This window comes from Myotis nattereri (assembly GCF_964212035.1).
Source record: "Myotis nattereri genome assembly, chromosome: 7".
In the NCBI taxonomy this organism is placed as follows: Eukaryota; Metazoa; Chordata; class Mammalia; order Chiroptera; family Vespertilionidae; genus Myotis; species Myotis nattereri.
This window is the reverse complement of record NC_138082.1, coordinates 37,061,295-37,129,522: the sequence shown is the minus strand read 5'-3', so window position 1 is coordinate 37,129,522 and position 68,228 is coordinate 37,061,295. Positions and strand designations below refer to the sequence as shown.

General features: G+C 38.6%; 2 protein-coding genes across 4 annotated transcripts; both read left to right on the top strand.

Annotated features, from left to right (window-relative positions):
• Positions 1-23,216: 23,216 nt before the first annotated feature.
• On the top strand, positions 23,217-35,448 carry DUSP19 (dual specificity phosphatase 19; the record flags this gene model as incomplete). 3 transcript variants are annotated; one of them, XM_081095124.1, is made up of 4 exons in its annotated part: positions 23,217-23,442; positions 28,699-28,745; positions 30,934-31,086; positions 34,007-35,448. In XM_081095124.1, 4 exons carry the CDS (start codon positions 23,217-23,219, stop codon positions 34,244-34,246), a joined length of 666 nt encoding a protein of 221 aa, XP_080951250.1. The 3 variants fall into 3 exon arrangements, with proteins under 3 accessions (XP_080951250.1, XP_080951251.1, XP_080951252.1); XM_081095125.1 differs by lacking the exon at positions 30,934-31,086 and having other exon boundaries at positions 34,007-35,442; XM_081095126.1 differs by lacking the exon at positions 34,007-35,448 and having other exon boundaries at positions 31,052-31,084.
• A 5,023-nt stretch (positions 35,449-40,471) lies between these two features.
• Positions 40,472-66,777, top strand: NUP35 (nucleoporin 35). The gene is made up of 9 exons (XM_081096110.1): positions 40,472-40,621; positions 44,038-44,208; positions 47,143-47,270; positions 50,801-50,861; positions 57,112-57,253; positions 62,598-62,667; positions 63,628-63,756; positions 65,011-65,175; positions 66,139-66,777. The coding sequence occupies exons 1-9, from the start codon at positions 40,582-40,584 to the stop codon at positions 66,214-66,216; spliced, it is 984 nt and encodes a 327-aa protein (XP_080952236.1). The 5' UTR covers positions 40,472-40,581; the 3' UTR covers positions 66,217-66,777.
• Positions 66,778-68,228: the final 1,451 nt, after the last annotated feature.

Genomic DNA, 68,228 nt, shown 5'->3' with positions numbered 1-68,228 from the left:
CCCCTAGAAATAAAGACTACATTTCCTAGCTTCCCTTGTATGGCCATATGACTAATGTTCTCGCCAATAGAATATAAGCTTTCAAGAACCTTCCTTAAAGACTGCTGCTGCTCTCATTTTGCCAATTCTTCTCCATTTAGTTAATTCTGCCACATGTAACAAGGATGCAATGACCACTACCTTGGACCATGAGGACAAGGATCAATTACTAAGAATGATAAAACATAGACATAGGAAACAAAAAAAAACAAAAAATAAAAACATAGACATAGGAGGTGTGTGGGCTTTTTAGAGCAGAACTACCATACCAAACCTGACCTCTCTAGATCTGGATTTTGTATGAAAGAAAAACTTCTACTTAAGCTTTTTTAATTTTTTTATTACAGCAAAACCTGATTATAAATATAATACCTTTTTTGATCAACATTACCTCTACTAAAAATAAATTCAGGAATAATAATTAAATTTAACATTCAAGTGTTTGAGCACTGTCAGGTGCTACTATTTAAGTTATATTTTTCCATCTACCTGTCTCAACAACCCTTTGCAATATTATCATCTTCATTTTACAGGTGAGGACACTGAAATTCAGATAAGTTTTTTTAATTGCCAAGGATCACACCCGTAGAAAGTGAGAAAGCTAGAGCCCTGACCGGTTTGGCTCAGTGGATAGAGTGTCAGCCTGTGGACTGAAGGGTCCCAGGTTCGATTCTGGTCAAGGGCATGTACCTTGGTTGCAGGCACATTCCCAGTGGGAGGTGTGCAGGAGGCAGCTGATCTATGTTTCTCTCTCATCAATGTTTCTAACTCTCTATCCCTCTCCTTTCCTCTCTGTAAAAAAATAAAAATAAAAATAAAATCAATAAAAAGAAGTAAAGCTAGTATTGGATCCTTTATCAATCTGACTCCAAAGTTGATGCATACTCTTAATGACTGTGATGTCACTGAAGACCAGTTGGATGGCATACATTTGTCATGCATTCAGTGAACATGATCTGTAGTTTCTCCTAGAGTCCCTTAACCCTGCCCAAACCTTCATAAATAGTTCTTTCATTAAACTTTCTTCAGTTAACAGCTAGACATTGCCATAATTTCCCCTGACTTATATACCAGCTCTTTTAGGGGGCTCTCTTTAGCTTTGCTTTCTCCAGAAACTAGAATATTATTTCTGTAATGCTTTTTGCTAATCATGAAAATTTTTTTCAGTTTGTTTTTTTAATCACTGAGCTGACCCAGCCTGCTGTTGCTTACCTACTTAAGGCAAGAAGAGAGAAAAACTGGTGAAGGCATCTCTTGGATTCTTAGGATAAAGCCCTTTGATTAGGATGTCTCCTGTCAAAGGTAACATTCCTCTTATTCCTAAAGACAATTGCAACATTTTTTCTCCCATCAGACTTCAAACCAGGTACTACTAGGTATGTATGACCAAATTTCTCTTAGAAACAGTCTGGGAATAGTGTAGTAGACAAGTATTGTTTTTGTCTGTCCTCCATCTCTCCTTTGGGAAACTGCTACATTCTGACAAATTGAATTCAGAAAGAGAAAAAGTGGGTTAGGCTTGGGAAGGGTCAGACATATGTAAATAAGAAATTAATGGAGTTTTGCAAGGAATTGTCATTTTTAAATTTTTTAAAAGACTGTATATAGTTAGACTACAATGTAAACAAAGGTACCAATTTGGGTAAAGAACTATGGAAAAGGACAATAGGAGATTTCACTGTTGTTTAACAGTGGTCATAGAAAGGATAGGCAATAACATATATGCTAAATCAGTACTTCAAGTTCTGTTGTCCTACATCCAAAGACCACCAGATATGAAAGTCTACTCCACTAAAAAATGATTAGGAAAGGCAATAGGGAAAAGATGGGACGACATTATCCCAGTATCTGTAGTAAAAGAAGTAAGGAGTTAAGACTCAGCCAGAGATTGCAACTTGGTATTGCAAAGGAGTAAGAAGGACAGGCCCAAATGAAACATAAGATGTCTCCAGTAGTCAGCAGAAGAGATGCCAGAAACAGAACTGATCCGAAAAGTTCAAAAGGGAAACAATGAAAAATTAATGACAGTCTTGATCTTGCTGTTCACATCCAGTTAGATTCATCTTTTAGCCTGCCAGATCTGTGATAATGCACTTCACACATGTTCAATTGCATCTGCTCTGCAAAACTAAAGATAGGTTTATCTTTCCTTTTAAAGTCACTTAAAGAACTTCTGCTTCTATGCAGAAAAATACTAATGTAATGAACAATTTCAGTTTATGATTGATTTTAATTCTTCTTAATTTTCTTACACAGTCTGAAGGACTTGTGAGTTTTTTGGTTTTGTTTTAGAAATTTGTTGTCCTTTGACTTATACTTAAAGAGTAGATGATGGAAAATGATATCAGTGTATGCAAATATTGGTTGACATTTTTTGTTTGCTCTTAAGTCTTTTTTAAATATTAGAATGCTACATGGAAAATTGGCAAAATCGGTGGTAGAACACAACTTGAGTTAGAATAGGATAAGCCAATGATGACACTCAAGTTCCAGCTAAACACGTAAGATCCATTTACATTTTTACATTTAGTCTACCCCAAAAGTGAACAATCTTTCAAAAACTGGAAAGATACTGAATACTGTATACTGAACTCAACCGCCAAGGAGAGGCCTAGATTGGAAATACAAATTTGGGATCATCAAAATATGGATGTTATTTTAAGCCATGGGAATAGATGAGATCATTTATGGAGAGAGTACTTTTTTTGGGGGGTGGGGGGACCTTGTGGGATTAAACAAGCCTTTTGAAAGGCTCATTATAACATAGAGGGGACAAGCAAATTCCTGCCAGTCCCATTGTCCTTTATAATGAAAGCACCTGCTTTTTCTCCTCCACCCCAGAGCCTGAAGGCCACATTGGCTAGTTTGTCAACACATGACTACTTCTATGGCGATGAAGAGAATGACTAGCTCCGTTCCCATTTTCATGAGGTTTATGGAGAAGTGGGAGAGACTCTCAATGAAGTAATCACAAATGTGATCAGTGTGATGAATAAATGGTCCAGGTAGCTATATTTCTGATAGTCTGAGAAGTCAGTGGTTGGTGGTGGTTGCCTTAGGGACATTTAAAATAAGACCTAAAGAAGAGAGAGGATTAGGCGGGTGAACAGTGGCTGGTAGGGTGAGCTAGGACGATTGAATGTGGGAAATACATGAAAGCACAGACCCTGTGATGGGAGACCCTATAAACAGTACAAGGAATGGACAGAAGGTGCGTGTGGCTACAGAGAAGAGGTCCATTGAGAGAATTAACCAAACAGATCACCAAGGTTTGGACTATGTGGGGTTTTCAGCCATGGTCCAGTGAGTCACTCTCTCCCAAGGGAAACAGGTGACTATAGAGAGGTTTACACCAGACAATGGCAACAGCTGAACATTTTAATTCTCTAGGGTGCTATATCTCAGAAGAGCGTAGGACAGGGATTCTTATTCCAACCAGTGTCTGGGTATCACTTTGAGGGAAAGTACCTAATAGCGATGAGAAGAAAGAAAGTACACAGGTGACACACTAACTTAGCTATGTGACTCTGAGCAAGTCATGTCCCCCTTCTGAACCCCACCTCCTCCTCTAGCCACCAAGAATTTGGGCCCAACACTTCGTAAGAATTTGCTGAATCTTTGGAGATAAATAGACTCACTTTTCAGCCATGAGCTTTGTCTAGAGGGGAGCTATTATTTTTCCCCCTTTAAAAGGTCTCTTGAAATACAAGAACATCATTTAGAAGTGAGATCTTTGTGTAGATGGATATGTTCCAGTATTAGATGAGAAGGGGAATAAAACCACATCCTTTTAAAATCTGACAGAGGACCAGGGAGAATAAAACCCTCTTGGTCTAATGACAGGACTAAATTGGGTTCTGTTTCAAGTTGCCATTGAGTTTCTGAGTTCTTTAGAAGGAAGATAAAACAACCTCAAAAAAGAATGATGTGTATCACGGTTAATTTCCAGAGCATTCACAAGTGCCATTTATGTTGCAAGTCTTCCTTCCTGAATTGTTTTCAATTTTCAATTGAGGGGTTATGTTAAAGCCAATAGATGAACCGAGAGGCGAGGGAGGCAGGGGGAGTTGTATCTGAGTCTGAGATACAACTATTAAATTGGCTTTGCGGAGAAGAAACCTAAGAGTATGAGGTGGTCAGAGGAATGGGATGGAAAACATACACATGGTGCAACTTCTTCACTAAGTTAGGCAACCTGCTCTCTGGAAAAGGACTATTAAGCCAAGACATTCTTCAAGACTGAGGCTGAGCAGAGATGCCTTTTAGTCCACAGGGAATTATCCTGTTATTCTTTCAGAGTTTGAGAAGGCTTATCAGGAGCTAGGCACACATACGCATAACCTTATTCTCTGTCTCTTCTCCCCAATTTTCTCGGGGGAATATTTCTGAATATTAGAGACATGGAAAAGAAGGACAGATTCTCCTTTTCTCTCTCCTCATGTAGGGATTTCACAATTGAACTACAGGGGCCCTGTAGAATTCTTTGTCTCTCAGTGGTCAACAAGAGGCAAATGTGAGTGCTTTAACCTCAACAAGTGGTCTTAGTTGAATCTACCGGGGAAAAAAGAAGGTAACTGAAACTCTCTACTTTAGGCCCTAAAAAAAAAGAGGAGAAGAGTGCAGATTGGTTGGCTCAGTGGATAGAGCCTCGGCCCGGGAAGTGAAGGGCCTGAGAGAGAGAGAGAGAGAGAGAGAGAGAGAGATTTTTGCCTCTCTTCTTTCCTCCCTCCTCCCCAGAGACGAGGGAGGCAGGGGGAGCGCCGCTGGGGGAGGAAAGGAGGCACTGCCTCGAGAGAGAATCCATGCTTCCTAACTACTTTTAAACCATTTAGTTATTTAATTTAGTAGATCCTACATTTACAATTTAAAAAATATATTAAATCAAATCTTAGCATATATATGTATGTATAAATACTTTCTTCTGTCAGGTTTTGATTATAGAATAGTTTTTCTTGAATTGTAAGCATATAAGTCAATTTAAACAGAAAATAGTTGTGTTATCTAATAGATTAGCTAAAAAAAAAATGCTAGTAGTCCTGTTATCCTATCTAATAAAGAGGGAATATGCTAATTGACCCTCATGCCATTGCAAAGATGGCACACCCACAGCCAAAAAGGATGGAATATGCTAATTGACTGTCCCACCCTCAAAGATAGCAGCGCACAGCCACAAGATGGCGGTGCCCAATCCCCTTAACCCCGTTGGGGTGGTAGGCACACAGTAAGGCCAGGCCCGCCCCCACGCTTGGCTCCAGAGTCCCCCAGTCCTCTCAGCCTCGCAGCTGACCAGGGCTGGCCTGAGGCACAGGCAAGCCTCGGATGTCAGCTGCCCAGCCACCCAGGGCCAGCAGAGGCTTGCACTGCCGGCAGTGGCAGCAGCAGAGGTGTGATGGGGCGTCACCTTTCCCTGATCACCGGGTCACCTCGCACCCTTTAGGGCAGGCCAGGCTGAGGGACACCCCCTCCAGTGCCAGAATTTTCTTGTACCCGGCCTCTAGTCTAATATATTAGCTAAAAATACAACCAATATGAAAATTTTTTAAAAGGATAAAGAAATTTTTCATCACCAAACCAGCACTGCAAGAAATGCTGAAGGGACTGCTGCAATGAGTCTCACAAGGAAGGTGTGGGTGGGTGGGTGAGAAGAGATCAACCAAAGAACTTATATGTATACTAGAGGCCCGGTGCATGAAATTCATCCAGAGTAGGCCTTTCTTCCCCCAGCTTCCAGCACCAACTTCCTTCTGGCACCCAGGACCTGGACTTCCCTCACAGCTCTGGCTTCATCAGGAAGGTCATCCAGAAGGATGTCTGGTCTAATTAGCATATTATGCTTTTATTATTATAGATATATGCTTAACTCATGGGCACAGACAATAGTGCAGTGAAAGCCTGTGGGGATGTAGTGGAGGGGGTCAATAGGGAAAAAAGAGATATCTGTAGTACTTTTAATAATAAAGATAAATTTAAAAAGAAAGCACAGCCCTAGCTGGTTTCGCTCAGTGGATAGAGCGTCGGCCTGTGGACTGATGGGTCCTGGGTTCGATTCAGGTCTAGGGCACATGCCTGGGCTGCAGGCTCAATCCCCAGTAGGGGGCGTGCAGGAGGCAGCAGATCAATGACTCTCTCATCATTGATGTTTCTATCTCTTGCTCTCCCTTCCTTTCTGAAATCAATAACAAAATATTTTTTTAAAAAAGAAAATGTGCCGAAACCGGTTTGGCTCAGTGGATAGAGCGTCGGCCTGCGGACTGAGAGGTCCCGGGTTTGATTCCGGTCGAGGGCATGTGCCTGGGTTGTGGGCATATCCCCAGTGGGAGATGTGCAGGAGGCAGCTGATCGATGTTTCTCTCTCATCGATGTTTCTGGCTCTCTATCTCTCTCCCTTCCTCTCTGTAAAAAATCAATAAAATATATTAAAAAAAAAAAAAAGAAAAGAAAATGAGCCCTAACTGGTTGGCTCGGTGGAGAGAGCGTTGGCCTGTGGACTGAAGGGTCTCAGGTTCGATTCCAGTCAAGGGCATATACCTTGGTTGAGGGCACATCCCCAGTGGGGGGTGTGCAGGAGGCAGCTGATCGATGTTTCTCTCTCATCCATGTTTCTAACTCTCTATCCCTCTCCCTTCCTTTCTGTAAAAAAATCAATAAAATATATTTTTTTTAAAAAAGGAAAATGCAACCAATAGATTAAAAATTATAGAACTTCCAAACATTAGAAAAAGAACCTTGGCTGTGCAATCAATTCTGGAAATAACACAGAGAGGATGAGATAGTATTAAAGGTCATGAATTGAATCAGAAGAAAGGAATGAAGTGGACAATTTATCCCCCCTACCACCCCCCCCTCCACCAAGGAGTCAAAGCAGAAACAGAAAGCTGTGATCATTTTTTCTTCACTTGTTGGTCTTTATAGGCCAAATTAATTCTTGGTTCTTACTAAAAAGCTCTTAGTTTTTTATCATGGACCCTCACATAAATATAATGAAGCTGTACATCCTAGCCATAAAAATATACAAAATTTAGAGTAATTTAAAAGAGTTTATGGTCTCAATAAAGCCTCTATTAAACTCCACAGATCTGCGCCGAAACCGGTTTGGCTCAGTGGATAGAGCGTTGGCCTGCGGACTGAAAAGTCCCAGGTTCGATTCCGGTCAAGGGCATGTACCTGGGTTGCGGGCACATCCCCAGTAGGGAGTGTGCAGGAGGCGGCTGATCGATGTTTCTCTCCCATTAATGTTTCTAACTCTCTATCTCTCTCTCCCTTCCTCTTTGTAAAAAAATCAATAAAATATATTTTTTTAAAAAATTATTAAAAAAAATAAAAAATAAAAAAATAAACTCCACAGATCCAAGATTCAAAATCATTCCGAATTGTAATAAGTCCACCCCAAAGGCACGATAGGAGCAATTGTATACCCAAGCAATCCTGTGCTAAGTGTCCAGGTTTTAACCTGGCAAACCTGTTTAAAAAACACACTTTTTAAGACCATCATCCAGAGGTGTAAAAAGTGTCTCTTTCCTGATCAGTCTAATACATTACAACCAACTCTATGGTAATCTTTCACACGAGTGATAGGGTAACCTTTTTAACCAATATTTTATCAGGACTAAATATCCCACTGTAGATCCACTGCTCAAGTTCTCTATCTGCCTCCTCTGGCTGCCAGACCTTTGGCACCTCCAACAGATGATGGGAAGGAGAACTGAAAGCAGGAAACTCAAGTTGTTTTGTTTTACTTTCAGTTGAATACCTTGACTAAATAGTTCAGCGCAAAAGAAAAATGGAAATTGATGTTTCACACTAAGCCTTTGAATTGTGTGCAAGTTACCATTTGCCTACATATCCCTTTCTCTTGTTGCTATGTCAGCAATTTTCAACTTTTTCATCTCATGGCACACATAAACTAATTCCTAAAATTCTGTGGCACGACAACAGGGGGGTGAGGGCATGAGTGGGGGTGGGGGGCAATGGGGGGATAAAGACACATATGTAATACCTTAATCAATAAAGAAATTTTAAAAAAATAATAAAATAAAATTCTGTGGCACACCAAAAAAATATGAATTATATTTTTTGCCAATCTAACAAAAAAAATGGTTTAATTTTGATTGATTCACACTGGACGGCTATTGTATTGGCTGTTGTCATTTTTTTATTTGGCAATCTAAGGGAAAAGAGATCAATAGCCCTGACTAGTCAGGTATAACATGTTTTTTTTTTTTTTAAATATATATTTTATTGATTTTTCACAGAGAGGAAGGGAGAGAGATAGAGTTAGAAACATCGATGAGAGAGAAACATCGATCAGCTGCCTCCTGCACATCCCCCATGGGGATGTGCCCGCAACCCAGGTACATGCCCTTGACCGGAATCGAACCCGGGACCTCTCAGTCCGCAGGCTGACGCTCTATCCACTGAGCCAAACCGGTTTCGGCAGGAATAACATGTTTTAAAAATTCTTGCGGCACACCAGTTGAAAATCGCTGCTATAATACAGGGTTGGCTGCCTCCTTAATGAAATGCACAGTGCGTTAAAGTGATCCTATGACTTTTGCATATTACATAAAGCAGTTAGTCTGCCTCAGAATAATCGCAGAAAAATGGTAAATTTAGTCTAAGAAACCTGCTGCCAGAGTAGAGCCAGCCAGTTTTTCAGCTTTCAAAGCTGCTATGTATAAAACAGCACATTTGGAAATCTGTTGCTGGTACATCCTATTCATAAGAAGTAAAACTCAACATGAGGAAGAAAGAGACATAGAATATATGAAAAGATCACAAAAATGGAAAAAGCAATGAATTACAGAAAACCCAGTATTGGTTAGGTTTTCAAATACTTAGACATTAGCCTGTCTTTGAATGATGACAATATACTCTTGTTAATGAAACAAGAGTATACTGACTTCTAGGGCAGGTTGCCAATTCCCACTCTACCAGCATACAATTGACCCTATGTCTCACACTGCTATTGCTTTTCCAGGTAGGGAAAAAGTAAATATTAATTAAATACCACCACCGTCATTTAACATTTTGACACAAAGCAATAGATTTAACTACAATTATCAGTTAGGTAAGCTGCCTCAAATTCTTTGTGGAATGAGGTCATATAAAAATATAATCAAATATTAGGATTAAGGGATTTTCTTTTTCTTCCCTCCATGGGAGACAGATTAGTTTAATTTATGTGAAAAAATTATTTTTCTTATGTCTCTTTTATTTCAAGAGGTATTCCTATCTTTAGTGGGAAGGCTATTTTTAATATTAACTTTTTATTAAAAACTGTTTCAAACAAAGAGTAGAGAGAAGAGTATAATTGCCTCCCATGTACCCATTACTCAGCTTTGACACTTAACATTTTCCCAAACTTGAATGTAAAGGATTTTAATCTGTCTATAATCTAACCCAGAATTTATTGACTTGTGCTATAAATAATAAATAATTCAAATATAAATAATATAATATTGCCGGGAGCCAGTCCATCCTTGCTGTTTCAAGGGACCTGGCATATATGTCATACTGTTCTTAATATGTTTGCTCACCTTCTTGGCGCTGTGTTTTAACCAAGGTCACCTCTCCGAGAAAGGTTCAATCCCCAGGTAGGGATTTTCCCCTGAAGTTAGGGAGGGAATAAAACCTCTTAACTAAGTGCCAGGCGGGTAATTAATCATTTTAACTACGAACAATCATGCTTAAGCTACATAATCTTTACTCCCTGGAATGGCAATAAGAAACGCCCTAACCTTTGGAATAGAGATTGATAGGATTGGAATCAACTGGTATAAATACAGATGTAACAAGACAGAACCAAGAAGACAGAACCTACACACAGAACTTAGAAGACAGAACCTACACAGAACCTAGAGACAGAAGAACTTCGCTGGAGAGAACATGGCAAAAGATCCTGGACTGAACCTGACTACAGAAATTGGCAAGAGAACCTGACTAGAACCTGGTGACTGAACCTGGCTGGAGAACCTGGACAGAACCTGGCTGGAGAACCTAGCGAGGGAACATGGCTACAGAACCTGGCTGGAGAACCTGGAGAACCTAGCAAGAGAACATGGACACAGAACCTGGCTGGAGATCCTAAGCAGAACCTCTCTGGAGATCGAGACCAGAACTTGGCTGGAGATCCTGGCTAGGCTGCCAATCAACTGAACACTGTCTCCGTGTCCTTCCTTCTTCGCCGACTCTGTCTACGCCTTTGGGAACCCCTGGACCTGCTGGGGTTGGACCCCGGCATAATATAAATATAAATAACCAGAAACTCTTGGAAGAGATCACTTTGAATTACTTTTTAAAATATATTTTTTATTGATTTTAGAGAGGAAGGGAGAGAGAAACATCAGTGATGACAGAGAAGCATGGATCAGCTGCCCCCCTGCAGGCCCCTTACTGGGGACCGAGCCCCAAATCCATGCAGTCAGGGGACAGCAACTCGGGCATATGCCTTGACCGGTAATCACCCCAATCTCCTGGTACATATGTCCACACTCAACCACTGAGACACACTAGCTGGGCTGAATTATTTTTTTAAATACAAGTATTTATTCTTCCCTCCGAAAGGACCTGGAGTTATAAACAATGTTTTTAACAAGGGGTTCATTTTATTTTCACATTTCTCAATGGTAATTTTTAGCAACATTTTTAAAAGAGGAGACTTAGGATAAATATCAAAGCGACATGCCTAGCAATAGCTAAATAAAAACTTATAAAGGTCAGTCGCATACATATGTCTCTGAAGCTAAGCTAACAGCATGTGGTAATATCACGACTGTGGGAGTAGTGCTTCCTAAATCTGGTTTCTTCAAGAAGCAGATGAAAAATGCAACCAGTGCTTTCGCTGTGCTGAGTCACTGGGTTGAAAGAGAGAAAAATAAATCACCTACTGAACCGTCCACATTCTTTCCTTCCAGGTGATGCATAATTTTTTTTTCTTTGAGGACTGGCAGGCATGAAGGCACCACCAGGCCTGTGCTACCTGTCCTGTCTATAGTAATTGCACCCAGTGCTCGCTACATATACTATTAGGACCTCAGGCAATTTGATTGTGGGAATTTGATTATGTAAAAAGCTCTCTGCCTGGTATGTGTAAAACAATTTTTTAGATCAGATAATATTCAGAATCATAGTGGAGTATTTTATTGACTAGGACTTTTTCAGTTAGTATTAAACATTTGCTAGGTATTTACCCTAATTGACAAGCAAAGTTTCAAAATCATTTTCATTGACTCAGTCTAAGTATAGTTTCCTCTTTTTTTATTTCTAAAGAATTATAGAAGAGTGATTTTGGCAATATTGGCTGTAGCATTGGAAATTTAACTTTTTATATAGACTAGCTTGATTAATATACTCTTCATGCCTGGCCGGCGTGGCTCAGTGGATAGAGCACTGGCCTGTAGACTGAAGGGTCCAGGGTTTGATTCCGGTCAAGAGCACGTGCCTGGGTTTTGGGCTCAATCCTCAGGAGGGAGGGCGGCATGCAAGAGGCAACAATCAGTGATTCTCATCGTTGATGTTTCTATTTCCCTCTCCCTCTCTGAAATCAATAAAAAAAAATTTTTTAAATATATATATACTCTTCATGTGATTTTTGTTTAATAAATTTTAAGTTAAGCCTAAGATACATTGTAAGACAAGAGCCATAATAAAATAGAGAAGTATCAGTTTTTCTAATTTTATATTGTTTGTGATATCAAATGCCTTTTCTTTCTATACCACACAAAAAAATCTAAACTGTATTTTCTTCATGAACTTCCAGTGTGGGGTGGGGGAGAACTTGTCTCCCTAAATTTAGAGCAGCAACACTCTATACCGTGGAAAATAAGAGAAAGAAAAATAAAGTTTAAAAATAAACTGTTTTTGTGGTAAAAAGGGCACTTTAATACAGTGCTGTAACCCTTTTGGAGATCAATTTGGACATATGTAAAAGTAACATTCAAAATATCCATACCTTCTAAATATGAACATACATTGATTTGAATATTCAAATCCTGAAAATATTCTCTAAGAAAAAAATCCTAAGCAAAAGAAAATAATTGCACATAATGGTACTATTTATAATAACATGGATTAGATACTAGTACAACCTTGTTATAGAGAATAGTTATAGGAGTTATAGCACACCCACACCAAGAAATGTCTAAGCCAGGGGTGGGCAACCTTTTTGTGAGTGTGTGTCAAAACCAGCAAAATCTCTGACTCAAAATTCTTCTGCGTGCCAACCTTAATTTTTTGAGACCATGTTATGCCTACTCGATATCTCTTAAGGTGTACGTATGTGAAGAAACTTGAAGAAATAATAAAATTCATTCAAGTGACAAAAACACAGTATATGATGATGAAAAATACATTTATTTTTTAATGTATACATGTACACTGATAGTCCGACAGAAAACTGTATGACTCTGTTTGATATTACCAGTGGGACTTTTGATGCTGCATCACTGATGACAGAGATTTTACATCAGGTTTATATTTCGTGACTTTCAGAGATATGCATGAGCTACTACTTTCATCCGTCAGGCTACTCCTATTACGAGACTTAACAAAATTCATCACTGAGAACAAAGATTCACAAGCGCATGTGGATGAAACCAAAACACTGGTTGGATCTAGGAAGGCAGGGAGAGTTAAGGCAGAGGCATAGAAATTGTTCTTCCCCTCTCTCGTCAATCCATGTCTATGGTCTTTAAGATAACTTGTTATGTAAAATTATTTATCTAAGATGCACCTACACTGAATTTATCTGAAAAATAAAAAAGTCGATATTAAGAAAAAAATTGTAAATGGAAGATTATAAGAGAAAGTTTCGCATGCCAGCACAAGTTACTGGCGTGCCAGGGGTTGCCCAACCCTGGTCTAAGCAATTTCATGTCAATGAAAGAAACACACAAATATCTAGGTCTTACTGACACCTGTTGTATACCTGCTGCTTGTTGGGGCTTTTTAAAAAAAATAAATATATTTTTATTAGAGGCCCGATGCACGAAATTCGTGCAAGGGGTTCAGCCCTTGCAGCCGCTGGGACAGCCTCTGCCTCTGCCTCAGTCCTCGCAGCCCTGACTTCATTTGGAAGGTCGTCCAGAAGGATGTCCAGAAGGTCGTTTGGCTGTCCAGTCTAATTAGCATATTACATTTTTATTATTATAGATTGATTTCAGAAAAGAAGAGGGAGGGAGAGAACGATAGAAACATCAATGATGAGAGAGAATCATTGATTGGCTGCTTCTTGCATGCCCCCCACTGGGGATCAAGCCCACAACCAGGTCATGAGCCCTTGACTGAAATCGAATCCAGGACCCTTCAGTCCCAGGTAGATGCTCTGTCCACTGAGCCAAACCAGCTAGGGCTTGTTAGGGCTTTTGATGGAAGTTTTTGGTCCTCTATTAGCTTTTGAGAACAAAAAAGTATGTCTTTTTTGGTAGCCTGGGCCCTATAATGAAACCAAGTAGATCACCAGCTTGATGTGATATGAGTAACACTATAAGCTGTTGGTATTAAAAGTATTACAGTATTACTTATCCTCAGCTCAGACTCTGTAGTAGAAGGGAGGAAGTAGATGAAATACTAAACTATTTTTCAGGCCCCTTACACGTACTAGAGTCATACCCCAAGATTAAGTGATTCAGACAAATGGCCTTCAGAGAGGAGTACCTGGAATCTTGCTGGCCTGACAAGAAGTCAGGACAAGGCAGGCACGGCAGTTTCAAGCCACACTTGGCCTGTGGACAATGACTGATAGAGCTGGGCCTTTGGGGTACAAAATTCACCAGCCTGTGGGGACCAAAATGAAAAAAACCTTTTTTTAAAATTTTTTTATTATCTGCAGCACCCTCAGAGCCCAATACCTAAACCATCTCTTTAGTGGATTGAAGAGGCCATTGCCAAAACCTTCCCTTTTTCAGGCATTCTATAGTGCTGCTCTATGCTTTTAAATTCTTTAATTTAGCCAAAAAATGTAATGGCACTGACTTGCAAAGGGCTGCTTTCAAAATGCGCTTGTATCCTAAAGGTAGATGCAAATTCTCCAGCCTCTCCTTTTCTTTTGTTAGCATGGATTAGATTGGTAGGCATAAGAGGAGTTAGTATATTTGGGAGTGTGTCTAGGTTTGGACAAGAATAACAGTGATGGTCTTGGAGGCCTGGGCAGGGTGCGCTGTTAGGAGCACCTCTGCACAGATAAGAGAAAGAAGAAATTTCCCAGAGCAGGAGGACTTGTCAGCATTCAGATATGCTGTGAGAGAAGATGTGATATTCCCAAGGCAGGAAATGAATTTTAAAGGATTTGGGTCTAAAGTAAGGATTGCTCTCAAAGGAAAAGAATGGTGTCACAAATCAGCCTAAGCCGGCTCTGAATAAATTTAGGGAAACTACCCCCTCTTTATCCTTATAAATCTTGGAGCATAGAGAATTTAATGGCCCCAGAGGTTGTTGTGGTACAGAAAGTAGGCAAGATATTAAAATCCAAGCCATCAGCCTTCCACTTCCCAAGAACTGAGAAGGGTTGGGTAGAATCAGCCCTGCTTTTTACCATTCTCTCCATTAAAACATGTTCTAGCCCAGTCCATTTGAGGGGCACACTTTCCCCACCCCTTAGAGGATTCTGACACTAAAACTGCAACAGAGGAGATGTGCAAAATGAGCATCTTCAAAACTACAGGAAGGATTTCCCCAATATAAGAACCCCTTTCAATTTGTCCTCATTTTAGAAAATTGAGATATTCTAAAGGCTCATAGCCAACATTAATAAAGAAAACAAAAAGACTAAAATATTTTCAATTTATAGGAGTGGTAAATAGTTTTAAAATTCTCTTTGATCTTAACTTAGTAAGGGGAAAGATTGCCTGACTGAGGTTTCAATTGTTTTTAATTCCCCAAGCTCACGTTCTCATAATGGTTCAAGTTGAGTAGAGAGATCATAAAATCATAACATTTTAGAGCTAAGAAAGACCTGGGAGATCATTTCTTCCTCTTCATTTTATAGGAAAGAAATCTCATAAGGGATAAATGGCTAAAATGTAGGATGCCAAAAAATTGCAGGAGAAGCAATAAATATAGATAATCCAATAAGATAAAAATCAGATGGAATAAAATCTTTAGTGCATTAAAGAAATTTTCAGACAGAGAAGGAGACAGAACCTAGGCACAGAACCTACACAGAACGTTCTCTAGAGACAGAAGAACTTCGCTGGAGAGAACATGGCAAAAGATCCTGGACAGAAACTGGCCTCAGAACCTAGAGACAGAACCTAGCGAGAGAACATAGCAAAAGATCCTGGACTGAACCTGACTACAGAAATTGGCAAGAGAACCTGACTAGAACCTGGTGACTGAACCTGGCTGGAGATCCTAGCCAGAACCTCTCTGGATATCGAGACCAGAACTTGGCTGGAGATTCTGGCTAGGCTGTTGATCAACTGAACTCTGCCTCCGTGTCCTTCCTTCTTCGCCGACTCCGTCCACACCTTTGGGGACCCCTGGACCCGCTGGGGTTGGACCCCGGCACCCTGTGACTTTTAGGGATGCCTCGGCCCCCATGCTAAACCTCTAACTTTTTATATGTGATTTATTTGAACAGTTCATGCCTGAAAGCTTATGTGAAAGCTCAGCCAAAACACTGGGGGAAAGTTCCCGTTTATTCCTAGAACTATTGAATTAAATTCCTCAAAATATGAAAAAAAAAAAGAAAAAAAAAGAAATTTTCATTGCACTTAACCATAGTTTCTCTGCAGGTTTGGATATATGTTTGTTATCTCTAATTTTGTTGGTTAAGAAATGGATTAAGGTTTTCAAATTTAGTTTTTGCTGCTACAATGGAAATCTACAAAAACGGGTAACAGACTATTTTGGGATCATTGTTCAGAAATGCATTTATCTTAGAAATGGTTACCATGGAGATGAGCACATGTTGTGTGACTCTAAAGCTTTTGAATTAGAGTCATCTATGCTACCAAGACATAAATAGCCATATACACACATAGATGAACATGAGTCTATGCACACATGCACACTGAAATTATATTGTTCTCCTCTTTTTGTAAAATAATCATAAAATTCCATGCAGTGCTGATCTTTGATGGTGGTAGAACCTGAAACCCCTAGACATTTTTAAAGTAATATTGTATCGCCCTGACTGGTTTTGCTCAGTGGATAGAGCGTCGGCCTGCAGACTCAAGGGTCCCGGGTTTGATTCCAGTCAAGGACGTGTACCTTGGTTGTGGGCACATCCCCAGTGGGGAGTGTGCAGGAGGCAGCTGATCAATGTTTCCAACTCCCTATCCTTCTCCCTTCCTCTCTGTAAAAAATCAATAAAATATATTTAAAAAGATAAAATAAAATAAAGTAATACTGTACAGTGATATAAAAAAACGCTTTAAAAAAAAACATTGTAAAGTAGTCTGAATTAAGCTTAAAGACTAATAATATACTTGACCTTGAAAAATAAATGACAAGAACATCTTAGACATCCCTGCTCTTTAAAGTAGAAATATAAAAATAAGAAAGTAAAAATGAAAACAAATCTAGAGTATATCACAAAAAAAGTTCTCGAGTTATTTTTCCCAAAGTATCTATATATATAAAAGGCTAATATGCAAAGTGTCTCCTCAGGAGTTTGACCAAGAGACCAGGAGTTCGATTGCTCGCTATGACGTGCACTGACTACCAGGGGGGGGCGCAGAACAAAGGAAGGTGCTGACCAGCAGCAGGAAGGCCCCAATTGGCCCTGATCACTGGCCAGACCTAGGACCCTACCCATGCACAAATTTTGTGCACTGGGCCTCTAGTTCAATAATATTGGGCATAGTTATTTGGCTAGTCTTTCTCCCTCTTCCTCTTTCAGTCTATCTAGCTAGGGAATTTCTTTTTCTTTATTTTGTTTTCTTTCCTTTCTTTGCCTTTTCCTTTCCTTCAATAAATAAACATTTTAAGTTGCTTAAATTCCCAAAAGACTGGCCACTTTCAGGTGATCACGAAGGTATATATTCTGATAAAATTAATTTGGTTTTCCTGATTTTACTTTTTTTGTTCACTTTTCAATAGTGGACTTTTTCAATTTTTTGAACAAGAGGAGAAAGTATACTGTGTAAATTTTATTCCCTACATGTACTTTCTTTACAGCTAAGAAGTTTCCCCAAATATGATTTTTTTTATTTCTATGCTTTTGCTCATACTGTTTTTCTTATTCTCTGATTTATTTTTTCTTGGTTGATTTTCCCCACTCCCAAATGGAATTGTAAGCTCTTGGAAATCAGAATCTATTTTTAGTTATTATTAAATTTTATTAATTCTGAAATGCATTTTTCAATATGATTAACTTCCTTGAAGTCAAGATGCATCTTATAATCAATGATGTCGTAAACATTGTAATAGTTTAATTGGCAGTATTTCTTCTTTCTTTGTGGTACATAAAATAATGGTATGCCTTATGTTCTTAAATTCCATAAAATACCATTCTGAGGGGCATCGTTGCAGCCTTTAATCGAGTATGAAGCTCACTGTAGATACTCCATAAGTGCTTGCTGGTTGATTTATTTCCTAGTTATATGGTTTTGAACCACAGAAGTGACTGCAATAAAGGTAACCCACCTATCTAGCACGTTACTAATTTAAGAAAATAAAACAAAAATGATTTGCTTTTTGAGAGAAGGTAGAAAAGATGAAAAAAGAATTAGACAAATATATGGAACCTACTTATTTTAAAAAATGTATATCATAAAGGATAGAACTCAAAATTTCAGAATTATGTCCTAAGCTGTCTTTCTCCAGGTTTTGAAAAGATCTCACTTGTTTTGGGCCATGTGAGATCCTTAAATATCACTTACAGACATGCAAATAATTAATATTTGGAAGGAAATATAGAAAGTTTCTGCTTCTGTTTTTTTTTTTTTGCTTTTTTATTATTCCCATAGCCATGCACATATAAACAAAAAAATGTTGTATAATCAAAACTTTTCAGTAACAAATTCATATGAGGCAGTGTATTCATAAATCTGCATTCACATTTGCTTTAATTGAACTAATTTTTTGAAAATGTCTTTTAAAAGTTTGCACAGCAGCAGTTTGAGAGAAGTTTGGTTTTTTCTGTATTCATTTCAGGCTGTGTCTGCATATTTTCAGTGAGGTACCGAATTGAGACTGTTAACGCAAGCCAAAATTTTTAATGTAAAGTATATGTTTGGTTATTTATGTTTTTACCCATATAAGTCATATCTGAATTAATGAAGATTACTCTCTCCTATGATGATTTTATTATGTAAGATGTCAGAATGTGTATCATCATGGAATAAAAATAAGCATTGGGATCCAACTAACCTGAGGTTCAATCCAGGACCCACTGTTTACTAGCTTTTGCATTTCAATCGGTTAATGTCAAAGTGGGATTTTTGCGAGGATTAGAAGTGGCACTTGGAAAATGACTAGCATAGCACTTGGCATAGACACTCTAAATCTGTTAGAAAAATGTGTGGGGGTGGTGGCATGGGAACATATTCCTGGCTGTATTCACTTCACTTCCCATTTTCCCCAGATCTAGGGTCCCTTAGCCCTTGTAAGGATGTGCCCCCTCTTTCAAGACAACCCTTTATCAATAATGTCCCAACATAAGCAATGCTTCCTCCATGGATGGAATGCTGCCTGCTCCCTCTGACCTGGGTCTCATAACTTTAGCCTCTTCTTTCTTCTCTATCAGGACTCCAGGCCTGAGCGTGATGCTTCTCCCAATCCCTCTGCATCCAGGCAAGCTATGTGTAAAGGAGTTTTGCCCTTAAACGGCTTTTTGGAAAAGCATACAAGTCAACTTGATTCAATATTTAGCACTTGTTCTACTTCACTATGTGTAGTAAGCGATGTGACTTAGGCAAATCAGTTTACTTCTCTGGACCTTGGTTCCTCTTCTGTAAAATGAAGAGTTGAGTTGGATAGAATCAATGAATAGAATCAGTGTATTAGTGCCTGATGCTACTGCAGGCATGTTAGTATTACCAGCAAGGACTGCAGTGATCAATATGCAACATCTTCTATAGAGTGATGTGGTACTAAAAGCATGGGCTTTTGAGTAAGAGGAACTCTGTTCAACTATCCTTATTAGTAGAATCTAACAAACAGATGCAAACTCTGTGACCAAATGCTAGGTCCTTAAGTTTCAAATAAAATGTCCTTCTCTTCAAAAATGTAGAAGATATTACCTCCTTTGTGGGGTTGTCATGAGGATCGAATCCGATAGTGTTTGTATAATGCTGGGACGTAGAATCAGTTCTTACTGGGAGGTTCAGTTTTCATCTTACTCAACACTATTAGCAGCATATGACACAGCTGATCACACTGTCCTCCTTGAAACACTTTCTTTATTTGTACTCTTAGACCTCTCTTTCCTATCTCCTGGACTTCTTCTTAGTCTTCTTTGCTGAATCCTCCTCATCTTCCTCACCCCTGAATGAGGGTACACATTGGGCTTCTCTATCAACCTTCAGAACTAGATCATCTCATTCAGACTCGTGGTTTTAAATGGCAGCTTTAAGCTGATTACGACAACATTTTTATCTCCAGCAGAGACCTCTATTATGAAGTCCAGATTCATATGTGCAGCTGCCCACTTGGCATCTCCTTTTGGTTGAATAATAGGCATATTAAACTCAACATGTCCCAAACTGAACTTTTCATCTCCACATCATCCCTTTCTTGGTAAATGACAAATCTACTCTTTAGTTGCTTAGGCCAAAAAACTTTGGAAATATCCTAATCTATCTCATCAGTCTACTAATAAATCCTATTGTCTTAGTTCTCATGTATCTGGAATATGATTACCGGTTACCTCCCCTCTGCTGCCTTTCTAGCTCAAGTCACTGTCATTTTCCATCTTGGCCATTGTAGTACCTTTTAACAAGTCTCTCTGCTTCCATTTTACCCCATCTCCTCACAGCAGCCAAAAAGACCTTTCTGCAGCATAAGCATAGTATCATGTCACTTGTCATTGATTGGATTTCCCTGGAAGCAGACTGAAGTAGAATTTAGCATGTAGAACTATTTTAAGGAGTGTCCTTGGGATCAATATATGTGGAAAGGAGGAGAGGGTCTGGATTGGTCAAACGGAGAATTCCGGAGGTTATACGGGCCCAATGACAGGCTTGGCCAACCACATGTTGGACTTTAGAACTAGAGTGGTGTGGAGAGTGGCTACAGTGTTTGAACAGGATCAAGCCTTGGACTAACTTGTGGCAAAGCCACATACAAGTCCCAGCTTGGAGGGCAAAGCCCTCCCAGCACAATTATAGCCAAACTGCTATGGTTGTAAGCTTTACCTTATAGTCGGACCCTGAGGCCTAGGTAGCTAAGGGATGTGGGCTGCCGGGGGCGGGGGGGGGGGGGGGGGATGGGAGTGGTGGTGCAGCAGGTGCTGCCAAAACAAGGCTTGATAGAGTTCAGAGAATGGCAACAACAGGAAAGAAGCAGATTTGAAACTGGCAAGAACATTGTAACATTGTAACATCTTGCCCTTGTTTTGCTTTGTGTGATCTGAGTATAAAATAAAGCTTCGTCTTACAGGCTGTGTCACTGTTTCCTCATCCAGGCACAATGATCCACCGGGTCCCAACTGTATTCTCTTGTCTGTTTTCTTTAATCCTTCACCTCCCCTCCTCAGGTTCATTCCTAGCTGTGCTGGATGAGGTTCAGAATGGCCCTCAGAGCTGCTTCAAGTTGGGCTAAGATGGCCAGGCCTTTATGCTCCCTCATCAATCATTCATGCATGTGGCCTCTCCTGCAAAGGGCACAACCTCACACAAGGCATCCCTCTGCAAGCCAAAAGCACTCCCAGACAACAGGGAGTATCTGGGTGGTACAACACAGGATCCATGCTACCCATTTCCTTCCAGTTGTTTCCCATCTCACTCAGAATAAACCCAGAGTCTTTATCATTTCTCTCTGACCTCATCTCCTACCACTCTTCCCTTCACTCACCCCCACAAGCCACATTAGGGACCTGGAAGTTTCTTGAACTTCCCCTTCTCCTACCTCTCACCAGTATACTCCTATCTCCAACACTTGCTATTTCTTCCATCTGCAAAGTTCTTCCCCACAGATATCTACAGGGCTGGCTCCTTCATTTTATTCAGGTATCTGCTCAAAATTTGTTTCATCAGAGAGGCCTTCTCTCACTAATCTGTAGCAAATAGCACACTGCCCCTTCAGTCTGTTCCCTTATTTCAGTTTTTCTTTTTTAGCACTTAAATCATGACTTAATGTGGATGCGCGCGCGCGCGCACACACACACACACACACACACACACACACTCACTCACCATCTGTCCATCTACCACCTCCACTTGGATATAAACTCCACAAAAGACAAGATTTTTTGCCCAGCCGTGGCTCAGCGGTTGAGAGTTGACCCAGGAACCAAGAGGTCACTGGTTCAATTCCTGGTCAGGGCATATGCCTGGTTTCGGGCTTGATCCCCAATAGGGGGTGTGCAGGAGGCAGCCGATCAATGATTCTCGCTCTCATCATTGATGTTTCTATCTCTCTCTCCTTCTCCCTTCCTCTCTGAAATCAATAAAAATACATTTCTTTTTAAAAAAGACAAGATTTTGTTTTTATTCACTGCCATATCCCCAGTGACTATAACAGTGCCTGACATTTAGTATGTGCTCAATAAGTATTTGTTAACTACAATTATTTTGGGAGCAGAACAGTATTCCACAGTAAATAGGAGCTAAGGCATTGGACTGAAACAAACCTAGGCATTATTTGTGGTTATAAACTTATGAGCAGGGTAATGTAGGATATGTTATTTGCTCTCTCTGCATCTGAATTTTCTCAGTTGTAAAATGTAGATGATTATAATAGTAAATACATAATAGGCTTGTGTGAGATGTAATGGAATAATGTATATAAAGCATCACTAAACACCAGATGGATAACACTGACAATCTAAAAATTACTTATAAGCACAATGCCTAGCTCAATAGTTGGTCATCATTTTTTTCATTTATGATAAACATATGAAGTGATTTGTGGTTAGAGTTGTTTTTTATGAACCTGTGATTGTTTAAATTATGCAAATAAATTGTTCAATTCATCATTTTAGCGTGTGCCCTGTAGATAGCCTGGGCTGATTGATATATCATTCTTTTCAATCGGGAGAAATTTGTTTTATTTTATTTTTACATTAGAGATTTTCAACCCAACAAAAATTTTCATGTGTAGTGTTGGAGAATGTTTTCATTAAATCCAATGTGGGGAAAGGCAAATTCCAAAGGAATCTTGTGATTTCTTTTGCAGGAAAAAAAAAATCACCCTTTTGCAATCAGAATCATCATTCTATAATTGTTTTTGTAAATGTGGATGTATGCAAGCTTGAATTTCTGCAACTCTGTGGAAGGCCTTGCTGCAATGCTTCTTACAGTGTGTGTATATATTTACTACATAAAAGGCTCTTCGGCAATTTTACTGATGGTGAAAATGTAGGCGGGAAGTCAGAAAATATATGTGTAAGCTCTTGTCAATCTGCATACAGAAACAATTTAAAAACTTTAAATAAAAATATCTTCGCGGATTTAAATTGTTATTTCACGAATAGTTTTTAATGTAGTAAACGTTCCTCTGGGCAGTAACAGCAACAAGAGGAAGTATGAAGGACAGAGAGTGAGAAATAACTTTGAATGTCTGCTGTAGCCCCCCCGGATTAGCCTAAAAGCAGGGAGGTTTGCACTGTAAAGCGGGCGCAATACCCAGGTCAACCCCTAGCAATCACTACAAGTGACACCCGCCCACCTAGATCGAAAAATCACTGCTTTTAAAGAGCTCGAAATACCAGCCCTCTCTCTAATGAAGTCTTACACTTTGCCATTCTGCGTGACTAATTAAGCTAGCTTTAAACAGCAGCAATAAGAGAACATGAGCGGATTCCTTGAACCGACAAGGAAAAACGCAGGCTTCCCGTTGACACGGGCATCCAATCGGCGCCCGCTTCTCAAAGGCCAATCACAGTTTGTCTTACATCGAGGCGCCGGGAAAAGGCGCCGGAAGTGTCAGTCTCCCGGGCGATGCTGCCTGGTCACCGCGAGGGCTGTGCACTCCCGGGGCTGCATTCGTTACCTGAGCTCTAAGGGACAAGCAGTTCAGCCCTTCTCTGTGCTGGCTGGGTTTGCTTGTATTTGTTCCTAGTCACCGCTCATGTAATGCACTCCCTTAACCAGGAAATTAAAGCATTCTCCCGGAATAATCTCAGGAAGCAATGCACCAGGGTGACAACGCTAACTGGGAAGAAAATTATAGAAACGTGGAAAGATGCCAGAATTCATGTTGTGGAAGAAGTAGAGCCGAGCAGTGGGGGTGGTTGTGGTTATGTGCAGGATCTTAGCTTGGACCTGCAAGTTGGCGTTATTAAGCCATGGTTGCTCCTGGGTGAGTATATCGATTTGTCATTGAGTCCTTTGATCATATTATTTTATCATTATTTACCTTAATAGATTGATAGTTTGTATTATCAGCTGTCCTGCCGAAAAAGTTAAAAGGTTTCCTTTTTTGGACACGGGACTTCCCTCAACTAGCTAGAGAAGTTTCTGCCCCCATAGAAAGTATAGATTCTAGTAGCACATAGCACCTGGTATTTGAATTTTAGGAAAAACTTTCTTCCTGTTTTTCTAACTCTGGAGAATAACACATTAATGTAGAGGGGGGTATTATTATAAAAGGATATAGTTTTTAAAAATCAAATGAAAAATGCTTTTATTAGGAAAAACTTCAAGTTTGAACTTAAAGTTATAGAATAGTACTTGAAATAGTCAAGTGCTTGCTTGCCTGCTCTGCTGTTACAAACCATGAGGAAGGCATGCTTCCTGTGACCACATCTGTCCATGGTGGCTGTTTATAGAATGTGAAGGAAAAGGTGGACTTTATTTTATAGCTATGAGTCTGATGGTTTTATGACTTTTTGCATTATGGGAAATACTGATTTTTCTATACAAAGATTAGTCCACAAATAACAAACGAAGCACAGTTATAAATGTATAAACTTGTTAGCTTGGCAAGAATATGGTACAATAGTCTTAAAAAATAGTCAACAATTTTTTCAAGTTAGTTTGAATTCTTATTCATTTATGAATAGAGAAATTAAGAATTGGAAAGATTAATAATTTGTCAATTTTTATGCAGCCAAGCCATTGTGGAGTGAAAGCACTGGACTGGGAGTTAGAAATAGCCAGATACACACAGCATCTCACTCCTTTTAAAAACTCTGAAGTAGTGATCATCAGCTCCATTTTACAGATGGGATCTGGGTTTAAGATCAGTTAAGTAACCTGCACAAGGTTAAAACACTAGTATTTAATAGCTGGACATCAAGCTCAAGTCTGATTGACTCCTGCTCTCTGTGAACATAGATGACTGCCTCAGGGAGTCCAGGTTTTCAGCCCTGCTGTGCCTCTAACTTAACTAGATGAACTAGTGCAAGTCATTTATCCTCTCTGGTCCTCCTAAACGCCATCTGTAAAGCTGAAGTAACAGTATCTGCTTATCTCATAGGGTTGTTCTGAGGTTGTTGTAAAAGGGCTTTTGTGTTGTACGTGTATCTGTTTGTGTGTGGAAGATTTTTGAAACAAACCAATTGCAGTATACATATGAGTTGTGATTGTGTTGTGTATTGTATGAATTGTTAACATGAGCTATCTTTAAATTCACCAAATAAATATCTCCAACTAGTTTGTGCAGCAGTGAAAAATTAAGTGGGTTTATATAGCTAGTCTGGAAACTTCACCCAGGACTTGCACACCTACGAAAGGATATATATCCAGGCACATTTTTCAGTTATTTGGCTTCCATTGTAGTAATAATTTTTTGACATTATTGGAGAATTTTAAATTTTGCTTATTGATACTTTTTTATCTAGACGTATCCAAGGGTACAATCAAGGTAGTCTTCTCATATTGGCATTGGGATCCTTCCCAGGATCCTGGGAGAGTTCGGAAGGGGCTTGTGAAACTGGTACCTTATGTGGTCCCCTCTCTGGACCAGGAAATGGGATCTTTTCATCAGGCACAACCTCCTGTCTTCTGAGAGGAAACGGGACCTTTTCCTGCTTAGTTACAAGTGCCTCATTCCTGAGGGACCTTGGATGGTTACATCTAAAGTTCTTCCGCATGAATGATGCAGGGGTTGTTTCTGACCAGACTAGGTTTCTTTTTGGAGATGGGGGTTGTTTCTAAGTTGCCTCCAACAGCTTCTTTCACCTCTTCAAAACTACACAACTCCAATCCAGCACTACCTGCCAATTAACTTTTGTTTTTGGTGGAGAATAAAGACAATGGAGAGCTAACTATAATGCATATATTTGTATAAAATATAATCTGTCTTTCTAAAATATAAGTTTAAAATATATTTTGTCTTTTAAAAATATAACCTGTCTTTTTCAGTTAGTTCCGAAATTCAAACAAGCTTCTACCTTTCAAAAATCTCACATAGGCCTTTGAACTATCTGACAGGTTGCTAAAAGATGTTAGTGAGAATTTTTGTCCTAGGCTTTGCAGATTATATTTTTACAACTTTTTTAAGGACTTTTCTTCAATTGAACTTCATTTGTAAAAGTCGAAAATTTTGTCCTAGCTGCTGTGGCTCAGTTAGTCAGTTCCCGATCAGGGCATATGCCCAGGTTTCAGGCTCGATCACCAGTGTGGGGCATGCAGGAGGCAGCCAATCAATGATTCTCTCTCATCATTGATGTTTTTCTCTCACCCACATTCACTTTCTCTCTGAAATCAATAAAAAAAATATATTTTTAAAAAGGATACTAAATTTGTATCAACATACTCATCTTCTGGAAGTCACTTTCAAAATATGGCAGACAACTCTGAAATATAATAGACCTGTTCCTTTTGGTGTGTGTGTGTGTGTGTAATGGAAATGATCAAAGTATCCAGTTTTGATAAATATAATAATGACAGTTTAGGGTGAAAATAGGAAAGAATTTATAGTGCATGTTTCTTTCTCTCTTTCTTTTTTGTAAGGACTTGTCAAAGTAGAATTATTATTTAAAAAATGAATACATGTTAAACCATCATATTTCAATTGAATTTTTTGATCCCATTTCCCTCCTCTAGAGATGGTAAGGACTTCTGATAGAGAGCTGAGAATTTTTTAAATTATGGACTATTTCAAATGCATAGAAAATTTCAGACAATACTATAACAGGCAGTTGTGTATCCACCATTCAGCTTTAACAAATGTTAATATTTTGATAGGCTAACTTTTAAGCAAAATAAAGCTCAGTGAGGAGCCTGTGAGCTTTGTATTACCAAGAGAATATTGACCAACCAGCCCACTTACTGGCCTTTCAGCTACCTAAAACCATGTCATAGAAGCTGGCAGATTTCCCCATTAGGTAAGGTAAGAAAAACATTGTTTATGGAAATAAAACCTAATTCAGGAAAGTAAATACTTGAATAATAAATATCCTATTTTTTCATTGTATATGTTTTTTCACTTAATTTTAATGATTTATTCACTTGTAAGAATTTGCTTATTAACTAGAGTCCTTTTCCAAGTGTGGGAAATCTGGAAAGCAACTTTGACAGGAAGAAACTGTAAAAGGGTACAGTGCTAGCGGTGCACAGAATGTGGGTGGAGTTCTATAGACCAGCAGTGCTTGCTTTAATCTACTGGGTGTTCCCAAACCAGCTGGTACTAAGTCTTTTTAAAGATATTCTTTTTTAAAATTTCTAAACAAATATTTTTTTGTAAAAAATACAAATGAGCAGAAAGAAGAAAAAAATCACCTGTAACCCCACTTTTAACATTTTGTTCTGTATACTTCCTGTCCCATTTTAAGCATACATATTTTTTTGTTATTACAAAAATGGATGATGGTATATTACAACTTGCTTTTATTACCTCATATACTGGGAATATATTTCCATGCCCTATCTAATATCTGTTTATATTTCACTACACAATTGAACCATCTTTTATTTAACCCAATCCGTATTACTGGATTTTTTTTTAAAGAAACCTAGATTAAAAACAGCCTATTATTGGGTTGTTTGTTTTATTTTTGTGGTATCACAAACAATACTATGATGAACATCCTGATAGCTGATCTTTGTAACATCCAGAACTTTTAGGACAAATTCCTAGAAGTGGGAAATCACAGTCCAAGCGTATACACAGATGAATATTTTTATAGCTATCACCAAATTGTCTTTCAGAAAGTTGGAATGAGGTCCTCCCAAGTTGTTGTTTTTAAAATAAATAAATCCTATATAATAAAAGAGAAACATGGTAATTAGCCGTAACTTCGCTACCCTTCCCATTGGCTAATCAGGGCGATATGCAAATTAACTGCCAACCAAGATGGTGGCTGGCAGCCAGGCTACTGACAGGAACAGGAGGCTTGCTGCTCCAGTGACGGAGGAAGCCAGTGTTCCCCGTTCCCCACCTGCTGCTGCCGACCTCTCAGCTGCTCTCTAAGAAACATTGTTACAAATATAGAAGCTAAACAAAACCCCAGAAACCTGCTTTCAGCCGGCAGGGATCTCAGAGCTGGAGTCGCAACAAAGTTTCAAATACAGAAGGTAAACAAAGCCCAGAAACCTGCTTTCAGCAGCCGAGGTCTCAGAGCTAAAGCCAGCTCTCAGCTCCAGTGACAGCCACAGAACGTAAATAAATCCCAGAATAAAAAAAAAAAGAAAAAAGGAGAGGTTGGGAGCTTCAGTCACCTGCCAGCCTGAAAACGGTCCTCAGCCCCTCACCCAGACTGGCCAGGCACCCCAGTGGGGACCCCCACCCTGAAGGGGGTGTGACCACCTGCAAACAGCCATCATCCCCTCACCCAGGCTGGCCAGGCACCCCAGTGGGGACCCCCCCCGATCCGGGACACCCTTCAGGGCAAACCAGCCGGCCCCCACCTGTGCACCAGGCCTCTATCCTATATACTAAAAGGGTAATATGCCTCCCAGCACTGGGATCAGCGGAGCCACGAGGTCTCCTGGCCCCTGGAGCAGCGTGACGGGGGCAGAGCCTAAACCCCCTGATCGCCCTGCGGCTCTGTGTGTGACAGGGGGCAGGGCCACAACCTCCCTATCTGCTCTGCTCTGTTCGTGACTGGGGAAGGCGCCCCAACCCCCTGATTGGCCCTGCTCTGTGCCTGATAGGGGGGAGCTCCCCAACCCCCTGATTGGCCCTGCTCTGTGTGTGACAGGGTGCGGCGCCCCAACCCCCCCATGGGCCCTGCTCTGTGTGACGGGGTGGAGCTGCAACCTCCCCATCGACCCTGCCTTGAGTGTGACAGGGGGCAGCGCCCCAACCCCCCAATCGGCCCTACCCTGAGCGTGACTGAGGGTGGCATCGCAACCTCCTGATCCGCCCTGTTCTGTGCATGACAGGGGGCAGTGCCCCAACTCCCCAATCGGCCCTGCTCTGAGCCCGACCAGGAGCTGCGGGGCAGGCACCTAGGGTTTGGGCCTGCCCTCTGCCACCCAGGAGCGGGCCCAAGCCAGCAGGTCGTTATCTCCCGAGGGGTCCCAGACTGCAAGAGGGCACAGGCCAGGCTGAGGGACACCCCCCCCCCCCAGTAAATAAATAAATAAATAACAGAATTGTTGCAAAAATTGGATAAAAAGTCAGGATGATTATGTTCATGTTCAAGGTGATATGACTTATTTCTTATAGGGTCACAAGATGCTGCTCATGACCTGGATACACTGAAAAAGCACAAGGTAAAATATATATATATATCTATGTTTGCTGAGGATAGTAATACAAAGCAGAGGTGCGAAGAGCTACAGGAGAACAAAGTGTTCTGGGACCAGAAGGAACATACTACTGAACTTGCAGTCCCCTTGCCCTGAACTAAGTATGGCCTACGCTGTCACACGGGCTCAGCTGAAAAGTAATACCCTCAGAAAGGCCTACCTGACTCATGTTGCCGCCTCCCAACTCGCCGCATTGCCTCATTTGAATTCTTTCAAAGAATGTATTCTCATCTCAAAATCTTCTTTTAAGAGCAAGGGTCTTACTCCTTGCTCATGTCTGTATCTCCTGAACCTAGAAAGGGGCCTAGCACTCATTTACTTCATGGGTGAGAGGCAGGGTAGTATTCTTTTCGATACTCCCTGCCTCTCCCAAATCACTTTGTTCCACCCTCCAGTAAAAATCGTTGCTCTTGCCTGGCCGGTGTTGCTCAGTGGTTGAGCATCAACTCATGAACCAGGAAGTCATGGTTGGATTCTTGGTCAGAGCACGTGCCTGGGTTTCAGGTTCGATTTCCCAGTAAGGGGCTTGCAGGAGGCAGCTGATCAATGATTCTGATCATTAATGTTTCTACCTCTCCCTCCTCTTTCCTCTCTGAAACTAAGATGCAGCCTGACTGGTATGGCTCAGTGGTTGAGTGTCGACCTATGAACCAGGAAGTCATGGTTTGATTCCCAGTCAGGGCACATGCCTGGGTTTTGGGCTTGATCCCCAGAAGGGGGTATGGAGGAGGCAGCTGATCAATGATTCTCATCAATGATATTTCTACCTCTCTCTTCCTCTCCCTTCCTCTCTGAAATCAATAAAAAGATTTTCTTATTTATTTATTTTTTATTTATTTATTTATTTATTTTAGAAACTAAGACATATGCTAAGAAATAACAAATACAATGAATGACAAGCATGTTAGGACAAGAAACAGTGACTAATTTGTCTTGTCTGTGTAGCCTTTGGATTCTCTTAAAGGACTTTCCATGGCTCCTTCCATATGCTTGGTGGGCTCTAGGAAAGGGGCTTGAATGCATATATGGAGTAGGAGGTTGCTTATGTGAACCATCTGAAAGAAAATCTGTCATAGCCATCCCATGTTTCATCCACACTAATTCATCAGAGCCTTTGGGTTTGATATTTTTTAAAAGCTCACCAGGTGATTCTAATGTGCATCCACACTGGAGAACCATGTACTTACAAAGAGGAGATAATTATCAAAAGGGAAGTTTGTGCTGCTGACACACGTCTCTTAAGTTTTTTATGTGGACATCCATTGACTTATTAAACAAATATTTTAAGTACTTTCTGTGCCAAGGTCACTGCTCATTCACAGTGCTTATTTATAATAGTGAGTAAGCGCCCTTGCCAGTTTGGCTCACTGGGTAGAGCGTCGGCCTGTGGACTGAAGGGTGCTGAGTTTGATTCCGGTCAAGGGCACATGCCTGGGTTGTGGACTCAATCCCTAGCGGCGGGGGGCTTGCAGGAGGCAGCCGATCAGTGATTCTCTCACATCATTGATGTTTCTATCTCTCTCCCTTCCTCTCTGAAATCAATAAAAATATATTTGGGGGTGGGGGTGGCTGCGGACAGGTCAATGGGGGAAATAGGAGACTCATGTAATACTTTAAATAATAAAGAATTTAAATTTTGCCCTAACCGGTTTGGCTCAGTGGATAGAGCGTCGACCTGCAGACTGAAGGGTCCCAGGTTCAATTCCGGTCAAGGGCATGCACCTTGGCTGCGGGCACATCCCCAGCCGATCTATGTTTCTCTCTCCTCGATGTTTCTAACTCTCTCTCCCTCTCCCTTCCTCTCTGTAAAAAATCAATAAAATATATTTTTAAAAAAATTTAAATTTAAAGAAATAATAATAATAGTGAGTAAGCTAAACATTCTCCCTACCCTGGTGGAGTTTCCAATACAGTGAAGGAGACAAACAGTCTCTAAGAGGTAAGGGTTATAATGGGAAAAGTAGAGAGTGTTATGAAAATATATAGAAATAGCACCTCGGTGAGGGATGAAACATCAGATCAGGCTTTCTTGAGGAAATATTTAAGCACACGTGTGTATTCTTGTTACAATCTCAACATCCCAGCCTCTTTTTAATTAACCTACTTCATGAGAATTTTAAAAAATCATCCTTTTTTTTTCCCCCTCTTTAAGGTGACTCATATTCTCAATGTTGCATATGGAGTTGAAAATGCTTTCCTCAGTGACTTTATATATAAGAGCATTTCTATACTGGATCTGCCCGAAACCAATATCCTGTCTTATTTTCCAGAATGTTTTGAATTTATTGAACAAGCAAAAATGAAGGTAAGTTTGGTTTTGATCCAAAGTTCTTCAGAAGCAGAAATTTTAAAATATGGGTCCATTACTTAGTTTTTATTCTATTTGTAGTGAATATGTAAAGAACCATTATGAAATCTCCTCTCCAACAATATTTCATGAATTCTTACAACTATTTAGTTCTCTAATTGCTCTTTTCTCAATGATATATTCATTTTTAAAATTAATTTCTCCTCTTCCTATGCCCGTGTATATAGGTACTTAGATTTCCTCAGACAGTTTATAACCCACCTGCCACTGATCAATTTGTAAGCTACTCAAGTGGACTGTAGGATAGAGGTAGCTCTAGTCCTGTTAATGTATTTATGAAAATTAATATGCATTTATTTTTGTGGCCACAGTAGGGATTGTGAATCTGTGCATTTTAACAATAGAATTTTAAGGACTGAATGGGTATTGCTTTTCCGAGATTGTATGAAAATGCTGATAAGAAGCTGTTCATTGGGTGTCTGGCTATAGAAGACCAACTAATGGTACAATACTTAGATCTTGGTACTGGATCCAAGTCAACACGCTGACAGGCCGGGCTTCTGCTTTGGCTGTTACCCATAATTCGACTGAAATGACATCATTTTTAATCAGCATGAATTCTTACAAACTTTATATGAGATGAGTAGATGGGAATGTAGAAACACAGAGAAAAGCTAACTCTCCAGGAACACCTGATTATTAATGACAGTTAACATTAGACTCCAGTTTAATTGAATTTTGTCTAATGCTCTCCTTTCTGCCTTTTCCACCCCTTTCTCCCTCCTCTCCCTTTCTGTCTCTCTCTCAAATCAATAAAAACATATTTTTTAAAAAGTTCATTTGAAAGTTTTTATCAGATATTACACTATGATTTTAAAATATCTTTAGTCTCATCAAAATGAACTATTGTACAAAGTGACAAAAGTTTCATATGTGTATAGTGAATATTTGTGTTTTGCTTTTCTTGTACAAAAAGTTGATATCTGGAAATGACTTAAATATATATACACACTAGAGGCCTGGTGCACGAAATTCGTGCACTGGGGGGTTGGGAGAGCCTGTGCCCTCTCGCAGTCCAGGAGCCCTTGGGGAGCGAGCCTAAGTGGTCAGTTGAACATCCTTAGTGCTGCCGCAGAGGTGGGAGAGGCTCCTGCCACTGCCGCTGCACTCACCAGCCTGTGAGCCCAGCTCTGGCCAAGCAGTGCTTCCCCTGTGGGAGCACACTGACCACCAGGGGGCAGCTCCTGCATTGAGCGTCTGCCCCCTGGTGTCAGTGCGCATCATAGCAACCAGTCGTTCCACCATTCAGTCGATTTGCATATTAGCCTTTTATTATATAGGATAAGAAAACAATTGAAATTGTCTTTTTGATATGAGGATTTTCAAAATATTAACTAATTTTGTTGTGGGTCACTTGGATTTCTTGAAATGAGATGCACTTGCAAATGTGTTACAACAGATGTAGGCAAGGAATTTTGCAACAGATTTATGAATCTGAGAAAACTGCCTTGCAAATGTAAACTAAGTCAATGAGCTATAAACATAGTATTGCTAATCTATGCTTTGGGTAGAGAGTTTTTAGTTCTAAGTTTTGTTTTTTCCCCCTTCCTCTGTTTCAATCTTTTACCAAAAGAAGAATCAGGAAATTAAGTAACTAAAATGTCTAGTTCTGTAGTGTGTCCCACAGTTCACTCCATTTCATTCAGAACATTAACTTTTTAAAAGCCTGAAACAAGCCAGCCTGTATCAGTGGTGTTCCATCAGATCTATCACATTCATTATTAATGCAATATTACCCCCATCAGCATTGGTCGTACACTGTGTCTCTTTTCACTTACAAAGTATCATTTTCAAGCTACTTGAAACGTGATTCATTTATTGACCTCATGCTGGTGTCTAGTTACCTTTCCTACTTCACTTTGTCATGAGCTATTTGTGTCATTTTACTACATCATAAGTTTAGCTTATTTTTTTTAATTTTTAATATTTTCCATTACCATTTATCCCCCCTATATCCTCCCACACCTCAACCCCCCCAAGCACCAGACTGCTGTCCAACTTCCCTCCAGAATATATCTAAAGGTAGAAAATTGTTTTCCTTGCTGGTCATTTTACACAGAGATTTCCAAACTAATGCCACTATCTTTATGGGAACACTCTGTGTTCATGGAATATCTCAGGCTTTCTGTTTAGTTTATGATTATGTTTTCTTCATTAAGCTTGTATGTGTACTTTACTGGATTATTTCAGTTTAACAAAGGATACTGTTTCAGAATTCCAAAGACCTCATCAAAGCACTTCAACCCTAGCAGTTGGAAAGAGGAGGTGTTGGTTGATTGATTGATTAGTTTTTCCATTCTTTCCTTGCAATGAATTGTATTTTGATAATTGAATAAATTGATAGGATGAATATCTACATATATATAAAAGGCTAAGCGACTGGCTGACCGGCCAACTGGACAGTAGGTATGATGCGCACTGACCACCAGGGGGCAGACGCTCAACACAGAAGCTGCTGAGTGACAGCAACTTTGCAGAGTGCCCTCTTGCACTCCGGGACCCATTGGGGGATGTTGGACTGCAGGTTTTGGCCTGATCCCCGCAGGCCAGGCCAGGCCAAGGGACCCCACCTGCCAGAAGGACCCACTCACTCCGCAGATGCCCTTCAAGCCCCAGCGCCATCACAGGTGCAGCCGGCAGGGGAGGGACTGCAGGAGGTTGGCTCCAGGGTGTGTCTGGCCTGTCTCACCCACTCCTGCCCCGCCAGCCACCTTCTAATTGATTTCCTTTCAATGTGCACAAATAGGTGCACCGGGCCTCTGGTTTTTTATAATTTTTAATAATATAAGAATGTACTATTGATTTAATAACCTTTCTTAAATTAATAATGAAGAGTTTTGTTTGATTTTTATTGCAGGATGGAGTGGTTCTAGTCCATTGCAATGCAGGGGTTTCCAGGGCAGCTGCAATTGTGATAGGCTTCCTGATGAATTCTGAAGAAATCTCATTTGCCACTGCTCTTTCTTTGGTGAAAAATGCAAGGCCTTCCATATGTCCAAATGCTGGCTTCATGGAACAGCTCCGTACATACCAAGAGGGCAAAGAAAGCAATAAGTCTGACAAAATACAGGAATTAGAAGGAGACAACAATTCATGAGTTACATTCTAGCAGATGATGGACAACTAGTTTCTGAATTGGCTTCTATAACCACCTTTCCCCTTTTTGTAGACTAATAAAAACTTCCTTTTCTCTTGCCTTTTTTTTTTTTTTTAGTGAAAATGAAGGTCAATTGATTGTCCTGAGATAGCATATAAATAATTTTTAAAATTATATCATGTTTTCTTTGATATTAAGTGTGATTAAATGCTTATTTGATTTGCTAAGGGAGAATAACAATGTATTACCAATAATTGATTTCTGTAGAAGAAAAAAATGCTTAAATTTAAAAATCTGTGTTAGAGCATGGAAAGGTTAAATCAGTGATTAAAACTTTTCTATTCCAGCAACTGTATCCAGGAAGGAAAAAACTTGAAATGCTACTTGACTTACCATTTCAGAAGGAGATAAATTTCTTCATAAATAATTTAAGATTAAAAACCAATATCGTGCCCTAGCTGGTTTGGCTCAGTAGATAGAGCGTCGGCCTGCAGACTGAAGAGTTCCAGGTTCAATTCCAGTTAAGGGCACATGCCAGGGTTGCCAGCTCAATCCCCAGTAGGGGACGTGCAGGAGGCAGCCAATCAATGATTCTCTCTCACCATTGATGTTTCTATTTCTTCCTTCTTCTCTGAAATCAATAAAAATATATATATTAAAAAAACAACAACCAATACTGTAAACCTTCCAAAAGAGGTAACCAAAATGTGAAGGTTTACACAATATTTACATAGTGGATACAGTATTCACAAAATTTTTATGTCCTTTTGTACCCACTTTTTATTTTGATTTTTAAAATTAAATTATATACCCTGCATTTATTTATGTTTTTGTGTAGATTTTTTCTCTTACATTATTGTGAGCTTATGGTTCTTTAATTAGGTGATCTAGTCTCTTGCATTGTGTGTTTTTCATCTTGGGTCCCTAGCATTCTGTTTTTTGGGTCCCAGGCATAATTTTTTTATCTTCTTAGATCTGTGGAAAAACATTTAGTACTGAAAATTTGTTTTTTGATTGTCATTTGTTCAATGATCTGTTTTCTAGTTCAGTATCCTACTAGATAACGTATTTTAAGGAAACAAGGATTATGGCTTTATAAGAAATTTTAAATATATTGTTAGAAAGCCTAAAATTATTTATAATGTTACCTCTGGCCAGAGGCTTTGAATGGTTTGTTTTTTAAAAATAAAGTCTCCATATTGAAAAGGCTCACCTCCACATTATAAATTTGCTTAAAGATATTCTTTGACTTATTCAAAAAAAAATGTACTTAAAATTAATATAATTATAAAATGATTTATTCAATAGCTTTCAAGCAACCTTTCATGACTTAGAAAATATCATAGCCATTAAGATTTTATTAAGAAAGTCGGCTCTTCTTAAATACATATTCTAGAGAGCTAGTATACTGCCATATGTAAGTTGGAAAGTGCTCATTGAGCACAGCTGTGCATTTGAGAAAGTAGGCCTTCCTGTGCTGCCAGGAGCAAACAGACGTGATAAATGCAAATTATGTTTCAAGATTGCTTATAGCTTGATAAGATGCTATCACGTGCAAAACTATGAACTCTGCTTCTGTTGAGAAGCAGTATAAATGTAATCAACCTACAGTGAGTTGTCTGAAGCCAACCAAGGCAGACAGAATCCTCTTAAATATGAGACTGATGTTGTCTCTGTAGTCAGTATTGCTGAGGGTTTGCAGGGTGAACCTTTTCCATTCACATGAAAACATTTATTTAAATACATTTTCTTTTGCTAGGTGCTATTTAGTTTTCAGCCATTAAATGTTGTAACCTGAAGCCTGAATAGAACTGGTTCATAATGCGTAGTGTATTACTTATTGTCTGTATTTTGTGTGCTTAGCTGTTGCCTGTAGTGATCTGGTTATGGTGCAAGCTCATATCTTCTGTATCATCTACAGAAGTGCTTTGAGCATCTGTTTTATTTTATCTTAAATGATAGTAGTTTGCTATATCTAAAATAGATCAACAAATGTAACTCACTCTTTTAAATTAGGGGTACTATGGAAGGCAGTGATGGGAAATATGTATATAGTATGTTTATTGTGTTTCCCATGGATATAAGTCACTCTGTCACACCTGATTATTTATAAAAAGGAATGTTACCATTATAATTCTTTATCTCATGTATTATACATTTAAAAATGTATAACAAATATAGATCTGTTTTGAAGGAAAGGGAATAATATTTAAGGAGTTTTAACCTCTATTTTAAAATAGAATTTTCTACCATTTTTTAAAGGAAAGAGGAAATGAAAGTATCATTTGTTTTTAAACATTGGAAAGAAATAATAGAGCCTTCCTAGCAACTTGAGAAAGATGAGCAGAAAAATGGTACTGGGATATATGATAAAATTCTGTTTATTTTACGTTAATATTTTTTGAATGTTTTGCTGACTTTGTGCTTTAATATAAGTTTGTGATGTCACATAGTTTGAACTGAAAACCACTAAATATTTAAAATTTTGGAAAACTGAAGAAATCTTTTTCTTAAGTTCCTTTGGACAAAATTTAGACCATTATATTAACTAAAAGATTTCAGAGGATATGGAGTATAGTATTTGAAAATTGTTATTGCAGCTTGGCCTGTGTGGCTTAGTGGTTGAGCATGGACCCATGAACCAGGTCATGATTGGATTCCGGTCAGGGCTCATGCCTGGGTTGTGGGCTTGGTCTCCAGTGCAGGAGGCAGCCAATCAATGATTCTCTCTCATTGATGTTTCTCTCTCTCTCTCCCTCTCCCTTCCTCTCTCTGAAAGCAACATATTTTTCAAAGTTGATTTTTCTGCACAAAGGATCCTGAACATCTTTAATCACCCAATAGTTATTTAAGAATTTAAACCAGAAGATTTTAAAGTTTTATATTCTTGCAATACATACAATGGCATTTGCAGTTAACAAGTTTGTGGTTGTTTCCATTGATATACTTTTAAAATAATGTAAACTTTTCTATTTCAAGTGAAGCTTGACTTATTTTGTAGCTGTATTTATAATGTATTCTTTATTGTTCCCAGGTATTGAAATACTTTAATAAAATAATAAATTGTATTATTTTCCCTTAATACTTTTATTTCTTTGAGGTTATTTGTTTTAAAAGATTTAACAACTGTTGTCATATTCTGGGTTCAAATATCTGTTGACAGGACACAAAGTTATACACTTTGCAATATAAATGTTTAAGTTATAAAGATTTATTTGCTCCAGCCACTTTAAGAAATGAAAAGCTAAAGTAAGATATTATCATTGGCATTACAGTGGATAAATAGGCATTGAAAATACAATAGAACATCCTAGTATTTTAAGTCAGGAGAAGATGCTGAATTATTCTCAAGTTAAACTACTTGAAAATTCTAACCATGACATCGAGATAAGTCAGACATCATCCAGCACCACCTCCCACTTCACACATCATTACTTCTCTGACCTGCTCATTGCTCACTGCTTTCTCCCTCGCTCTCCCTGTTTTAACCAAACTGGCCTCTTGGCTGTGCATTCCTTGAAAATGCATAATCAAGGTTCCACTTCATTATCTGCTGTTCCCTCTACCTGGGACACTTTCCCCCAGAAACATCAAGTGTTACCTTCTTGGTAAAGCCTTCCCTAATCACGTTGTTTAAAATTGCTCCCATCTCTAACATTTTTATCCAGCGTTCTTGTTTTATATATGGCATAGCCCTAATTATCACCAAAATATATACTTATTGTTTTCCTCATCAAAACTTGGGCTCCCATGAGGATTTTGGTATAGATAAACATCATTTACTGTGATGTTTATCTATACCAGGTGTATCCTATAGTAGGCATTCAAAAAATTGCTTATTAGAAGGGAGGGAGGATGAAAGAAAAAAAAAATTGATGCATTCCTCCCCAGGTTATATAAGTTTTGATGTTACTTTTTCACTTTCAGTGAGTAATAAGAACCATTTAATTGAGTAAAAGATAATAGGCGAATCAGCAGCTAAACTGATGCTTCGTTTGGTATTTGGCCTGCCCCCTTTCTGCCAGTTGTTTACTGTAATAAAATGATTAGGAAAAAACATGTTTCCAAATGTAATATTTATTTTAATTTATAAAGACATAGCTTTGGTCATTATTTATAGAGATCAGATAATGCAAATTACAATTAGTGGATTTGTATATTTTGGACATTCCTACCCTCCTGCCTCAGTCTGTTTGGGCTGTTATAATGGAATACCACAGACTGGGTGACTTATAAACAACAGAAATTTATTTCTCAGAGTCTGGAGGCTGGGAAGTCCAACATCAAGGCACCAGCAGATTTGGTGTCTGGCGAGAGCCGGCTTCCTGGTTCACATATGGTAGTCTTTTTTTTTTTTTCAGGTGATCATCATAGCTAGGTTCTCTTGCCTGGTTCTAGCCAGGATCTCCAGCTAGATTCTCCACATATGGTAGTCTTGTTGCTGTGTCCTCACATGGCCGAGGAGGTGCCCTGCCCAGGGATCGAACCCACAACCTTCTTGGTGCATGAGACAACACTCCAAGCAACTAAACCTTTTTAAAAGGTACTTTTGCTTGGCTAGATAAACATTTATCTAGAAATTCCTTCATTGGTGAACCTTTCTTGCGACCTTAATTTTAAAAGGGAATTGCTGGGTGTGGTGGGCTGAATGATAGCTCTCAAAAGATGTTCCCATGCTAACCTCTGGATCCTTTATGAATGTTTGCTTACACAGCAAAGGCTCATTTATGATGTGATTATTAACTTAATCACCACTACTAGACTGGAATGTAAGATTACCTGGATTGTATGAGTAGGCTCTAAATGTAATTACTAATAATGTCCTTCTAAGAGGGAAGCAGAGGAATATTTTACTCACAAGGAAGCCATGTGATGACAGAAATAGAGGGAAGCAGTGTCAGAGACATAGATGCTACTCAGCTGGCTTTGAAGGGGGAGGACAGAGCCTCTAAGAGCCAGGAAATATGGTTAGCCTCCAGAAATTAGAAAAGGCAAGAAAACATTCTCTCCTGGAGCCAACAGAACAAACCAGTCTTGCTGACACCTTGAAATTAGTCCCATAAAACTCATTTCAGATTTCTGGCACCCAGAATTGTAAAAGATAAATTTGTTTTGGTTTGAGCTGCCAACTTTGAGGTAATTCAGTATGACCTCATCTGAACTTGATTACATCTGCCAAGACTCTATTTCCAAATAAGGTCACATTCACAGGTACTGAAGGTTAGGGCTTGAACATATCTTTTGGGGACACAGTTCAACCCATACACCTGTAAAAAAAAAAAAAAAAAAAGAGTCAATTCCTCTAAGTGGTTTTAAATTTTAATCTTTGGGAACTTTCCGTTTATCGCTGGAACTGTTATTGCCTCACTGAAATTACAAAATTCTTGCTGGACTTGGATTTCAGGAAATCCCAGAGGAAACAGTGAGGGAGGATGAGTGGGTTATTTTGAGGATAATCAGTTTGGTATGAACCAGAGAACATCCCACAATATATACATGTAGCACATCGCTTTTATAAAGTTAGCAAGTGAGTAAAACTAAGCAATTTATAGTTAGCAAGTGGGTAAAACTAAGCAATTTATTTTTGCGCGCACATAGAGAGAATATGTGTGTGTGTGTGTGTGTGATATTCGAATACGCTCTAAAGAAAAGCAGAAAGTTGGGGCGGGGAGGTTAGGACAGTCGGGATCCTATGGGGAGGATTCCGCCGTGCGGTGGGTGCCTGGCTGTTTGTTGACTGTTAGCTCCCATTATTTCCTCTCTTTTGCATTAATTACCATATTTTGTATGTAAGAAAACAGCAAGCACCAATTATGCTCTATTGTAAAATTGCGTCTATATAACACAACATTTTAAAAAATGGCATAGCGACGGTAGCAAATATGCGCGGAGAATGAGCTTCCCGCACTAAGCCCAGAAAACGACATTGGTAAGGGCACCAACTGCTTCTCCAAGCCAACTTTCCCAGGTGCTGACCGATGGCAGAGTCTTGGGGAAGCTCACGCTAGTTAAGAAACCCCGAATACCAGGACTCGCGCGTCTCTGAAACTCAAACACCAAACACCAGGAGCCTCAGGGCGTAAGCAGATGCATCCCGAGAACCGTAGTTCCCACGCAGGTTCCCACCTTCCCAGGAGATGCTGGGAGATGCTGAGTCTGCGCAGAGACCTTTGCCCCATTCCAAAAGGACGGCTCCGGCGCCCGGAGCGTCTGAGCGGCGCACATCCGGAAGTGACGTCACTCCGTCAGGCAGCGCGCCCCTACCCGCGGGAGACTTTCCGCCATTTTTTGAAAATCGGGAGGGTCCGGAGCGAAGTGTAGCCACCGCCGCCGCGATGGCAGCCTTTGCCGTGGAACCCCAGGCAACCACGTTGGGTAAGTGAAAAGCTGCCCTTCCTCGCTGGCACTGCGATCCCCGCCGCAGGCCTGGGAGCGGGCAGAACTGAAAGGCCGGAGCCATCAGGCTCTCGCCTGCTAGTTTCCGTCTCGAAGGGGGAGCCCTCGGGCCGCCCGTTTTGTGCCCCCTTAAGGGCAGCCCGCCGGACGTGCAGGTACCTGAGACACCCACCCCCCGCGTCCTAGACAGGATCCGGGCATTGTCTGTAGGAAGGGACCTACCCGCCTACACGTGGGTGGGGGTGGGCGGTGCCCCGCGGTGTGGTTGCCTAGCATCGCTCCTGGGTCGCCTGCGCTTGTGGTTCCTGCTGGATTTCACCCCTCTCCTGGCCTTGGCCGGGAATCTGTTTGATGAAAGGAGCTTGAGTCGTGCGGCGGTAATAAACCAGACGATGGCACCCATCGAGATGTGGCCTTAACAAAGGAAGCCCGGAGTTCGCACCTTATTCCCGGCCTTCGTCTTGGGAAAGGGGCCCAGTGTTGTAGGTCTTTTCCTCAGGTCAATCAAGTAATGAATTTTGAAAAGTTTATTCCCATTGCGGAAATACGTCGTTTAAAAAAATCTAAAAAACTCCCACAGGATGTCGATTTCCTTTTTGTCTGCTGAGTTTGGGGACTTGTGAGATCTGTGGAAATTTTTAAACCGTTTACTATAGAGACATTCGAAAATTAGGTTACAAACTTTCTGAGTTTGGAAAGAGAGTAAGCGTGTTATGCTTCTGCAGAATGAGTTTTTGTGGGGGTGTTTTGTTGTTTTAGATTGGAATGGTATATAATGCTTTGCATGTTATTGCAAAATAAGTTTCTTTTTAGAATAGAGTAACGTGAACTGTTTTAGTATTAGTCATAAAAAACTAAGTGTATAATAGTGCAAATACGTACTCTGCTACGTTTAGATTTATGTACAGTTGTTGGCCTCCGTATTTGTGTTTTGCATTATGTTAGAGGTCAGAAAACTGTTCTAGTTCTACAGTTTTCTACTCAAAAAAATTTTCCGAGTGCAAATTTCTTGGGGGTTACAAATGTGAATAAACCAAACCCTTCCCTGTTTATTGTCTAATCAGAGATCTGACATTAGCTGATATTACATGTTCAAGTCCTCATATTGCAGATATTCTAGGTGAGGAATAAACATTTTCCCAAAACCTAATGGTATATTAAAAGTAAGCGTTATGCCCTGGCTGGTTTACCTCCGTGGATGGAGCGTTGGCCTGCGGACTGAAGGGTCCCGGGTTCGATTTCCGTCAAGGGCACAGGCCCGGTTGTGGGCTCCATCCCCAGTGTGGGGCGTGCAGGAGGCAGCCGATCAATGATTCTCTCTCATCACTGATGTTTCTCTCTCTCTCTTCCTCTCTGAAATTAATAACAATGTTTTTTAAAAAAGTAAGTGTTACTTCAACCAACAGTGCTACTGAATAAGACAGTACTTATTTTAGCAATACAGACTGTGAAATGGAAGCTGGCTCTCTCATTAAGTGAAATTTAGCCTGAAGGGTGGTTAGTGACAGTCTGATGGAGTTCTTTTTGCCCTTACTCTAGTGCTTTCTACTGTATCACCATATATATCCACATAATATCAGAACTTTTTTTGACTTGTTACAATTGCTATATTTTTTCTGTTGTTAAATGGGAGATTGAAGGTAGATGGCGCTACCTAAAACTTTTATTACTGAATATCTGTTCAGAAAATGCTTTTGGTTTGACTTTAGTGTTTGTTCTTTGGAAATATGTAATAGTATCATAGTAATATAGTAACTAGCATTTGAAAATAATTACAATGTAATTATAGTTCTTTCTGCCTTATTTCAGTATTTGCTTTATCTTTTTCCTAAATTACTTTGCCTTTTTCCTCTTTTATGCACTTGCATTGCTAATATCTAGGTCTGTTATAACAAGATATGAGGAAGCATAAACGTGACAGCATTTGGATAGCAAGAAACACATTTTTGAGGCTGTTTAGAAGTTAAGTAATAGTTCATAAAGATCATATAAATAACATACAAAACGTTTGCTATTTCTAAGTGCCATGAATCACATTTAGCTTGTCACATAGTCGAAAGTTAAATTTTCATAAGTAGAAATTGCATATTCTACATTTATACATTTATCACTCAGTTTTGGCTATTATAAACTACTGTTATAATAATAATGAATATTTGCTGAACATTTGCTATATATTCAGCACTGGGCCACGTGCTTCACTTGCTATAATTCTAATCAAAACTCTGTGAGTGGGTGATATGATTATGCCCATCTTGCTGAGACACTTGAATGCAGATCTCTGACTCCAGAGCCCATGTTTTTCTTATTATGCTATTCTGCTTTGAAATTAGAGTAAGTTATAGCTTCCTTATCTCCATAATGGGAATAATAATACCTACCCTGTAAATTGTGGAAACTAATGTTGAAATGATGATTGTTAAGTATCTGTTCTCTTTTTAATTGAATTTATATCAGGGATACTTATTGATTATTCATAATTTTAAAATAAATCATTTTTAAAAATACCTTTCCAAATATCTTAAATATGTTTCTTAGTTGGGATGCTAATCATTACTATTATTTCATATGTGCTCTAATGTATACATGATTATACTTTTATTACAAAAAATATTTACAGTTTTTGTGTGTAAGGAAGAAAAAAATGGGACATATAGTAAGCTAAACATTGTGTTTGATTTGTTTAAGTAACTTGTGTACCTTGTCCTTGTTTCGGTTGTTGCATAGTAGTTGACCCAGAAATGGAAAGTTTTCCTTTATGTATTAGGGATTTTTAAAAATATATATTTTAAACTAATTTTTTTTTAACCCAGAAGTTTGGGGCCATTCCCTCCCTCTCTCTGAGTAGCCCACTCCGTATTTGGAATGTACCTTCAGTAAACATTTTGCTTTAAAAAAATTAAATTATTAAATTCAAAAATAAGTGTTGATTCTTTTTTTTAAAATATATTTTATTGATTTTTTACAGAGAGGAAGGGAGTGGGATAGAGAGTTAGAAACATCGATGAGAGAGAAACATTGATCAGCTGCCTCCTGCACACTCCCCACTGGGGATGTGCCCGCAACCAAGCACATGCCCTTGACCGGAATCGAACCCGGGACCCGAGTCCGCAGGCCAACGCTCTGTCCACTGAGCCAAACTGGTCAGGGCAAGTGTTGATTCTTAAACCTGTGAAATGTTAATGAAAACAGTTGTCAAAGATTAATATTATTAATACAAAATTCTCTTATAGTTTTCTAGAAATAATTTTATTCGTTTTTAAAATAATAAATTCAACTGTGGTTTTATAGTAATTAACAACATTGATTAAATTTTCAAACTTATGCTAGATTCTTGCATTTTTTTGTTAGCTATTATAACATTAAAGTCCTTATTTTATTTCTGATTCATTTAGGATCTGAACCAATGATGCTGGGTTCGCCCACATCTCCAAAACCAGGGGTTAATGCCCAGTTCTTACCTGGATTTTTAATGGGGGATTTACCAGCACCAGTGACTCCACAACCTCGATCAATTAGTGGCCCTTCAGTAGGAGTAATGGAAATGAGATCACCTTTAATTGCAGGTAGGTAAATTGCCTAAAATAGTAATGTCAGTATCTGTACTAGAATTTTAAAAAGAGTGATGGTGCAGCATTCACTTTTGTCAACCCATTTATTAATTTAAAGCATTAAGTAATAGCTCTATTTTTCAATATAGGATTCTAAGAATAGAGGTTTTGTAAGCAGTATAAACTACAGTAGTCCCTATCCTTATCCTCAGGGGTTAAGTTCCAAGATCCCAGTGGATGCCTGAAACCAGAGATAGTATCAAACCCTATATATACTATGTTTTTATAGGCATACATACGTATGATAAAGTTTATAAATTAGGTAAAGTAAGAGATTAACAATAACACAATAAAATAGAACAATGATCATAATACTAGTGGCCTGGTGCATGAAATCTGTGCACATTAAAAGGGAATTAATTAGAGGAAATATTTTGATATTGCTATTTGCCCTTTCTCTATAATAAAAGCGTCAGAGATGAAAGAAAATTAGTAAAATATATATGAAAATCTTCCTTCTGTCAGAGTCTGGGGCATGCTACGGGACCCAGATTCAAGTCCCTGCCCACCCGTGTGCACCTCCAAATCATGTGAGACCCAGACCTGGCTGGCCCCACCCCCGTCAAGCCCCGCTGGGTGGGGGGCACAGCCTCAGGGTCCCCATCAAGCCCTGCTGGGCAAGGGGTGCAGCCTCAGGTCCCCTGGTCCAGCGCCGGGGCGGGGGGAATGGCCTGAGGTCCCCCATCAAGCCCCACTGGGTGGGGAGGAGGGGTGCAGCCTCAGGTCCCTGCTGATCGCTCGTTATGGGTGGTTAAGGGAACCCTGCCTCTTCTGTGGGCGCAGCCATCTTGTGATGGAGTGGGGGTCAATTTGCATATTACCTCATTATTGTATAGGATGCTGCATGTGGTTTTCTCTCTCTCAAAATATCTTATTAACTTCGTACAGCTGGGATACATTGGATAAAGGGATGGTCCACGTTTCAGTCTGGATAATGTGAGATTTTTATCATGTTACTCAGGATGCAATTTAAAACTTACGAATTGCTTATTTTTAGAATTTTCCAATTAATATTTTCCGACTGCAGATAACTAAAAGTGCAAGTATCAAAATCTCAGTAAGGGGGGGACCACTGTATTATAATTCTAAGAACCACCCATTAAAAAAATATGCATACTACATTTTATCCGATCTAAGATGCCATTGATTATAAAACTCACCATTATTTAAGTACCACTAAGAAAAAAGAACAAATATGATGAAATGCCAAGATCAATTTTTTTATCTATCATCCCTTTTTCAAATATGGTATAGTATGTGTGTGTGGGTAAGATGGGATATGGTCGTTTAACTTCAGCTGAATTCAACTTAATTAATCTTAAATATAATAATAGCAAATATTCAGTAAAAACCAAGTGTAATGTAAAAGTGGATAAATATGAATTCTACTTCTAGTCAGAGTTATTTAAAATTCTCATTTATAGTATGTTTAGTGAAAGGACTTACTTCACAAACTGGGGAAGCTTTTTACACAGGCTATGTAAATCGTCAGCGCAAAACGTTATTGCCTCAATACCACATATATCTTTTACAGGATGCCTTTAACAAAGAAATATTTTAAAAGATAACTGAAGTTTTGACTATGAGTAGTGAGAATTAACTACAAAAATGATTGAATTCCAAATGTGAGCTAATATTCTTTTGGTAGATGTTTAAAGATAAACTCTTCTTACTTTAATTTTCTTTAAGGTATTATTTTGTTTAAAGTGGTTATATTATTTATATATATGTAAAAGATCAGAGGGAATTATAAATTATATTTGAAGTAACTAACTTAAAAACATTCTGGACAGATTTTGGGGGGTTTTTTTGGTATATATTTTTCAAATGTGTTAATATTGTAGCTACCATATATTGGATACTTAAGAGCTAGGAAGTATGCTAAGTATTTTATTTTATTTTATTTTTTTTTATCAATCTTGAGGGGTAGGTAGTATCTCAATTTTTCAAGAGGAAACTGAGGCTAAATGCAATAAAGAAATTGCTGAAACTCACATGTTACTAAGTGACAGAGCAGGAGGGTAAAGCCCAGGTCAGTCCTGTTCTGTAGTCTGTCCTCTAAATAGCTTATGCTGTACTGTCTAGGCTCCGTCATTAGTCTTACAGAGGACACAGGCTGCTTCACTGCTTGCATGCTGATTCTCTGACTTACAAAGACATCTCTATAAAGACTTACAGAGATTTTTGTCTCTAAAAATTGGTTCTTTTAAAAATATGTTTATTATGTACTTAAATCTCTTTTTACTATGAGAAACATCAATGGGATCTGTTTAATTTTGACAAATGCCACATTATGGGATAATATTTAATCAAGTCTATACAGAATGGAGTTGTTTAATACCTACTTTCAAGTGAAAAAATAGGATCAAGTTTTGTGTTGAAATGCTAAATAAGCATTTTCTAGAGAAGGCAAAAGTTACATGTATTTACTAAAAACTAAAATTTCTATTTACTTATTCTGGAACCTTTATTCAAAGTGCAGTCTGTGGATCACCAGCATTGGCATCAGTAGGAGCTTATTAGACATTTATAATCCCAGGCTCCACCTCACAAGTTCTGAATCAGAATCTGAATTTTAACAAGGTCTCCCGGTGACTTTCATGTATATTAAAGTTTGAGAAAAACTAGGAGACAAGAGTTTAAGTCAGTATTTTTAAAACGTTTTTTAAAAATCTTATTTCCTAGCAAAGTGCTCCTGAGCAGTTTCTACAAAGCAACTCCCCGTCTCTCAGTTTCCTCAGTTATTAAATAGCAATCATTACTAAGTCACAGGATTGTGGTCAGGAGAATTAAATTAAATAGTAATGGCAATATGATTATTTTTAAAAATCGTATCAGAAAGATAGAAGGCTTCTTTGTTTTCTCACCTATTTTTTTTGTACATTGTAGGGGGGTCACCACCACAACCAGTTGTACCAGCTCATAAAGATAAAAGTGGAGCTCCACCAGTTAGAAGTATATATGATGACATTTCTAGCCCAGGACTTGGATCAACACCTTTAACCTCAAGAAGACAGGTAATACACATACCCTCACTCATATCCACAATTGATAATTTCATGTTTTTAGTTGGCTATAACAGTGAGGGTCAGTAATTTGAAATTTTCTCTGAGTCTGTTGTAGTGTAATTTTGTTGCACAGAATAAGCATTAAGGACATTTATCATAGAATCTACTTAAATAGTGTTTATCATGAAATGCACTTAAAAATGTAATAGAACTCCAGATTATTTTTTCATGTAGGTAATTCTGTGGTTTTTATAGGTATGCCTTTATTCACCTGTCCATGCCCCAGCGTACTTAATATACATGTAGAAATGTTTATGGTTTAAGTCACTCCAATTCTTTTAAAAGTTTAATATTTATACATGATTCTGTGAAAGAACAAATAAAGATTCAGAGTTTTATCCAGATGTAGGGTACTTCATAATGATTTGAGATCTTTGTTTTAGGAATTATTTTATTAATGTATCCTTTTAGAGCTATGTTCACTAAGTATTTTACTAAAAACACTGCCTCCTGCATATTTTTGAGCTGATAGTATAGTACAGTGATTTTCAATCAGTGTGCTGCCGAATTTTTAAAACATGCAATACCTGACTATTTAGTCAGGGTCACTGACCTCTTTTCCCTTAGACTCTCAAAAAAAAAAAAAAAAAAAAGACAACAGCCAACACAACAGTAGCCATCTAGTGTGAATGCCCTGTTTTGAACCATAAATACATAGGTCATATAATAGAGTTTCATCTTATTGGTCATGTCTCATAATAAGGTTACATCTGATTGGTTAATTCTTGGTACCAAAAATCCTTATATACAAGTATAGGCATCTGATTTTTTAAAAAGTCACTTTGAAGCAAAAAGGGTAGCTAATTACTATTATTATTACCTTTACAAATTAAACCTATTTTTTTGTCAGATTGGCAAAAATATATTTTTTGGTGTGCCACAGAATTTGAGTAATTCATTTATGTGTGCCATATGATGAAAAAGGTTGAAATTGCTCTCTCTGGACAGTGTGGCTCAGTTGGTTGAATGTCATCCCACACACCTAGAGGTCGCTGGTTTGGGGTCCATCTCCAGTGGAGAGTGTGCAGGAGATAGCTCATCAATGTTTCTCTCCCCTCTCCCCACTCCTTCTTCCTTCTCCTCTCTCCTCTCTCCCTTTCCAAAATCAATGAAAACATTTTTTGAAAAAGAGAAAAGAAAATTGCTGGTTTAGTATATTCCTGGTGTAGGTGTTCTGATGGTGATGTATGTTAAGCTTTGTTTGGTGTAGGTATAAGTGTTCTGTGGTGGTATATTCGGTCAAGAGATTTTGCAAGGTAGAGGTCTCTGGTTTGATGGGACTGATTACTCCAAGAAAGTGTCTAATACTAATGAAGTACCTATGGTACACAGGCTCTGATCTTACAGCTTAAGTGATTTGTCAAGTGTAAGGCAGCTAGTTAGTCTAGCAGAGCCAGGCTTTCAACCTAGGCAGTCTTAAATCTAGAGCCAGTGTTTGTAATTCTACCATGATAATTCTTGACTGTCACTGGAAAGGTAGTATAGATTTTTTTTTTTAAGTAGGAAGTTTAGTAGCTTTTACAGTTATGTGTTCTCTCCTTTTACATTATTGTGCTTAATAGGACATGCAAACAAAGTAAAGTGTGTCAATAAAAATGACACATTCTTTGTATAAAGACATTTCTGCTGTTTCCTTTGGAGAAATGTTTTATGCCTTTCCCTACATAAAATATAGCATAGTTGTTGGAAAGTTTATTAGAAAGCATCTTTCAGTAAATTTTGACTATAGGCTTGATATCCCTGGCATATTAGGGCTACTTGTCAAGCAAAGCAAAGATAATGCATTATGTTTAGACAATTACATTTTCTACCCAACACTCCTAGATCTGCCCAACTTTCCAGTACAGTAACCACCAGCCAAGTGTCGCTCTTGACACTTGAAATGTGACTAGTCCTATATTTAATTGAGATATACTTGTCTACTATAAAATTTAAAATTGCTTATATGACTTATGTTATATTTGGACAGTAGTGTTCCAGACTTAACAAATCCGGAATATTCTGTTTTGGGATATTTTTCTAAAGTTTGGTAAGTAAATATGATGTTCAGTTTGGTGTGAGAACCACTGGCTTAAAGTTTATGTTTTTGTTGCTCCTCTGACAATGCATGAAAAGAAAGGTAATTTATAGTAATTGCTATGTTCAAAATGTTTAAAAGGCTGCGGATCATAATTTGTAGAGAATGTTTTTGACTTGAAAGTTGGTTAGAATATTATAATTAGGTTAAAACCCAAATTAGACTTGCCTCCTGAGACTTTGCTCAACCTCTCTCTAATTATAAAAGATGTTGTTATTATGAATTGAACAGTACATTTTGTATCTCTCCTAACATTCTTTCAGCATTTGGTTCTCAATGCTAGATGATAAAATCTGGTTGCTAGATTTTAGATTTCCTTAATTCAATCAGAATCTGTTTTTTTAAAAATCTGTATAGCACCAGTTTGTCTCAGTGATAGAGCGCCGGCCCACAGACTGAAGGGTCAAGGGCACATACCTCGGTTGCAGGCTCGATCCCCAGCCCTGGTTGGGGTGTGTATAGAAGGCAACCAATTGATGTGTCTCTCACATCGATGTTTCTCTGTCTCTCCCCCACCTTTCCACTCTCTCTAAAAACCAATGGAAAAATAACCCCAGGTGAAGATTAAAAAAAAAAAATCTGTATAGATTTACTTCTAGAGAGCCTTGTCAGTCTTTTTTTTTTTTTTTAAATATATTTTATTGATTTTTTACAGAGAGGAAGAGAGAGAGATAGAGAGTTAGAAACATCGATCAGCTGCCTCCTGCACATCCCCCACTGGGGAAGTGCCCACAACCCAGGTACATGCCCTTGACCGGAATCGAACCTGGGACCTTTCAGTCCGCAGGCTGACGCTCTATCCACTGAGCCAAACCAGTTTCGGCAGTCATTCTTGATTTGGTATTGTTGTCTTTGTTTATAGAAGGACTTTTAGCTACTTTAATTTTCTCACATTTAAAAGAACTACTATTGATCATTTTGTAACTGTCTACCGGTAGCAGTGGAGGTATACTGTCTTTTATTGTGTGGACTGATTTGAATCTATAATACTTCATGGTTTGTGTTTGTTTAAAAATAAAATTTTGCCATCTTTCTGTTTTTCTATGTGAGCTTGGTGATTGAAGAATCAACATTACCTGGGTTAGTTCAAATATTGTACCTTAGGAACTAAAACCAAATAGCAGTGTTACTTCCTACTAAAAATAGTATCTTTTTACCACATGTGACTTTACTTAATTTAAACAAATGGTATGATAATGGTCTAGCATATTTTCGATTAATACTGCTCAACTAAAAAAAAAAAAAAAAGGGAGTACTGTTTGATTGTGAGCTAGTTATAGGCATCTCCAGTAAGGTAGATATTCAGTGGTCTATTGAATGAAGCCCTTTAGCACTTATTGTGTATATGTTATGGTTAGAACTTTGCATTTTTACCATACACTTTTCTTCTCTTTTTATGTAGCCAAACATATCAGTAATGCAGAGTCCTCTTGTTGGAGTTATGACAACTACTCCTGGAACAGGTAAGAGTGCCTTTTAACACCAAAGACCGTTCTCTACTTTTTTGAATGAAGATAATATGAGACCTTTATTGATAATTGCCAACTTTATTTCTTTTATATTTCAAACTTGGAGACTTTTCCAAATGTAAGTAATTTCTTTCAGAAAGAAAATACTTTGTATATTGATTCTTTTCTGAATTTAAAGGTAAAATGTGAACTATATTCAAAATTTTAAAAATATACCGTTTTGGCTCAGTGGATAGAGCGTCGGCCTGCGGACTGAATGGTCCCAGGCTCGATTCCTGTCAAGGGCATGTACCTTGGTTGCGGGCACATCCCCAATGGGGGGCGTGCAGGAGGCGGCTGATTGATCTCTCTCATCGATGTTTCTAACTCTTTATCCCTCTCCCTTCTTCTCCGTAAAAAATCAATAAGATATATTTAAAAAAATATACTTGATAGTGTCTACTAAGTAAACAAAAACTGTAATAAAAAAAGGCCATTGGAATTCGGAAGAAGAAGAATACATAAAGGAGTGAATAGTAAAAGGTGTTTTGAGAGATATTAATGCATATTTATAAATCTGTCATTAACTACTAACAGCCACTGGTTATACCTAGTTTTTTGGTTTTTGTTTAAGATTAATGGTATTTTTTTATCACATCAACATCATCATTAGCACAACTCTTCTTACATATTTATAGTCTATCTCATGTTCATTCAGCAAATAATTGAACACATGATCATGTACCAGGTCCTGAGAAACTGAACAAAATAGATAACCCTTGCCTTTATAGAGCTTACATTTATTTACAGAATTTACATTTATAAATAAAGTAAGTAAATTATACAGTTTGCTAGAAGCTAATACATTTTATGGAGGACAGTCAGTAAAGGGGAGTAGGGAGTGAGGGCTTACAGTTTTTAATAGGGTGGTGTATTAATTTTCTTATTGTTGCCATAAAAATTTACCACAAACTTAAAGGTGGCTTAAATAATACAGATTAATTATTTTACAGTTCTGGAGGTGAGAAGTCTGAAATGGGTCTCAATGGGCTGAAGTTAAGGCAATCATAGGCTGTGTTAATTTATGGAGGCTCTAGGGGAGAATCTGTTTTCTTGACTTTTCCATCTTCTAGAGGCTGCCCACATTTCTTTGCTTATGGTCCCCTGCCTCCATTTCAGAATCAGCAACTTTGCATCTCTCTGATCATTCCTCTTAGTCATGTCTCCCTCTCGCTTTTAAGGACGCTTGTGAATACTTAGGGCCATTCTGGATAATCCAGGGTAATCTCCCTATTTTAAGGACACTGATTAGCAGCCTAATTCCATCTGCAACCTCATTCTCCTTTGCATATAATGTTATGTATTCCCAGATTCCAGGGATAAGGACAGGGACACGGGGGGGTGGGGGGGGGGTGGGGGTGGTGGTAGGACATTATTCTGCTTTCTATAGGTAGGGTAAAGAAACATTTGGCCAAAACCCTGAACTTAAGGGAGGTAGGGGAAAGTGTTATAGACAGGAAATAACAAGCACAAAGGCCCTGAAGTGGGAGTGTGCCTAGGGTGTTAAAAAAAGAGTAAGGAGGCCAGTGTGAAATGAACTGAGTGGGGGAGAGAATAGTAGGCAATGAGGTTAAAGAGGTAGTGGGGGCTAATGTTGCAGGGCCTTGAAGGTCATTGTAATAACTGGTTTTTCCTCAGAAAAGGTAGAAAACAGATAGAATGAGCCTGCTGCTGTGGTGAGAATAGACTTTGGGGTAAGGGTAAGGTTGGAAGCAAGGAGACCAGATAGAAGGCTACTGCATTAATTCAGGTGAGGGATGGTGGTGGCTTAGATATAAAGGAGGTGGGCCCTGGCCAATGTGGCTCAGTTGGTTGGAGTGTTGCCCCATGCACATTCCAACCAACAGGTCGAGAGGTTGTGGTTTGATTCCTGGTCTGGGCACATGCCTAGGTTGTGGGCTTGATCCCCAAGAGGGGATGTGCAGGTGGCAGCTCTCCCTATCTCTCTAAAAGCAATAAGAACACCTTTTAAAAAAAGAAACAATAGCAAAATTTAAAATGGACCAAATCAACAATTATATAACACAAATTGTAATAAACACCCAGGTAAAACATTGTGTCAGAATGCACAACAAAAGCAGTATCCAAATCCAGATTTCAGTTAACCAGTCTGTGAATCCTCACTGGCAGTGTCCTTAAAGTCCAGATTTCTACTTGCAGTTTGTTCAAAGCTACTTAGGCTTTTTCTATTATGCTCCTCTAATTTCTTGCAACCTCTACTCACCGCCCGATTCCAAAGCCACTTCCACATTTTTAGTTGTTACAGCAGTACCCCACTTGTACCAATATATGTATTACTTTTAAATTGCTGCCATGACAAATTACCAGAAGCCTTATTGACTTAAAACAATACACATTTATTATTGTGTTTCTATAGGCCAGATGTCTGGACACAGGTTGGTTCTTTCTTTAGAGCTCAGGTGCCAATAGGGATATGTTCCTTTCTGGAAGCCCTGGGGATGAGCTGCATCCAGACTCATTCAGGGTATTGGCTGAATTCAGTTTCATGTGGTTAGGACTGAGGTCCCTGGTGTTTTGCTGACTGTCACCTGGAGGTTGTGCTCAGCTTCTCGGGGCTGCGCTCATTCCTTGGCTCGTGGCTCTCCTTCCATCTTTAAATACAGCAAGTGGTAGCTAAATCTTTTGTGTGCTTGGAATCTCTCTGACCTTTCTTGGTGGATCTTTGACTTGACTTTTCTGCCAGCTGCTGCTAATTCTTGCTTTTCTGTTTTCAATATTGCTACATTTAAGGTGATTGGAGATGTTACATCTTATCTCTCACACATTATCTCAATATAATTATATCAAACTTTATTCCTTTGTTATTTTTATATTATTATGACTAAAGCATTGTCAGTGCTGATTCAAGTATTATAATTTATCCTTTCTGTAAAATTTTTTCTTTAGTTAATAATTGTCTTTTTCCCCATTTGTCTAATTTTCTATGTGCCATTTGCTCCCATTTTTGAAGCAAATGTTCTTTTGCTGTTATACATCTGTCTTTTTTTAAAATGTTCATATTGTGAAGCACATTTTTAAATTTGTTTTCAACTAAGACCATCTCTCTTGTAGCCTCTCTTGGCTGTTTTCTGTTTCAGCATGGTGTACAGCTATCATCCTAGGACTTGCTTTAGCAAGTTTCTAGAGTTTAGCTTTTCCCTAGATGACATGCATTCTTAGTTTATTTCTAAAAATAATATGTTTTGGTGAAGAACATATTTGAGTAGCTTTCTAGGAAAGCTTGCATGGGAAGTGAAATTTAGGACCTCTTCTGAAAACCTTTTTTTCTGTCTTTACACTGAATTGCTAACTTGGCTAAGTATTGTATTTTACATCAGAATTTTGGAGGCATCATTCCATTGTCTTCTAGCTTCTAATGTTCTATAGAACTTATTTACAGTGTAGATTCCTGAGCCTTTGTATGTGGCCTGGTTTTGAAAAATTTAAGATCTCTCTGTGGTTTGTGTTCCCAATTTCACAAATGTGCCTTGGTTTAGGACTTTTCCATTTGTTTCGCTAGGGAATTAATTGACGGATCCTTTAATGACACCCATAGTTCTGGGAAACTTCCTTGTACAGTATTTGATAATTGTCCTCCCTCTGTTTTCTCTGTTCTTTCTTCTTGGAGTTCCTGCTAATTATGAGCACTGTAGATTTTTCTAATTTTCTACTTTTTCTCCCTTACATTGTCTTTTTACGTATATTCTACTTTCTGAGAGCTGTCTTCAATCTCAGTTTCCAACTCTTATTTTTTTGTCATTTTAATTCCCACAAACCTTTTCTGTTGTTGATTTTTTAAATGTACTTAAAAATGTAGCTTCCTATTCTTGTTTCATAGATGTAGTAATAACTTACCAGTGAGATTAATGTTGGTCTTTTTTATTCCTGCTCATATTGTCTATTTTCTTCTGGCTCTTTTTCCCACCTCCTATCTTTCTTGGTGAAGGCATATTTATTGAATGAGTCACTAAAAAGCTACTTGGAATTAGTATATTTCTGTGATTAACATCAGCAGGAGGGGCTGAGAGGCTCTTTATCTCTATTGGGCTTCGTTGTAAGGGGATTAGATTAGACAATTAATTAGATTTTTGTTGGGAGATTATTATTTTATTCTAGAGCCTCTTGTTCCAACTGCTACTGCATTACAAAAAAAATAATGAAACTTAGTTTTGAGGAAAAGGAATCTACCATTCATCATCACTTCAAAATTTTAGTCCTGTTATGTCATCCTTTCTCACAGTTTACCAGTGGCATCCCAACTCATCTCAGGTAAAAGCCTAAGTCTTTACAGGGGCTTACAAAGTTTTTTTTTGTGACCTGGTATCTTGTTATCTCTCTGTGCTCATATAGTTGTTCTGACTTCATTGTGTAATCTCCCTCATTACTGTGCTAAGACTGGCCTTTTTTTTTTTTTATTCTTTTCTTTTTTAAATATATTTTTATTGATTTCAGAGAGGAAGGGAAAAGGAGTGAGAGATAGAAACATCAGTGATGAGAATCATTGATCTGCTGTTTCCTGCATATTCTCTACTGGGGATTGAGCCTGCAACTCAGGCATGAGCCCTTGGCCAGAATTGAACCTGGGACCCTTCAGTCCACAGGCGGACATTCTATCCACTGAGCCAAACCAGCCAGGGCAAGACTGGCCTCCTTGCTCTTTATCAAACACCAGTCCATGTCCTTTATCAGGGCCTGTGTGCTCACTTTTTTCCCCCAACTAATATTCACATCTTCACAAATTGGCATGTTCTGCATCCCATCTCCTTCAGGTTTTGTTTTAATGGCATTTTAGTGAAAATTTTTTTCATTAAACCTTTTCACAGATGTACCTACATATACTCCTTCTCTCCCTTTTCTGCTTTTTCTTTTTCTGTAGGATTTTCTGTTTTCTGGCATATTAGGTATTTACTTATTTGCCTCTTTCACTAGCATATAAGCCCCATTAGGAATAGGGTTTTTTGTTGTTGTTTGGTCCTCATCCATTTATACCTTTTTTATTTATTTTAGAGAGAGAGACACAGAAAGAGAAACGTCAATTGGTTGCCTCCCATATGGGGATCAACCAGCAACCTAGGTATGTGCCCTGATTGGGAATCTAACCCACATCCTTTTTGGTGCCTGGGATGATGTTCCAACCAACTGAGCCACCCAGCCAGGGCTGTTGTTTTTTTGTTTTGTTTTGATTTTTAATTTATTTACTTCTTCCTTTTTTAAAAAAATTTTTTTTTTATTGATTTCAGAGAGGGCAAGAGAGATAAAAACATCAGTGATGAGAGGGAATCATTGATTGGCTACCTCCTGCACACCCCACACTGGAGATTGAGCCTGCAACCTGGGCATGTGCCCTGACTGGGAATCGAACCGTGACCTCCTGGTTCATAGGTCGACACTCAATCACTGAGCCACGCCGACCGGGCTTTTGTTTTTAAGCCTAACTGTTTACTACTGTATCATAGATACCTGGAATTATGCTTGGTCCATATTTAGTACTGAAAAAATATTTTTTCTTTTCTGAAAAAATATTTCTTTATGAGTGAATCATTATTACTACTCCAGAGACTAAAGGCAAATGGTCTCTCTCTACTGCTCAGAAACATGTGGTCTCAATAAGACACCTCTGAGATAAAATGAACATGGACAGCATTTAGCTTGGCATGTTGGACATGTAGACATACTCATTAATTGGTATCTGTCATTGAAGGATAAGAAAAGAATCAGACATTTCAGATGGAAATGACCTGAACAAAAGAAAACTGCATTTACATCTTAGGAGTTAGGGTAGGGACCATTTAGTAGTATATTGGAGAAATAAGGGTAGAACATTAGAGTGGAGGCCTGGGCATTTGGATTTTGTTCTGTGGGTAATGAGTTGTTACTGAATATTCTTAAGGCAGAGGAGCCATGAGAAAAGGTTTGGAAGATGAACCCAACAGAAGTCTTTGAGGTTGACTAAAGATCCTTCTGGTGTAGGCTTAACCGAAGATTAATAAAACATTTGCAAAATCTTAAGTTATTCTCACTTATTAATGACTTCTCAAATTGTATGGTGGTATAAAATTATCATTTCAGAACAGTTGTGTATTTTAAATTATTTATGCAATTGCCAATTTTTAATATATTTTTTCCTTTAAAACTAAAAGCTTTGATTTAAAAAATAACCAAAATGTTTATATTGGTAACTAACTTACTAAATATACTAATATAGGGCAAAGCATGTTTAGTCCAGCAAACATTGGCCAGCCACGAAAGACAACGTTATCTCCTGCGCAGCTGGATCCTTTTTATACTCAAGGAGACTCTCTGACATCTGAAGATCACCTCGACGACACATGGGTAACTGTGTTCGGGTAAGGTTTCTGGATCATTTACCGTTAAAACAATAACACCCCCTCGTCAACATTTTATAATGAGTTTTCTCAAATATACAAAAAAATTAAAAGAATTGCACAGCAGACACCCAGATACCTACCACCTAGATTCTGCACTTAACACTTTGCTAAATTTATTTTTGTTGGTGCATTTCAGAGTAAGGTGCAGACATCAGTACAGATCACCCTGACACTTCATCGTGCACATTGTTATCTAGAGTTTAGATTATTTTCTCTTCTGTGTATTTGCTGGACATTGGAACAGGGTTGCCCCATTAGACTTAGGAAGCTCCTTTCTATCTTTCTGGTTAGTAACTGTTTCTCTGCTGAATAGTGGACTTTATCAGTTTGGAACTGACAAATTGAATTTCATATAAATGCTGTGTCACAAGTATACATATACTTTCTAGTCATGGAATATTGAATATTAATAGAAATTGTGCCTGACACATCTAGATGCATTTTGAATAGATTTTAAAAAATTTATCTTTATTGTTGAAAGTATTACAGATATCCTGTTTTTTTCCCATTGACCCCTCCTCGCCTGCATCCTCCCCACCCCAGGCCTTCACCACACATTATATCTGTGGGTTATGCATATCTATATATATAAAAGCCTAAGCGACCATTAACAACAGAACAGCCGGTTGCTGTGATGCACACTGACCGCCAGGAAGCAGATGCTCAATGCAGGAGCCTGCCGGCCAACCTCCAGGTCCCTTCCCCCGGCTAGCAGGCCCCAGGGCTGAGCCGGGGAACCGGGGGTGGGTGGCAGCGGATGTGGCCCCTTTCCCAGGGGGGATGAAGGTCCCACCCCTCAGCCAGCAGGCCCCTATCGGCCCGCTGCCAGCCTGCTGCGGTGGCGGTTGGCCCCTCCCCCCAGCCAGCAGGTCCTGATCACCCGATCGGGTCTGGCTCCGGACTGGGATGGGGAGCCAGGGGTTGGTGGCAGCAGACATGGGCGGTGAGGGAAGGAGGAGTCGGGGAGGCGGGGAACCTGATCCGCCCTGAACGCTGGCCAGGCTTAGGGACCCCACCCATGCATGAATTTCGTGCACCGGGCCTCTAGTATGCATATAAGTTCTTTGGTTAAACCTACCTACCTACCCACCCACCTCTGCCTTCACTCTGTGATTTGACAGTCTGGTCCATGCTTCTATGTCTGGATTTGTTTTTTAGATTCCACATATAAATGAGGTCATGTGATACTGGTCTTTCTCCGACTGATTTATTTTGCTTAACATAATATTCTCCAGATTGAATAGATTTGTAGATCAAAAAAGTACTTTAAAGTATCTTGAGATATTGCATCATTTACTGATGAGGAAACTGATATATAAATGGATTGATTTATTCAGAGGTTTATATCTAGTTATTAGTAAAGCTTCAGCAAAAATCCCAGGTCTTCTGATTTTTAAACTCTTATTGTTTATACTGTACTATATAAGATTTGTTTCTGAAAGTGTTATATGTCATACTGATATCAGACCTAATTATATTTCATTTGGGGGGTAAAAAAATATATAAAAATAACACATGAGCTCCTTGAAAGAAGAACAATGCACAGTAAATGTTAGTGGACTTTATTCAGTTTATTTAAAATTCAAAAGAATAAGAATATACAGTGAAAAGTTTTCCTTCCTGGTTTGGTCCCAAGTTACAGTTTTTTCCCTTTAAAGCAATAATTGCCACCTATATTTTGTATAATCTTTCAGAGAGATTCTATGTGTTACTGATTCTATGTGTATATAAAGTTAAAAGCAGGACCATTGCTTTTTCTTGTTCTGCAGAAAACCTGCACTCAGCTCTTTATTCATAACACTTGGGCTGGCTACTTGATTTTTGTGTGTGTTTGTTTAAATTTTTATGTTCTCTCATGAATTCTGTTTTTTTAATTTGGACGTCCACTGCATTCACATCTTAGGAGTTAGGGTAGGGACCATTTAGTAGTATATTGGAGAAATAAGGGTAGAACAAAGTCTGTTTTTTATGCTCAGTAGTAATGGTGTCAGTTATAAGATTCCTCAATAATTGTGTAAATTACTTTAAGTACTTCTTCTAGTCCTTTTTTTTTAAAGACATACACTTTCTCAGCTATTTATTTTCTGTTGGTTTTATTTTTTTAGTAACCCTCTATATGAGTTTAGTTGCAGGAATTAAAACATTTCTTCTAACGGATAAAATATTTTGATCATTTATAGAGAAATACATCAGGGTCAGTATGGTATACCATTCATTGCTTTAGGGTGATTCTTTTACAGGATATTGGAATGTTCCTAGTCAAAGTGGTCCTAGACTCTTAGAATTATGTTTTATTTCTGAAGTACCTTACTCACATGCAACCATTATTTTCCTCCTTCATTTGTTAGGCACCCTGTCTTATTTGTTGTTTTTCTTTAGGGTTAGAAATCATATTCAAGCTTATCTAATCTAATAAAAGAGAAACATGCAAATTGACCTTACCTTCACTATGCCCCAAGCCACACCCACCACCAATCAGAGCAACTATATGCAAATTAACCCAACCAAGATGGCGGCCGGCAGCCACGGAGCTGGATTAAGCAAGAGGCTTGGTTGCCCCGGCGATGGAGGAAGCCAAGCTTCCCGCCTGCCCTGACCGGCTGTGGCCTCTGCTAAAGGCAACAAAGTTTCAATTATAGAAGATAAATAAATCCCAGATACCTGCTTCCAGCCAGCATCCACTGGGAGCTTGGGTGGCTGGGGGCCATGGCCAGCCTGCAAACAGCCATCAACCCCTCACCCAGGGGACCCCTACCCTGAAGGGGCTGTGGCCAGCCTGCAAGCAGCCCTCAGCCCCTCACCAAGGCTGGCCAGGCACCCCAGCAGGACCACCCACCCTGAAGGGGGTGTGGCCAACCTGAAAACGGCCCTCAGCGCCTCACCCAGGCTGGCCAGGCACCCCAGCGGGGACCCCTACCCTGAAGGGGCTGTGGCCAGCCTGCAAATAGCCATCAGCCCCTTACCCAGGCTGGCCAGGCACCCCAACAGGACCCCCCACCCTGAAGGTGGTGTGGCCAGTCTGAAAACAGCCCTCAGCCCCTCACCCAGGCTGGCCAGGCACCCCAGAGGGACCCCCACCCTGATCCAGGACACCCTTCAGGGCAAACCAGCCAGCCCCCACCCATGCACCAGGCATATAATAAAAGGGTAATATGCAAATTGAACCTAACAGCAGAACGACTGGGAATGACTGGTCACTATGACACACACTGACCACCAGGGGGCAGATGCTCAATGCAGGAGCTGCCCCTTAGTGGTCAGTGTGCTCCCACAGGGGGAGCTCTGCTCAGCCACAAGCCAGGCTGATGGCTGCCAACACAGCAGTGATGGCGGGAGCCTCTCCCATCTCCTCAGCAGCACTAAGGATGTTCAACTGCAGTTTAGGCCTGCTCCCTGCTGGCAGGTGGACATCCCCCAAGGGCTCCTAGGCTGCCAGAGGGATGTCTGACTGCCGGCTTAGGCCCGATCCCCTGGGGAGCAGGCCTAAGCCAGAAGGTGGACATCCTCCTAGGGGTCCCAGACTACAAGAGGCACAGGCCGGGCTGAGGGATCCCCCCCCCGAATTTTGACTCAGCCATTCTACTATATCTCCTCTAGTATAACATAAAATTCCAGTCCTGAGTGCAGTGAGTATTTTACTCACATGGATTTTTTTTTTTTTTTTTTAGCTTCACCATTTATTTTTTTTTTTTATTATTAGTTAAGGTATTACAAATGTGTCCTCATCCCCCCCTTTAACCCCCAACCTCCCCCCCACACACAAACTCATGCTCCCATCCCCCCGTTGTCCATGTCCATTGGTTTGGCTTATATACATGTATACAAGTCCTTCTGTTGATCTCTTCCCCTTACTCCCGCCCTCCCCTACTTTCCTTCTGGGGATTGATAGCCTGATCGCTGTTTCTCAGTCTTTGGGTCTGTCCTTTTTCATCAGTCTATGTTGTTCTCTATAATCCACAAATGAGTGAGATCATGTGGTATTTATCTTTCTCTGACTGGCTTATTTCACTTAGCATACTCACATGGATTTTAATGTGTGGTATTTCTCATTTATTTTGGGGGACTCAGATTTTTTTTATTTTTTCCTAATCCTGGCCCCAGATAACTGAATTCCTGGCTAAGGAAACTCCAGATTTTCAAATTGAAATAGCTTTTTGGACTATATAAGTATTAATATCTTGTAAAATATTCAAATCATAGAGAACTTGATAAAGAAGAAAGTAAAAGTTACTTAGAATTTTCCCATACAGAGTATATGGCTATTAAAATTTTAGTAACCATCCTTTTAAATGTTTGTATTCAGTTGATACTGGCACTGACTGTTATTTTTGTTTCAGGACTAAATTTATGAATTTTCAGTTGCTCGGTATATAATGATATGACTATATAATTTTAAATTCTTTCTGTTTTAATAACTGTAGTATACCTAGCCCTAGCCAGCTTGGCTCAGTGGATAAAGCGTCAGCCTGTGGACTAAAGGGTCCCAGGTTCAATTCCGGCCAAGGGCATGCCTGGGTTGCAGGCTTGATCCCCAGTAGCGGGTGTGCAAGAGGCAGCTGATAAATGATTCTCATCATTGATGTTTTATCTCTTTCTCCTCCCTTTCTCTCTGAAATCAATAAAGAAATATATATATATTTTAAAAAATAGTAACAGTAGTGTACCTAAATATTTCTCTCTCCTCTCTCTTTTTCTCTGACACACACACCACCCTTGTAAAATAAATTATATACAAAACTGCAACTTTATAATTTTATTCTGAGGGCTGTGATAGTGGCATTGAGAGAATTTCAGAGGTTTCAGGGAAGGAATCTGGAGATATAGTAGAATGGCTGAGTCAAAACTAATTTTAACGTTTACTTTTGGGCGATGGGCAGTGATAGATTCAGCTGATGGGGGAAATGGGATGATCAAGGATTTCCTGTGGTTCTAGACCAGCTATTTTCAGCAGGTGTGCCACAGCGCACTAGTGTGCCACAAGAATTGTTAAAGCATGCAATGCCTGACTAGTCAGGGGCACTGACCTCTTTTCCCTTATTTTGTCAAATAAAAAAATGACAACAGCCAGTACAACAATAGCCATCCATTGTGAATCAAATTTATGCCTGTTGGGTTTTTTTTTTGGTCAGATCAGCAAAAGACATATCTTGGTGTGCCGTAGAATTTTAGTAGTTTATGTGTGCCATGAGGTGAAAAAGGTTGAAAATTGCTGTTGTAGACAGTTGGAAGGAATTTATTTTGAAACACTTGTAAGTGTGGTGATTTCTATTCATATTTATTGTTGGACAACTCTCTTTTTCAGGTTTCCTCAGGCATCTGCTTCCTATATATTATTACAATTTGCACAATATGGGAATATCTTAAAACATGTGGTAAGGCTTAATTCTTTTCACTTCAAGATTTAGGCTGAGGACAGATAAGCTATGAATAGAAGGAAACTTTGCTGCTGAATTTTGTCTGCTCCTACTTTTTTTTAAGTTTCATGGACTATTTCTGTTAGAATCAGGAAGGCTGGAAATTGTATAGTATTTGTCAAAAAGGGACAAAAAGAGAAAATAAGCCAGAGAACTAGAATTTCAGGCTTCTCTCCAACCCTTTTCTTAATTAGTTTACAGTCTTTTAAAACATAAATTATGCCATATATTACTGTTTTCCAATTTGAGCTTGTTTTATTGGGGATAAAGGAAAAGAGAGGTGTTCCTGACTTAGAGTTCTCAAGGCTTTTTAGCTTATAGAGAGCTTTAAAAAAAAATCCTTATCCAATGATATGTGTGTTTTTTTGATTAATTAAATTTTTTTTAAATAGAGAAAGAGAAGCATCAGTTGGTTGCCTCCGTATGGGTCCTGACCAGGAATGGAACTCAAACCTTTTGCTCCAGCCACTTGGCCAGGGCTTTGTTGTTGTTGTTGTTGCTGTTGCTGCTCCTGCTGCTGTTATTATCTTAGCCTTACACAAGTTATAAATAACCAAGGTTTTTCTATTACTAGAGATTGACTTATTTAACTTCTATACAAAATCAGGTGATGAATACAGTTTTAAAAATTTCATAGCAAGTATTGATAAGAACTTTTTACTAGAAACTTATCTTTTGAGAATTACTTTACTTTCAGATAATCTTTGTCGCATATTCTTTATATTAGAGAATTGAGAGCAAGCTAGAGATTACTGAAATTGTTTAATGGGATTTATGTTGAGTCCAACTATATAGCTTTTTATAGTGCATCAAATGTGGAAGCAGACTTATCTTCGTATGTTTCTAGTTTCTAATGTAATTCATTGAGTTTAGATTTTATATATTCTACATTTTAAGAGACAACTTTATTCTTTGCAGATGTCTAATACCGGAAATTGGATGCATATTCGTTATCAATCTAAACTGCAGGCTCGGAAAGCCTTAAGCAAAGATGGGAAGATTTTTGGCGAGTCCATCATGATTGGTGTAAAACCATGTATAGATAAAGTAAGTTATTGCTGATGTAAGGGAAATGCCTTAATCCAGTGGTTCTCAACATTCCTAATGCCATGACCTTTTAATACAGTTCCTCATGTTGTGGTGACGCCCAATTTCATTGTTACAAATTGAACATAATTAAAGCATAGTGATTAATCACAAAAACAATATGTAATTATATATGTGTTTTCCGATGGTCTTAGGCGACCGCTGTGAATGGTCATTCGACCCCAAAGGGGTTGCGACCCACAGGTTGAGAACCACTGCCTTAATCCATATGAAGAGCACAAATCTAAATATTGACATTGGTGGTTCCGTCACTTTGCTTCAGTAGGCCTCTTTTTCTTAGTTTGTAAACTGTGACGATATTATTGTACTCTTTTCTTGGTAAGCCAAATATATTTAGTCACAAGACGTTAAAATTTAGAGGTAATCCATCCCAACTATTTCCTTTTAAAGATAACGATGAGTTGAAAAGGACTTAAGTAATTTATCCAGAGTTGTTAAAGATGAGGCCTCAAGTCTATTCTAGGTCTCTTCTAAATCATTCTCTGTCTTATGCAAAGCAGCTTCGAATTCTTTAATTACTTTAAAGGAATAGTGCTATTTCAGAATTAAATATTTCACATGAGGGTTAACTTAAAGGTGGAAGCTTTTTATTTCTATTTTAAAATATTTAAAATTTATTATATATTTATATACTTATAAAACAATACTGAGCACAACTTAAAGTTTTCTTTGCGACTTAAAGTCATCCTGATCATTCTTTAAATAAATAAATGTGAAATATACTACCTACCAGGGACTGCTTGGAGATTATATACATACTTATGCACAGAGTGGACATGGTTCTTGGTGCTTATAGTCTAGGATCACTGTACCAGATGTTTGCAGAGGCTAGATGAGAATTTGGGGTTATAGGTACTAAATAGCACTGGACTTTAATTTTCCCTCCCCCCAGATTTTCCCAAAGACTTTTTTTTTTTCTTGCTGATTTTCCATAGTATTTGTTAGGAGATTCTTACTCTTGTGAGTCTGTAGTTGTCTTGAGGATATTTGAAGTCATTGAAGTTAAATTTCTGGCTGAACATTAGATCTCAAATGCTAGCCAAGAAACATACATTGTTTAATCAAGCCCAAAATTATTTAAAATATTACTTAGATCAAATAGAATATATCTTTTAATGAAGGTTTCTTTGTAAGTAGATTGTAATAATGTATTATTTTTATAACCAGAGAAGTTCTTTATCTTTGTTCCTCTAGAGTGTTATGGAAAACAGTGACAGGTGTGCTGTATCATCTTCATCTCTAGCCTTTACACCACCAATCAAAACCTTAGGAACACCATCCCAGCCTGGGAGTACTCCTAGGATTTCTACCATGAGACCTCTTGCTACAGCATACAAAGCTTCTACTAGTGACTATCAGGTATTTTAAGGATTGGATAAAAAGAATGTACTTTAAAGGTTGAAGTGCTTACTTAGCATATTTGACTTTTTCATTGGATTGATTTGTCTGCCATTAAATATTTCCCACTGAAGTGATTGACTTGATGAAACCTATAAACTTTACATTCTTTAATTTCCTGTTTTAAAAATGAGAATTTTGGTCAATTAGAAACATCTTGAATTTAAAAAAAATTCTTTGCTATTTTAAAAAACATTTTGATAGTCTAATTTTTTTTTTCTAAGTTATCTTGGCATATGTAAAAAGTTTTTCTTGTGGCATGAGGGAATATTTAAAAACCTATTAAATTGATAACTAAATCTGATGGTATCACAAATGAAGAGCCTTCAGTTCTGTTGAAATAGCCTTTGGTTATCCAAAGAAAACATTGACCAGCTTCCATTTCAAATTTTCTCATTTCAAAAATGTTTAAAGGACAAATTTATTTATATTCATTAAAGAATGGTAGGAGTATTATGACTCTCACTCAGTATGTTATTATCCCCTAACTAATAAGGCAGGAGTTCTGAACTTGCCTAGCAACAGACCTGGGCTCTAAAAGAGCAAATAAAAAAGTTGTCGATTTAGTCTTTTCACTTCCTCTTGAAATGTGGAGAAAATTCTTGAACTGGTGACATTTTTCCCCTTTAGTTTTTTTTTTTTTTAAACCAATATTTTAAAGCCCTCATCTCTAGTAACTTTTGTGTTTCTCCAGTTTTCTAATTTAAGGAGTAGATGTAATTTGCTTTGCCAAAGGAATAAGATTTTAACATTCTTAAAAACATACAGACGTTTTAACCAAAGCCATGTTTTAACCTTTAAATATACAGTTAATTTCTACAAATGCATTTTAATGTTTGGCTCTATTAAATTAGCCATTAACTCTAGAATTAACTATGATACTGAAGGAAACATAACCTTAACAATTGTGTTTTTTCAAAATAGGTCATTTCTGACAGACAGACGCCAAAAAAAGATGAAAGTCTTGTATCCAAAGCAATGGAGTACATGTTTGGCTGGTAGTATAGTGAGAGCTAAGAACTCAACCAACTACAAAGGAAGAGGCTGCTACACTAAAACAGCAGGGCACTGCCGGTTTTTCTTCGGTTAGTTATATAACCACTCTTGGCAGTGTTGGACAGCTATCTCATACTTCTTTTAGAAGCCTTTTTCTTTAAGGATACACCATATTTGTATCTCGCACTTTAAAAGATGCTTGAGACCTGTTTTAAAGAAACAAAAAAACTCTGTAAATAGAATTTTGTGTTTTCTGTGATAATGCATGTGTAAACACAAAACATTCAGCATTGGTAACTAAATTATGTAATTGAGTGCATTGAGGCTTTGTAGTCATGAGTTGGTGGGTGAATTTCTTGAAGGGGAACTATACAGCTGCTTCTAACAAGACACAGAGATTGTTAACAATTTGAATTATGGCCTTTTAATTTAGATAGTATTTAATATTTTAATTATCCTTGTTTGTATATGTCTTATCGTGGATTGTCATCTTTCAGTATTCTTAAACCAAAACAGTTTTTTAAAAGACCTAATGTTCTTGATAATAAACTTTGCCAATTATATGTATTGAATGTTTTTGAAAGAATGATTTATTTTATTATTACAAAAAGTTCTAAGTGCCTGCTGAAATAGAGCAAATCTGTCATAAACCTCCATATACCTGTAATCCAGCTTTAGTAACCATCAGTATGTTGTCATACTTTTTTTTCTCTCCCTCTTTTATTTTGTTGAAAGCATATCTCAAATGTGATGTCAGTTAATCTAGATACTTGAGGCTATATCAAAAAAGAACATTTCCATATGTGATTACAATGTCAGTATTATACCTACAGAATTAATAATGATTTCTTAATATCTAATATCCAATCTGTTTAAAAATTTCCCAAGTGACTTAAATGTATTTATGGTTGGTGTACACATGTATTTGGTTGTTTAGTCTTTGGAGTGTCTTGAAATCTAAATTAGTTCCCCTACCCCCAAACACACAGTAACTTGTTGAAGGAACCATGTGTGAGTTTCCTATAGCGCCTCATGGACTGAATTTGGTTGTTTCTTGTTTAACTTGTTCATCATCTATCCTATACCCTACAACAGTGATGGCGAACCTTTTGAGCTCGGCGTGCCAGCATTTTGAAAAACCCTAACTTAACTCTGGTGCTGTGTCACATATAGAAATTTTTTGATATTTGCAACCATAGTAAAACAAAGACTTACATTTTTGATGTTTATTTTATATATTTAAATGCCATTTAACAAAGAAAAATCAACCAAAAAAATGAGTTCGCGTGTCAGAAGTTCACCATCACTGCCCTACAAGCATGTCAAACTTGTCGAGTTTGACATGCTTGCTGGAAGTTAGATCTGGAGAGGATTAATTAATTAGATTCTGGGGTTTTGTTTTTTAGCAAGAATATTTCACATTAGTGTGATGTACTCTGTCAGATGAAATCAAGAGACACCTAATTCTGATAGTCCCCCTTTTAATGATGCTCAGGTTGGTCACTGGCCACATCACAGAGGAAGCCTTTACACCTTCATTGGAAAGTCCCCTGTAACATTTTTACATAATTTTTTTAAAACATGCATTTAGCCCTAACCAGTTTGACTCAGTGGATAGAGCGTCAGCCTGCGGACTGAAGGGTCTCGGCTTCGATTCCAGTCAAGGGCATGTACCTTGGTTGTGGGCACATCCCCGGTAGGGGGTGTGCAGGAGGCAGCTGATCGATGTTTCTTTCTCATCGATGTTTCTAACTCTCTATCCCTCTCCCTTCTTCTCTGTAAAAAAATCAATAAAATATATTTAAAGCATGCATTTAATGACATGTGTGTGAATCGGTTATTCCATTAAGGTTTGGAATGATGATTTTCCCAAATATATCATTCCTGATGTATTTATTAGCTGGAATTCTTTTATATAGAGGAATCTTGATCCATCCATGAATAGCACTATTTGGTTATCATAGAACACATATATGACAGAATAGCAGGATAAATATTTAGTCCTTTCTCTCTATTAG

Bases quoted from the DNA above. Each gene is read 5' to 3' on its own strand.
- NUP35 (XM_081096110.1), top strand. From the start codon at position 40,582: ATGGCAGCCTTTGCCGTGGAACCCCAGGCAACCACGTTGG. The intron at 47,271-50,800 runs GTAATACACATA...CTTTTTATGTAG, and splicing joins CTTTAACCTCAAGAAGACAG to CCAAACATATCAGTAATGCA. The intron at 57,254-62,597 runs GTAAGGTTTCTG...TCTCTTTTTCAG, and splicing joins ACATGGGTAACTGTGTTCGG to GTTTCCTCAGGCATCTGCTT.